General features: G+C 36.8%; 2 protein-coding genes across 8 annotated transcripts; one reads left to right on the top strand and one right to left on the bottom strand.

Annotated features, from left to right (window-relative positions):
- Window positions 1–11,481: 11,481 nt before the first annotated feature.
- On the bottom strand, window positions 11,482–38,473 carry MS3_00006977 (uncharacterized protein). 4 transcript variants are annotated; one of them, XM_035730401.2, is made up of 9 exons: window positions 38,159–38,473; window positions 35,449–35,691; window positions 29,408–29,495; window positions 29,038–29,127; window positions 26,900–27,039; window positions 24,628–24,768; window positions 18,760–18,892; window positions 14,649–14,890; window positions 11,482–12,515 (listed from the first exon to the last, which is right to left on the bottom strand). In XM_035730401.2, exons 1-9 carry the CDS (start codon window positions 38,369–38,371, stop codon window positions 12,243–12,245), a joined length of 1,563 nt encoding a protein of 520 aa, XP_035585454.2. In that variant the 5' UTR covers window positions 38,372–38,473; the 3' UTR covers window positions 11,482–12,242. The 4 variants fall into 4 exon arrangements, with proteins under 4 accessions (XP_035585454.2, XP_051068426.1, XP_051068425.1 ...); XM_051215231.1 differs by lacking the exons at window positions 11,482–12,515; window positions 14,649–14,890 and adding an exon at window positions 16,260–17,766 and having other exon boundaries at window positions 35,449–36,095; XM_051215230.1 differs by lacking the exons at window positions 11,482–12,515; window positions 14,649–14,890; window positions 29,038–29,127 and adding an exon at window positions 16,260–17,766 and having other exon boundaries at window positions 35,449–38,473.
- Window positions 38,474–54,330: 15,857 nt separating this feature from the next.
- Window positions 54,331–69,914, top strand: DDX19A_1 (ATP-dependent RNA helicase ddx19a). Of its 4 annotated transcripts, none has more exons than XM_051215229.1 (9): window positions 54,331–54,683; window positions 54,726–54,857; window positions 54,891–54,986; window positions 58,628–58,845; window positions 59,905–60,098; window positions 62,528–62,765; window positions 66,044–66,206; window positions 68,720–68,908; window positions 69,723–69,914. In XM_051215229.1, the coding sequence occupies exons 6-9, from the start codon at window positions 62,676–62,678 to the stop codon at window positions 69,767–69,769; spliced, it is 489 nt and encodes a 162-aa protein (XP_051068423.1). In that variant the 5' UTR covers window positions 54,331–54,683; window positions 54,726–54,857; window positions 54,891–54,986; window positions 58,628–58,845; window positions 59,905–60,098; window positions 62,528–62,675; the 3' UTR covers window positions 69,770–69,914. The 4 variants fall into 4 exon arrangements, with proteins under 4 accessions (XP_051068423.1, XP_051068421.1, XP_051068422.1 ...); XM_051215227.1 differs by having other exon boundaries at window positions 54,716–54,857; window positions 54,894–54,986; window positions 62,532–62,765; XM_051215228.1 differs by having other exon boundaries at window positions 58,628–60,098; window positions 62,532–68,908.
- Window positions 69,915–72,089: the final 2,175 nt, after the last annotated feature.

The raw sequence follows: 72,089 nt of genomic DNA, 5'->3' as shown, positions 1-72,089 counted from the left end.
ACGACCATTGAATTAACTACTTCTATGAATTTGGTGTTCATCTTGCTATGCTAATGAAGTGTGGCAACTTGGACCGACGTGAAAATGTGCCTGGTCCTACGTTAAAGTTGACTGACACTTCGTTGTTTAGTATATGTATATACATTATAGTAAATTACGTTCTTTAATCTATATATATATCAATAAATTACTTTTTATTTATCAATTATTATTGAGTAGTAATGTTTACGTTTACTAACTAACAAATAGACGAACAAACTAAAACTCTAAACATTCCAAAACAACAACCTAAGGGTGAATCAATAGACATAAGCATCAAATAGTTCGGTTTGTTTATTTATCATCCATCCAGTGAAAATCACATTGGTACATTTACTTTTATTGATTAACAATGGAATGTTTGAAAAGTTCAAGGATATATTTATCTGTACATGTACACGTTTAGTTACGAACAAGAAAACAAATAGCAAACTAAAGTTTCAAGTTAAAATTTTTATAACATAGCTGAAGTATCATTATTGATTGCGATCATGAACTGATTGGTGTTAAACCACCACTGAAAACCTGGAAGCACTGGACGACCCTTTCGTCCTCAGCAATGTGTATCCACGATCTCGCTCGCGGGATTCGAATCCAGGTTAGATATTAACACCGTTGGATGCCGGCTCAGTAGCCTAGTAGGTTCTCGCGCGAGACTGATAGGACCTATATTCGAATCTCGCGTGGCAGGATCATGGTTGCGTACTGCTGAGGAGTCCTACAATAGAACGAAACGACGGTCTAGTGCTTTCAGGTTTTCAATGATGGTCTAACATCAATCGGTACATGATCTTAATCAATAAGGTCATTAATTCGCATTATTTGACCTTTCATTGTGTACATTTCAAAAACAAGTTAGATTAACTTAAATAGTATCTATTTCACAGAAAAAATGACGCATTTTCCAGTTCTATGGATTCTTACTAAACTTAAAAGTTATGGGATTATGAATATAGAATCATTTTATATTTGACTGAAGTAATACATTTGATAAGATGGTGTATAATGTGAAGATGACGTTCATTCTAACCATATGATATTATCGGCAAAATATATTTCAAGAAGTAATTCGATCAAATGCTAAGTTTCCACATTATTTATGTGAGAAATAAGAGTCAAACCATAAGAATAAGAATACCATGTCAAAGACTGCTCCATTTTCGATTGTATGTATTATCTACTTGCTTACTTACGCCTGTTACCCCTCATGGAGAAGCATAGACCGCTCATCAGCACTCTCTATTCAACCCTGTTCTAAACAATCGTTTCCAGTTGCTATTTATCCTTTTCATGTATACCTCCGATTCTCGACGCAGTGTGTTCTTTCGCCTTCCTCTTCTTCAGGATTCCAGCTTGCCCCGTAATGCAGTTTGGTGATTTCCTCAATGTATGTCCTATCTACTTCCAACTGCTTTTCCTGATTTCCTCTTCAGCTGGAAGCTGATTTGTCCTCTCCCACAGTAGTCTGTTGCTGATTGTACCCAGTCAATGGACATTGAGTATCTTGCGTAGACAACCGTTTATAAATACTTGTACATTTTGGAGAAGTGTTTGGCAGCTCTCCAAGTTTCAGTTCCCTACAATATAACTAACTGTTTTGACGTTCGTATTAAAGATTGTAACCTCGATATTGCTTGATCCTCCACGTTCATCGATGATGCTACCCAGATACGTGAAACCTTCCACAGCTTCTCCAACAACTGTGATTGGGTTGGTATTCTTCGTGTTGTATTTGAGGATGTCGCGATTTCCTTTGTGTATGTTGAGGCCTATTGATGCAGAGGCTGCTGCTACAGTCTGTCTTGACCTGCATTTTTTGATGTATATGGGATAGAAAGACCGGTTCATCTACAAGTCCAAATCTTCTAATTGATTCCGATCTGTCCATTGTATTCCATGCTTTCCCTCAGATGTCGAGGTCTTCATATTCCAGTTCGGTTGCTGTATCAAGCCCACACAGCTTATTCTAACTTCCGAACAGGCAAATTGAGTCACATTTTGACCTTGTTAATTATTCGCGTATCAACCTTACTTTTATATGAACGTATGTGTGCGCATTTCTAATCTTACTCAGTATGTCTTTAGCTTATTTTTATTTTGATTATAAATATCGATTCACAATTGGTTAGATCGAACTGACTCACACACCTCTCCTTTTCCTTCTCTGCGTTTCTCTGACTGTCTGTACCGATCAACGATTGTGCGAAATGTACGTATTCAAATATATATCTGTTCTGCACTGGAGTCATTACTACTTAAATACATATAATAATTTATATCGGCAGTAAGTGGTTTTAAGGAACTTGAGAGTATCACGTTTCTCTTCTGTTGTGAATTACCAATCTACATTTTGTACTTCTACTTCAATCAATACTGTACAGGTAGGAACATGCATAGTAGCATTTTAGCCAATGAGTATGTATTGAAATGACCTACGATCCCTGGAGCCATAGATAACTGATACATTTTGTTAGTAATAAGAATTGCAGCTGTTTTATATTGAAATAGAATGTAAACCTAATGAAGGCTATCTACTAAGACACTAGTCAAGCTTAAGATTACGGCGACCTGTCACCAGAACTGTCTACCTCAAATAATAATCGATAGGATTGTCCGCTTATCTCACCACATATAAACTTTCCACAAACACTCGGTAGGATACTACGTGACTGAAATCATAGAGAACCGAGATATCTAAATTGATAACTACTGAGTAGTAACCAATGTTGTGCTCGTCCAGTTTTTAATGCCGATCGACTTCTACGGATTACGTTGCAAGCGATTCCAAGTCACTTAAACTTGTAGACATACACTTAGTTGACGAGAATTAAGACACACGGAGTCTGGGTCGTGGGTGCATCGACCACATATTCACCATTCGTCAGGTTCTAGAACACAGGCATACTTATCGGTATCCGACAATGGTGGTTTTTCTTGACTTAAAGGCAGCATTTGACTCCACAGACCGCGAGATTCTGTGACACTGTCTGTCATTGAAAGGCGTACCTCAGAAGTACATAAACCTTGTGAAGGCTCTTTACTCGAACACTACTAGTCGAGTCAGAGCTTATGGCGAACCTCAAGTGGTGTCCAGCAAGGCTGTCCACTTTCTCCATTTTTGTTGAACTTCATCATAGAACTACTGCTGGAAATAACGCTCGTCGACAGAATTTTAAGACATTGATCTCCTACCAGGAGGTCTACTTACCGACTTAGAATACGCAGATAAAGTCGCTGATTAAATACTGAGTATTTTATTAGCACTGAGCAACAATGCCAAAATGTTTGGAATGCACTTCTCTCCCTCTAAATGCAAGCTGCTGCTTCACAACTGGTCTGCGTCAACACATGAACTAAGGATAGGGAGTGAAGTAGTCGAACGTATTAACAACTTCACTTATCTTGTAAGTTTGATCAACCCTAATGAGTTGGTGTCTGACGAAATCTCAGCACGGATTCGAAAAGCCCATTTGGCTTTTGCCAACTTACGTCACCTATGGCGAAGGCGAGATATCCGTCTATCAATAAAAGGACGAGTATACTGCGCGGAAGTTCGCTCTGTTTTAATTTACGGCAGCGAAACATGTCCATTAAGAGTAGAAGATACTCGTAAGCTACTAGTATTTGACCACAGATGTCCTTGAAATATTGCTCGCATCTCCTGGGATCACCAGGTAAGTTATAGTGAGGTTAGACGCAGGGTATTAGGGAATGGTGGCAAATCAGTTGATTAGGTTGCGAATCTTCATCGTCTGAGATGGTTGGGCCACGTGTTGCGTATGGCTGAACACTGATTACCATGACGCGCAATGCTGACTAGTGTTGGGGATGGATGGAAGAAAGTTAGAGGGGCTAAATCAAAACGTGGGATCAGTGCTTGAAGTCATTAACTTCTAGTCTGGGCCATGTCGGGAGATGCAGACTACATGGTTGGGGTCCGCGTGACTATCATAATCAATGATTGGAGACTGTGTGATATGGCTCAGAATCTATCACAATGGCGTCGGTGTATACACTCTCTGTCTTCCCTTAAACTGAGAGATTAAAATCGCTTCATATCTTTCTTCCCGTACTATATCCTTATTGCAATCTTTCTTTTATATATTACCACCTCTGAATTAAATACTTCTATGAATCCGGTGTCCATCTTGTTGTGTTAATGAGGTATGGCAACTTGGACCAATGCATATATGTGCCTAGTCCTACGTTGTAGCTGACTGACTCCTTCGAATATCCGACATCAAATATAAATTTATTTGATCAGTTGATCTAGCAACAAACTGGTGCTTTTAAACATTCATGTTTGTCTATTCTTAAACTTTCTTATAACATAGAAGGTGCAATCAGCTTTGTTTATTGTATGATATGGTTCATGTTTGTATACGATGGACCTAAATTACATCCAAGAATATCTATGAAAGAAAAGACTTATATTTAGAATTAACCTGTCCAGGTAGAAGGAACACAAGCTATGCTAAAAGCGCATTCCCAAATCATCAGATGATTTTAAAAAAGAACACTTGTAAACAAATTAGTGATAGCATTACACTCAATAGAATAGGGTCATACAGTTGATTTCAATGACACAATCCTTCGAAAAGGTTTTAATTCTTACAAAGAAAGACTAATAGTCGAAGCCCTACATATATGGGCAAATCCAAATAGTACTAATAGGAGAGATGGAATACAATTGGCTATTCCATGGAAAATAATAACTGATAAGTAAACCTGAACGCCCTATTTCATTTAATACACCATTCATTTTCTGAATAACAACAAATACAAACTGTTCTAGTCAGTTGTCTTATATTAAACAATTAACTAGAAAAATAAAAATGACACAAACATTTATTCCTTCAAATTCACTTGATGTTGTTTGCTTGTATCTTCCCATTGTTGTTTAGGACAGCAATTCATCAGTCTCTTACTGGCACATGTGCGGATTGTCTTAACTCTAAGCAAAGATGGATAGTGGAATCTAGGACGCATCTTCCATCTTATTTGGGACTTGTCAGCTAGAGTTGATGTTCACTATAGAACTCGAACCCAGTACCGTTCGCTTCAAAAGCCATCACGTTATCCACTTAGTTATTGAGTCCTGATGGTCATCTGTTTGTCCTTCATTTTTTATTTTGTTTATTTATTTTCATTTTATGCATGTTGTGACATATTTTTGATTTATATCATATTTATGTGTTTCTTAAAAACTCACCGATCACAGGCAATAATATATAGTGAATGAGATCTCTTCTCATACCACATACGAATACACACAATCTGTTAGGTTAACACACTTTTCATTTCACACCACATGTCTCTTGCACATTAAAATAAACATTGTTAAGGTTGATTGGATGACTTATTTAGCATACAGTTAACCAGAGAACTATGTACTTATTTCTATTTCTATTTGATAGATTTGATGCTTGATTATAATTCCTTGAAAGGATTGGACCAGATTGCCAGGAGAAACGTTTGATCTATTACTTTAAATTCATTCGCTGACATTTTACAAATACATGTTTTTCGTTTTTAATGTCAAATAATTACTGTTTGGATCCCACCAGTGGAACTTGGTGATATTTGCATTCAAGCATATTTCTAAAGATAAAAGGCTATCTGTTGTTGGTACTCCACATCACTATCTAAAGCAACAAACAATAACTCATTCATTCGATATGTCATATTTTACAAATTACACACCACACTACACTACACTACAACACATGGAATAAACGATACACAAAAAAACAACAACAAACAAACACCAATCATACAATTGTGCAGTCAATATATATCACATCAAGACCACAGGATATGTGTATAAACATTTGCGTGTATACAATGAAGTCAGAAAAGCATACGCTCCACAATACTTGCCATATATATGTAGATCAACTTCAACTTGATCTGTAAAGTCTTTAGCTGAGAGCATCGATGCTACAATAAAAAATGAGGTTCGATGTCTTTCAAATATAAAACCATAAATCAGTAAGTTAGTGGTACAAAGGAAAGAAGAAAAACATGAACGAAATAATCTTCCTATTTAGAAAAATACAATTATTTATAATCAATAATAAATTCAGACCGATTTCCATGTGCACCGATCATAGGAGCAGTTATTAATCTTGGAGAGAATTTAAATGCTGGTGCCATTACTTTACGATTAGTATTCAATTTTTCAACCTTTGCGTAACCATTCCAATGATTACCATGGAAGTGGACTAAATCACCAGGAGACAAACCATGTTCTTTGCTTGATATTAATACTTCATATGGTGAGGCTTGTTGTCCACCGAAGTAATATATATCATCCAATGAACGAAATTGTTGACTTGCATCACCTAATTCTAAATGATTAGACTGCATCAATTCGTAAGCTAATCGACAAACCTGTTACAAGAGAGAATAGGGTAAAATCGAAAGGAGATTAAAGCCAAACTATTAAAATAAATGAACGAAATGAGGATAGGTGCCAATACCATGGTTTGACTTGATCATGTGAAATGAATTGAGGATTGAGTAGATCGCTATTAATAAAAATAATATATTTGTAATACCCTTATGAGTAAGAAAAAAATAGGGTTCTTAAATTTCTGAAGTTTCGTGACTCAGTGTAAGACAATTCTTTAGAGAATAAATAACCAAATTAAATAAACCCAAGTTTAAATAGTACAAACGAACAAAGCAAGAATATTAATGGAAGGATAGCTACAAAAATGACTGTTGATAATATACAGATAAATGCCTATTAATGAAATTCAGTACTTTGCATTTATCGTGTTTGGGGCTAATCGACTATTTATAATACGAGGTAAACAAGCTTTGGAATTTACCTTTGGTACTTTTTGTCAGTATGAAACCACTACATGTTGATCCTCTAGCTTATAAACTTCCATAGAAAATGTGAAGATATTTATAAAAACAACTTATAAATCAACAATGAATAATTAGTTCAGTGGGAGTAATCAACAGATCGTGAGTTACAATGAAACTGCTATATCGGGATAAATATAAAACGAAAGAGAACTTTCAGAACGATCCTACATGAAGTTATTGTTGACATTTTTTGTTGTTCAATTCTTAAATAGTTTAACCGTCACATTTTTGTATTCCCCACTTGTAAGATCTTGTTTCGTCTTTCCTATATCAAAATTAATTTATGAAGGACCTACCACTCAGTTCTCTTCCATTTATGGCACAGTTGTGCCCATATTGTAATTCATTAACTCTATTAACGTGTGGTCACGATTTCGCTCCTATATTATTATAAGAGGTATTCATAGATTCGAAACGTATAATCAGATACTATCTGGTTGTTGGGTTGTTCTCTATTTTGTTTATCAGGCAAGCAAGCATGGGAAACTGAGTTCTGGGCCAATAATTATGATGATGATGATGATGATGATGATGATGATGATGATGATGATGATGATGATGATGATGATGATGATGATGATGATGATGATGATGATGATGATGATGATGATGATGATGATGATGATGATGATGATGATGATGATGATGATGATGATGATGATGATGATGATGATGATGATGATGATGATGATGATGATGATGATGATGATGATGATGATGATGATGATGATGATGATGATGATGATGATGATGATGATGATGATGATGATGATGATGATGATGATGATGATGATGATGATGATGATGATGATGATGATGATGATGATGATGATGATGATGATGATGATGATGATGATGATGATGATGATGATGATGATGATGATGATGATGATGATGATGATGATGATGATGATGATGATGATGATGATGATGATGATGATGATGATGATGATGATGATGATGATGATGATGATGATGATGATGATGATGATGATGATGATGATGATGATGATGATGATGATGATGATGATGATGATGATGATGATGATGATGATGATGATGATGATGATGATGATGATGATGATGATGATGATGATGATGATGATGATGATGATGATGATGATGATGATGATGATGATGATGATGATGATGATGATGATGATGATGATGATGATGATGATGATGATGATGATGATGATGATGATGATGATGATGATGATGATGATGATGATGATGATGATGATGATGATGATGATGATGATGATGATGATGATGATGATGATGATGATGATGATGATGATGATGATGATGATGATGATGATGATGATGATGATGATGATGATGATGATGATGATGATGATGATGATGATGATGATGATGATGATGATGATGATGATGATGATGATGATGATGATGATGATGATGATGATGATGATGATGATGATGATGATGATGATGATGATGATGATGATGATGATGATGATGATGATGATGATGATGATGATGATGATGATGATGATGATGATGATGATGATGATGATGATGATGATGATGATGATGATGATGATGATGATGATGATGATGATGATGATGATGATGATGATGATGATGATGATGATGATGATGATGATGATGATGATGATGATGATGATGATGATGATGATGATGATGATGATGATGATGATGATGATGATGATGATGATGATGATGATGATGATGATGATGATGATGATGATGATGATGATGATGATGATGATGATGATGATGATGATGATGATGATGATGATGATGATGATGATGATGATGATGATGATGATGATGATGATGATGATGATGATGATGATGATGATGATGATGATGATGATGATGATGATGATGATGATGATGATGATGATGATGATGATGATGATGATGATGATGATGATGATGATGATGATGATGATGATGATGATGATGATGATGATGATGATGATGATGATGATGATGATGATGATGATGATATTGGTGATTTCAAAGATTACTCTGTCAGTTTTATGAACTGATCACTGTTTTTGTTTGCAGTTGAATATATTTCACCGTGTATGGTTACATTTTCCACGAATTTACTTATCATTTATGTTATATCTGGAAGCTTATGTTCTTAATATATCGCGTATAACTTGAGCACTCTAGCTCTAGAGCATTGCGAAGTCGTTAATGAAGTGATAGTAGAAAAGTTAAAGGAATGGTATTCCAGTGTCATCTATGGTACGAATCTGTCAGGTATTTATAATTTTTAGTAAAGACGAAATCGTAATTAAAGTTCTCAAATCCAAAAACTGGGGGTTATTAGCATTTTTCCAAGCTACATGTGTGGATCCTTGAATATTCTTCAAAAAGATGATTGGATGGTATATCTTGTGCTCATTTTGAGCTTCTTAGGGCTTCCTTCAATTCTTCCGTGGACTGTCCTCACATTCTAATAATATCCCATTGAAAATTAGAAACTAGATTGTATCTTAATAACTTCAACTGACAACTGTCATCATTTGTTTGATATTTCTCACTGTTAGATATACGGTATTTACCATCTACATTTGTTACGTAGTTATATTGATTAATGCGTTTCTAGAACTCCGCCTGGAGCCTCTCTGGGGCTACTGCCAGTCCCAGAACGACCAGTGAAAAGCAAGGAGGGTAAAGTAATCGCCAACATCGAAGAACAGCGAAAGAGGTGGGTGAAACATTTCAAAGAACTCTTGAATCGACCAGCTTCATTAAACCCACCCAGAATCAAAGTAGCACCCACGGACCTCTTAATCGATATTGGCCTTCAGACAAATCAAGAGCGGCAAAGCAGCAGGACCAGAAAACATTCCAGCAGAGGCACTGAAAGTAGATGTAGCAGTAACTGCAAATATACTCCACATTCTCTTCAGCAAGATTTGGGATAAAGAACAAGTACCAACAGACTGGAAAGAAGGACTTCTGATCAAAATACCAAAGAAAGGGGGTCACGGTAAGTGTGATAATTACAGGGGAATCACTCTTGTCTCAATACCAAGAAAACTCTTCAACAGGGTATTGTTAAACAGGATGAAAGACTCCATGGACGCCCAACTTCGAGACCAACAGGCTGGATTCCAAAGGATCGATCGAGTACAGACCAAATCGCAACACTATGGATCGTTGTGGAACAATCAGTTGAATGGAATTCATCACTCTACATCAACTTCATTGATTACGAGGAAGCACTTGATAGTGTGGACAGAACAACACTATGGAAGCTTCTTCGACACTATGGCGTGCCTGAGATGATAGTCAATATCATACGGAATTTCTATTATTGGTTAAACTGCAAAATTGTAAATGAAGGGCAAGTGACAAACTCGTTTGAGGTACAGACCTGTCTTGGACAAAGATGCTTACTCTCACCCTTTCTCTTTTCCTGGTTGTAAGCAGTTGAATTTTTATCGAAATTATGACCAGTATCAAGTAAATGAGTCAACATACAACTTCTTAATTTCTTTTGTCTTGTGGTCAACCATGAGTGGTGATGTTCACAAATACGAGAATGTATTTGGCTAGTTGTTCACCCAATATAACTAGCTCCATTAGAGTAGTTGAAGAGGTAAATACACACAGACAGAGGAACTGGGCAATTTTTCCTTATTTTATGAATTCGCTATTGGCTGGCTGAAAAAAGCAGGAGGTAATCTTGCTGGATTGAATACACATTTTAAAGTTATTCATAAACATCGAATAACTATGTCACTTTTTAACTGTTATTTCAGGGATATAGACATTTTTGGTACCTTCGATGATTTCAATTTCGGTTTAGTTGCAGACGTATATTACGCTAGGAACGTAGTAAATCATGAACACTTCTTAGTTCCTATTCAAGTCTGTAATCAGAGCAAAACGTTCTAGCTTTATGGGCCTATCATTTGACTAAGCTTCTCTTATATTGTAATGGGACAAGACTCCAAATATCTGTATATTGGCTTTGAGAAGTCGGTTTACGTGAAACATTTCATTTTTACGACCCGTCAGTTCTTTCGGTCACTAGAACGTCTAGAAAGAAAACACTGCAGTTTTCTTCCCTTGTGGAAGTGACTGCCTGGTGGATTCTGTTAAATGTTTCTAGTAAATTCTGAGCTTCGTTATTGTTTTTCGTAACTATAAACGTATCATCCATATAACTGCAACAAAATTTTAGTTGGCTTATCACATTTTTCTCAAAAGCGTTTCCCAATTCGTCAAAAAGAAATCAGCTAGGATTAGGCTCAATGGTGATGCCATAACGACACTGTTGAAATATGAAATTTCACCTTAGTTTTAATTTACCAAACTTCATTACTAATTTATTACTGTATTGTCAAATTGACTCACCACCCATCTATTTCGTATCGATTTTGTACTTAATTGTAAAGCAGAATTTAGTTAACTTTACACTTGACTCATATTCAGTCTATTTTCAGGTCCACTGGTTACATCTGAAAATCATGATATAGGCCAACAACTAAAGTTATGTTACCCAACTAGTGCGCTTGAGTATATACAGATCTAAATAGTAACTAAAATAGATCGAATTTCATATGCATAAACCTTGTCATACAGTTAGTTGTTTCTTATCTCCAACTGAATTGTCTACATTTATCTTAATCTACAACAATCCACTGTGATTATATCTTAACAAGGTTTTTCGTTCAACTTCACTAAAATCGCAATATAAATAGAATATTAAGATAAGCCTTTGGAAGTTCATCAGTGTGTAGTGAGAATGATGCAACTAGGTGAAATTGAGTTGTCAATTCCTCACTGTGGGTTCCCTTTGAAACTAGAATTTTCAGTAGGAATCCATAATTTCAATGTAAAAGTTGTGTTTCATAAGCTATTCAGTAACATGCTTAGCTGAAAGTCACCCATTAATCAATAGCCAAATTAAAGTGATTCAAGTATAATCATATTCACTTATTTTGTTCACGATTGAGAACACATCAAAGGGACAACCGGATAGTTAGTTCAGATAAGAAGCGAAATCCTATTCTAACCACTTGAAATTCTATGTGTACAATATTACAGTAATTGATTGTTCACGAGTTATATTGTAATCCATTATGTGAAATATAAAAGGAAAAACAACTAACTATACCATAAAGTAAAGACATTTAGTTAAGGTACATAGGTATATATTCATTGAATTGTTACTGCCAAATACAACGATTTCATCTTCAAATTGTATCAAATAACTAGTTTTATAAAAAGCAAAAATTACAACCAGTAGTAATACAAATAATAGTGAGAAGAAAAAAAAAACAAACAATTAAGCAGCAAATTTCATATCAAGTTATTGATACCACATTAAAATGGATTTGGTCAAATTCTTTATGTTCATTTTCTATATTCTCTTTGTTAATTTGACAAATTGTAGGAGAGAAACTTTTATCGGTAAGTGAATGATGATTATCAGCAACATCATCATCATCATCATAATCGATAACTTCTATAGCCCATGATTGTATATTAGATGATGAAAATATGAGAAAGATGAATCCAGCAATAAGAAATATTACAGAACCTAAATAAAACACATAACGCCATTGCTCATAAGTTTTCTTGTAAAAGAAAAAAAAAGACAATAACACAAATATTTTAAACTTGTATGGACATTAATCAAATAGAAAGAAATTGTTAGTAATTATTTGTTCTGAAAACAAAATCTTTGTTTTTTCGCTAACATGAAGCACTGTGATCATAGGTATTATCTAAGCACAAAACGTTCACCTACAGAGATTTGTAGTCTATTGCATTCAACTACCAGAACACTTGTAACAGTGTAACATAATTATGCCCGTAATGCCCCGGTATTGCGGAGAGTGGGGAGAGACCACTCTATCTCTCTCGAAATGCTCTCACATGCCCACGAGTATAAAGCCTTTACCTGGGAAGTCCTACTCATTGCCTTCTCGTGGCCGGGGTGTTGTTTACGAAATTGAGAGGACGAAAAGCGAATGTCCGGCGCTTTAACCGGGTCGGTAGACATGGAGAGTCCACCTAGGGGAGTTAGAAAACCCTCATTCTAAACCCATGATGCACATGGGCTCCAGTATGCTGAGGAAACAAATGGCGTATGAACCAATCGTTGGTCACCGGTTACCATGGGACTGCATCTCCTTACAATGCTCCACTGCCTTGTGGATCAGACCTTCAGGTCGAAGGCTTCGGGTGTGGTCCGCTAAGAAAACCACCAGCTTCGGTTTGGGAACCCGGGCAGTATCACAGCATTCACACATATCAAATGAGATCTGTGTGGCGCATATGTATTTGGTGCTGTGGCGTCTCACAATAGGACGAAGCGGCCGTCCAGTGCTTCCAGGATTTCCATGGTGGTCTAGCTTCAATTGACTCATGATCTCAACTGTTGAAAGTACTACAATCTCCACAAAATCCCTTTTGATACCAATATCTGTGTTAAAATAAAATAAAATGAAGATAATTTTGAGTTATTCTATTGCAAATTAGATTAATTTGAGGGATTCAGTACGAAGAAAAGGAAATTTCATGTTCAATAGTCAGTCAGTCAATAACGTAGAACCTCGTACATACGTACATCAGTTCGAGTTGCCATACCACATTAGCACAGAGATACAATTGTCGATTCAAATCCCTTAGTGACAGAGGTAGTAAAAGTATAAGCAACAATCGGAAACATTAGGGTTTGAAGATGCTATTCAAGGAGTATAACCCAGTGAAATAAATTTGGAAAGCGAAAAAAAGGGACACGAAGAATTCAGAAGATTAGAATTTGGGAGAACACAAAGAGTGGATGCACCTACGCCATTGCTAACGATCTCGAGCCATGTGCCACTCAAGGTCTCTAACCATCGGTTGCTATCATCTCGCGGATCCCAACCAGGTAGTCTACACCTACCCACATGACTCAGTCCACTTGTCAGTGACTTCATGGATTTGTGCCGTGTTTTGATCTCGCCGTTCATAGCTTTCTTCTAACCCCCTCCTACTGCGTTGGGGCAGTCGGTGGTTGGGCATACGTAACACATGTTCCAGCCATCTCAACTGACGAAGTTTCAGTACTTCATCAATTGATTTGCCATGCTTACCTAGTACCCGTTTCCTAACAACTGCATTACTTACTCGATGGTCCCAGGATATACGAGCAATGCTTCAAAGACACCTATGATCAAATACTAGTAACCTACGGATATCCTCTACTCTTACTGGCCATGTTTTACTGCCATAAAGTAGGACGGAACGAACTGCTGCGCAGTAAACACGTCCTTTGATTGGTAAATGGATATCTCGCCTACGCTATAAATGACGCAAGTTGGCAAAAGCTAGTCGGGCCTTCTGTATCCGTGGTGAGATTTCGTCACACACCAGGCCAAAAAGACTTATGAGACTCCCAAGATAAGTGTTCAAGAACGCAGATTGAGTACTACAATCTAATTTGAATATTCCCGTTACACAAAATTTAACTATTTCTCACGTTCAGAAGAGTAGTCCCATTCGAAAGAAATCTGTGTAGATTTCTTGATAACTATTATCAATCATTAAATTTGAAACTTTATAGGTTCTGTTTTTTTAACTTTTGTTGTTGTTGTCAAATTCAATAGCGATCATACAAATTAATTGATTTGCGGAATTCGGCAGGATACTTTCAAATACCAAAGAATAACCATTGTTCAGCCTGAATTAAAAGTAACCAAAAGAAATTATGTCTAACTTACATCTGGTGTCAAAGCATTTGCTACGACTGGACTCAAAAATCCTGTCAATGCGCCAAGTGAATTAGAAGCAGAAAACAGTAAACCAGAATATTTTGGTGTGATTTCGATTGGACTAAGCATTCCACCAGAGAAAACACCAGAACTAAGGAACAGTCCAAATGTTAGTAGAATAACAACTGCATATTTATTATGATAGTCAAACAATGTGATCAGTATCATAAGGAGAGCCGGTCCAAACATACCTATGGAAGAAAGATTTAAAAAAGAAACATACACATTTTGTACTTTCCTTATATATGTGTTGAGGAGGGGGATCTGTAGAAACTATGATAAAATGATCTTTATATTAGAGATAAGTGTTAAGGCTAGTAATCTAAGCGTTTAAGAAGGAATTGTAACAATTTTGTATTGGCAAAGATTATTTGATAATGAATGGATGCAATATGTCAATATGAGCAGAATAAAAATTTAAGTTACTCAAAAATTCAGGTTATGAGTTTTCCTTACCTACAGAAACAATGTGAGCCATGAGGCCTGATCCGTAACTAGATTTCTTCTTTAAATTATATTTAGAGTAAAAATTTGAAATGTGGAGTGTAAGAGAAGAGCAACTGTTCACACTAAATTGTACTCCTTCTATGTAGGAGAAGTGGGACAGTAAAGTGGTTAGGAGAGTTACTTTCACGGACGCAGAAGGTAAATGACTTATCGTAAAGATACAAATTACTAATAAACCTTTCTATATTTTGAACTAAGAAACTGATATAAGGGGATAATCAAAATTAGAATGATTTACTCATTTCATACACATAGTTCCCTTTATTATTTTAAAGAGAGCAAGAACAAAGATTGGTGCAGAATAATATGAATTCATTTTATTTCGTTAGGTTCTCATCAGCTGCTTACAACCTAAATTATTTAAAACTCAACATTAATACAGATATTGACATATTTATATATAAGAGTGTGATTAAGGATCAATACATGTGTATGATGATGTAGCGAATATTCAGATAGAGTTAATGAGCTCATAAAATGTTTGATTCGAATAAATAAATAGTTAGAGAGGGAAAGTTCCAGAACATTGTAATTTTTGTTCAATATTAATTCCATTTTAATACAACGTAATCATTACTTAGTATAGTATTTGTTTCTGTTTTCTCCTATGACATTTTATTCTATGTAACACCATATTCTTATATTAAGTTAACATGAACTATACTGGGCATGTAATTTGTTATAACTTTAAGTGTTTTTCATATATGTGATTTCATCCTATTTATTAATCAAAAAATGGGTGCACAGTCAATACATAAATGAGTGTATTTCCGACTAAACTTGTTGTGGTTGTTCGTGCTTATGGCTGCTTGTGGAATATATTCCCCTCTTTCGAACTTGAACTTCTCTTTCTAGTTAGCTGGGCTGGGATGCGTTGAAACAACTAGTTTATCTGTCATTGTGTCACAGAGTCTTCATTCCGCTCTCAGATTAGGTGAACTCATAATCTCTTCAAACAAATCTGAATATTGAGATCATGAACCGATTGATGTTAGACCATCACAATTGAAAACCTGGAAGCACTGGACGGCCGTTTCGTCCTATTGTGGGACGGCCGTCCAGTGCTTCCAGGTTTTCAATTGTGATGGTCTAACATCGATCGGTTCATGATCTCAATCAGAAACTTAATAATCTCCACAACCCCTATACTAGTAAATCTGAATATCTTTTTCTTTAATAGACTGTTTCTTGATGTTTGGTCATTTGTAGCAGAAGTTGTTAACAACGGTTGGTAAACACAATTCTACTAACAGATGTTCATAGACTCAATAGGGAGTACTATGTATTATCAAAATGTTTGAAGACTAGATTAGTTCGTAAAATTCACCATGATTCTGTTTTGTTCGTAGTAACTGGTGAATTTCAGAAGCAGTGTCATCGTTATGGGAGCTGTGACATCTTTTATTTGCAAAACATCTTCCGAAACAGAGGTTTAGTGACTAGTGGAGAGGTATTAGTGCGCCGTAGTTATAGCAAATAATTATCGATTTCAAAGGCGATATTTGTTACAGATATCTTGAAGAGGAGAATTTCAACTCTCTCAATAAGACGTTTTTTGGAGCAACTTTGAGAATAGTATTTTCCAACCAATCAATGTTCAACAATAAATCTAAGGATTAATTATTTCATTAGATTGATTCTATGTGCGTTTATCAATTTACATGTTCATGTAGAGTCATGTATGTAGGTCATTCGATGCGTATTTTATCTAAAATAATTCAAGAACATTACCCGGTTTGGCTGAAAAGAGGTGGAAATGGGTCAATAAGAAGTTCAATAATCGAAAACCTTATTAACACAGATCATTCAATCAAAGGAGATTCTGTATTCAAAATCATCTATAACATAAGTAGAGAGCTGCCAAAAGCAGTTATATTCCATCTTCTTAGCATTGCCGAAGCACTGCTTTACATCTGGAATTATGCATCCAAAAGAAACTGTTAGAACTTCTACTTCTACCATGGCCTTAATCTCGTAGTTTCTTCTTCATTCTTTTCTTTCTTCACGGCCATCTGCTTCCCTTCTGTCTTCTTTATAGACCTTCTATCCCCCTCCCAAGTGATTTGTTTCTGTTTCCATGATCCTTCTGATTACGGTCCATCTGAATTTCAGCATTTTATCCTAACGTACTGAGCCTTTCTTTCCAAATTGTAATTTCCTAATCTATCTTCATAATGATTATTCAGTTTCTCAACAACACAATTATTATTATTAGTTTTAATAAAAATAATGATTTTATGCCATTGTTTATTCTATCTCACTGTTGTCATATTTAGCGGAATCTTATTGTCACTATTATCGTTTTGAAAAATATGTATAGACTTTGCAGCATTGATAATGAATTCGTCGAAAAGAGAACTCTTTGCTGGGCCAAACATTTTTATTTTTACATCTCAATACGTATATTCCGTTAAGTATAGAAAAGACTTTAGTACTTGAATAAGTATGAAGTAACATTGTTAATCTTAAACTCTGTGGTTAATTGTGCATACGCGTCAATGTATTGATCGGTTTACATTGCCTTGGAATTATTGCTGTTCCAGATAAAAGCATCAGCATCCTATCGAAAAGAAAGAATGACACTAAGATTGATCACGAAGACAGTACTTCATAGGATTGAGGCATTGTATCCTGTGTCATTTCTACTAAGGGAGGGATTTTCTAGAATCCCCTCTAATCAAAAGGTCAAACCCAGATGTTACTTTTATGTAATCATGTACAAAAAAGATGATAGGAAGTTAGATTTCATAAATTTCCCTCCGTGTATCTATTTAATTTGATGTTATATTTTATTTACTTTACTTAAATATATTTGTTCATTTTGATCCGAGTTTAACCAGTGAAACAGTCGCTACCTAGTTACCTAGGTACTAGATCTTATTGTTGACAATTCTATTTAGTCAGATTATTACTGTAGTACGGACCAAATAAATCTAGCTTCTAGTGGTTAACTTAAAATCAGCACATCGTTAAATTTGATGAGATTATTGTCACAAATGTAGTACTTTAAGATTAAGTTGTTAAATATTACCGTTTAGTTTAATGGAGGACAGTTAACTAATTCAATACGGTAAATCCTCTCAGTTCCGTAAACAACACCCTCATCACGAGAAGGCAGTGAGTAGAACATCCCTATCAGTAGCTGTATACGCGTGGTCGTTTGAGAGCGGACTCTCTCCACCCTTGGTCGTACCAGGCATTTTGGAGCATTTCCTTATCAACTTATCTCAAGCTATAAATAAAAGTCTAAAAGAATTGATGAAACCAGTGAAATGTCTGCTTGTCAGTCATTTCAATCAAAATGAAATAATTTAGGAACAAAATGTTTAGTCCTAAAAAACATAGTAGTTAACAACAGCTTATAGTCAAACTACATATACATATGATGAAAATATTTATTTAGAACTTTTCTGATCTTAATGACTCGCTCATTATATATCATTGTTTACAAAGAAGTTATTATGTCATTGTTGTTGTTTTACAAAGCGTAAACACTATGTATTTATTTTCTCCAAGTGAATGGCTTTTAAGCACAAAAATCAGACCTACTCACCTATGCTGTTCATCAGTTTACGAACAACACTCAAAGTTAGAATTCGCCGAGTCAAAAGGATGTCGGATATCCAACCAAATATTAGTTGTCCTATCCACATGCCGATGTATGGTAGGGAAGACAGCAGAGCATTCTACAAGACAATTAGATCATTAATCATTATGACGGTTAACGATGGCTCCAAGAACGAAAATGTATTATGACAGTATAGTTGGTTAATAAAATGCATGAGTTGAACGATCAAACTAATTAATTTTCATGGAATTTCTAACCAAATCTCAACTGAATAGATATAGGATGACAGGACCGCTGACCAACGAAATGGAAATATTAGGGGATTGAAAATGTTACCTGGTCTACAAAATACTGAATATTGATGGTACAATTTAAATAATCACGAAAAGAAAGAAGGAATATCGCAAAGTAACAAATGATTTCCTTCTATCGACCCTTGAGAATAATATTGTCCGACCGGCCATTTTTTAAAAGAAAACCCCACCCCATAGAAAAAATTTTCCACCCCCAAATTACAATATTGAATTGAGATGAAAGGATAATAAGTGTCACGAATAGTTGTTACAGTCTAACAAGATTAGTCTTGGATAGTCATGTTCAGCAAATCAAAACCTTGCAGTTAGAACATGGACACTGTAGTATCAGTCATTATTTTAAGCCCATAATATATCTTATTCTAGTTTTTGGACAAATCAATCTATTCATTCTACTTGAGTCATATGTTGACCTTGTCAATTATTCGCTTGTCAGTCTTGATTGTTGTTATGTGAGCGTATATGTGTGTACACTTCATATCCCTGTCTCATCACATGTCTGTAATTTATTTTGTCTGCCTATAAGTATTGAGTAACGCCTGGCTAGAAATGGAGTTGGCATCCCAGCCATTTCCCCTGCGCGTCATTTCGCTTTGTTCTATCTCATTCACTTTACATACAAAATATATGTATTCAAAGGCCATTCTTGTTAATTGACTTATCTAAATTCCGTTATCGACTAACGTGATTAAAGTCGATAATTGTATACGAGGAGAGGTGATAATGAACATTCGTACGATCTAAATGGAGTCAGATCCACGGGTCACTAAAGTGGAAAGCCCTTTCGACAAAATTACGGGCCCCACTAAAACACTATTGTGTGCTAGTTTACTATTTAATGGTTAGATTTATAAAGTGAGGAGAAAGTAGCTTGATGAATATCGAGTGAAGATCGAAGCAAATAACAAGTGCTTTTTCATAACTAAGATGGATCCAAACCGGTTAAAAAACTGAATCGGAACAGCTGTGAAAACTGTTTGACGAATACGTTTCTTTGGTAATTTCTCAAAATGCCTTACAAGTAGGTATGCAAATATTAATTCGGAACATTTAAATTGTGGTTAATAAAAATATAATTGGTGAGCATAACTGCAATGTCATGCAGGTATATTCGTAATCTGTTAAAGACATATGTGTTGTGTCCCGACAAGAATAATGAATGGTAACTTTTGGGATCCATTTATGGACCAACACTAAACGTATATTTCTATTGTATTATTATTAAGTAACTAGACTATGCATATTCATATACCTCTTATTATAAGCCTTATTTCGACCCATAAACTATTATTATGCGTTTTACCATTCTTGAGTTATACCCAGTATATTAATCACTACCTCCCTCATTCACAGCCACATCTGGCTAATTCTTGTACAAATGTTTCATATTTTATTGGCACGTTATGGTCTGTTTGATTGGTATATGAGCTCAGTATGTTTGAAATATAATGATTCATATTGCAGAGGGTGAGATTGGTGTTCTGGACTTAACTGGCTGGGCTAGGCGGAAAGTAGGGCTAATCAGGACCCTAGGCTGCTCATACGGGTTTACGCGTCCTTGGTTCGGTCGATAAGTCACTGCTCCTTAATTGGCGGTCACAAGTTATAAAAATATGGCGATGTGGATACAAAAAGAAAGAAGTAAATAAAGTGTCACTAAATTATGTGAATAATGTATGAGAATATTCGTCTAAATTTGATCGAATAGTTCCAAAGTATTTGGGCGCTGAGTTGATGTGAGACATTAGAAACGAAAGAAACTACTTGTAAAATCTCAGGGAATGGATTTGAAGTAATAGATCCAACGTTTCGCCTGGCAATCTGGTCCAGGTTTTTTCAAGGAAATATAATCAAACATCAAATTTATCAAATATAAATATGTATTAGAAGGGGTTTTGTGGAGATTGTAGAAATTTCAATAGTTTAGATCATGAGTCAATTGAAGCTAGGACCACCATGGAAAACCTAGAAGCACTGGACGACCGTTTCGCCCTGTTGTGGGATTCCTCAACAGTGCGCACCCACGACCCCGCCTCGCGGGATTCCAACCCAGTACCGACCAGTCTCGCGCGCGAGCGCTTAGCCACTAGACCACTGAGCCGGCATTAGTACTATTTGGATTTGCCCATGTATGTAGGCCTTCGGCTATTAGTCCTTCTTTGTAAGAATTAAAACCTTTTTGAAGGATTCTTGTACCACTGAAACAAATTGTATGACCCGATTCTATTGAGTGTAATGCTATTGCTGATTTGTTTACAAGTGGTTTTTTACATCATCTGAGGATTTAGGAATATGCTTTTGGCATAGTTTGTGTTCCTTCACTCTCATATTTAGTTGTCTTGATGTTCCACCCACATATGTAGCATTTTAGTGACCACATTTGATTTCATAAACAGTTGTTGTTCCTCTTTGTGTATTGAGTCTTTGACTTTTACTAGTTTGATCTTAGAGTATTGCTTGTTCGAAAGAATACCCTTATATTTTGTAGGGTTAGGATTCTTCTGTGTTAGCCCATCCTTTTTGTTTATCTCTTTTTTTATTATCTTTTTGTTCTTTGTTCTTAATTATCCTTGTTATAAAATCCCTCAAGTAATTATTCATCATCTCACTTCTACCTAAAGTTTTTGCTGATAATGTCGTTCATAACAACGCTCAAAACTCCACGACTAAACCATTCAGTTCAAATGACAGAACTCCATTAAAATTACTTTAAATCCATTCGCTGAGACTTTACAAATACATTCTACCTGCTTATTTGTCTATATGAGTAATATGTAGAATGAGATTGACAATGAATATAATCAGAATAAACTTAAATAATAAAAGTGCATAAACGTTGTGACCAAATAGTGGGTGAAGGCCACGGGAAACAGGATGAAACAGAAGATTTTAGTATGCATGAAATTGGTAGGAAAAGTCCGATTTCTATGGCCTCACCTATGGTTAGCTAACGGAGACGCACTAAGTTTTAAACTTTCAATGTAACTTCGTACGTGATACTGATTGCTAAGTTCTTGTCTAGCCAAATCAGCATAAAACATCAAATGGGTGAATACACATTGACTAATTAACTGTAGATATCTTAGTAGAATAGAACGTGAGTCACAGCTCAGGTAGGTTAATGTTAACGTGATGCTGGAAGACGGAAATTTCTATCCTGCAAGGAACATCTGTTCCTCTAAGATTACAAGTATGTCTTGGTCAGTCAGTGTGGTCTTCAGTGCTGTTAGAGGTATGAGGGCGGTTATCACTTCCCGGTTGCCAACACCGTGGAGGGGTTCTTCTGGAGGTACCCGAAAACGAAATTGGATTAGAAGTGGTCTTAATGACCTGGGAGCGTGACCGCAGTGCCCAAGGGACAACTGTGTGAGGTCGGTCACACACGACCTTTATGTGGGCAATTTTTGTGTTAGCTCCGTACTTGTTGAGACCTTACCGCCGGAGACGGATATCCGTGGGATAAGGCGAGGTGTGCATTTTTAGGGTCGACCTTTTCTAACTCCACCCCTCCTTGTGGGAAGGCAGCATCGCTGTCATGCTGGTTGTCTGAAGGAAACACCTTACTGCTGCCACACCTCTGTATAGTCAGCAGTACGACTTCGCCTTCGGACCTTGGGTTTGTTGCATTTAGTCATACCGCTCTTCAACCGACCTTTCTGACGTGGTAGGACCTTGAGGAACAGTTGTTTCAGTCAGTATAGCTCGGTTGCTTCATCACGATAGGCAAGCCCGACCACCACGTCAAGGTAGCAACAACGGTCGGGGTATGCCTTGGTGGGGAGTGACAACACTAAACCTGGGTCCAGGGTATCTTGTCTACTACTTCCAACTACCTAGTATATTAGGCATTACACATTGAAAAGTTGCGTCAAAAATTAGAGAGGCGTTAAAGTATCAGTGATTTATTGTTTGGGAATTTCATCAACTTAAATTGTCTTGGATACTCACAAACTGTAGAGCTTCGCCGAAAACGTTGAAATCGGTCTACATTTGGTTATTTCAAGCACATTCCGATTCTTTACTGACATATTATTCGTTCCCAGTTCAGAAGTCAAACTCTTATATTCCTCACAAATGTGAATTAGTCTTGGACAACTGGTAGTTGTGGATTCAAAGTATTCATAAATACACTAGATTGTCGAAAGTGGTTGAAAAATATCTGTATCGGGAATAGGTAGCTGATAAGTCTAAGAAGTGATGATCTGTTCCCTCAAGCGTCACAAAGTCAGATTAACACGGTGGGGATAAATAGTTTCAGTGACACCATTCACTGCGTTGATCTTAAATGATAACTCCAAGTTATCTCTTATATGTCTCTGTTTGTTTAGTATAGAAATAACATTAATAAGAATAACCTAATAAGCACTTCTCAGTGCTATTTGTCTTCATATAGGAAGTGTAGTGTGGAGTATTTGTGAAATTACAGTAGATAAAAATATGGTGGCATAAGACTTAGCATATAATCTTATATCGGTTAAACAAGTAGCATATCAAAATTTCTTTCAAACTACAAAAACAGAATTATAGGATTAGCACATTAGTCACAGAAGCTTTAGTTACCAATGGATAACGTTTTGAAGAATTCCCAGACAATTTTCTGCATTATTTATCAGCTTTTATTTTCATTATAAGATGCAAATATTCAAAGTCTAACAACATAATATTTACATATGTAATGCTTATCAGTCAATCAATAAATAATCTTTAAGTAGTTTTCAACGTAAGTCGGTAAAATGAGTTATTTGTAGTGTTAGAATCTTACTGTTATTATTAGAGTTGTCTGAATTTCGGTTTATTTTCATGCTGAACCACTAATTCGTACGTTTTTAAGTAAAGTTGGATAGTAGTTTGAAGTGGAATCAAGAACATGCGTTCCACCCGATTTAGGACTCGTTAGCTGGATGTAGCCTCATCCCAGGACTACAACTCAGTACCTTTTCACTTCAAACGCCGACGTGTTACCCGCTCAGCTACTGGTTTGTGCAAAGCCAGGTAAGTTTTATTATTCATTTGTATATATTAAAGACTGGGAACTGATCAGTACTGAACTGATATTTCATTTTAATGTTCATCCCTCCAGTTGTCCAATGGTTAAACGCTCGCAGGGAGACCAGGAGTTCCGGAGTTCAATCTCTCGATAGGGTTTTGCATGAGCAGTACTGAGTTCCATAACAGTAAGAAACAATTGTCTGTTGCACCACAGTTCTCATCTGTACTCCAACTGAGGTCCGCTCGTGTAGTACACCGTCAATAAATTAAGTTACTGCAGAAACTCTTGTCATCACAACCACAACACTGTAGCAGTTTGGTCGTGTTTAACTGAAATTTGTAAACTCATATTTAAGTCATGCAACAAGTTGGAGTCAAACATCTGATGTATTCAATATTGGCTGCAATGATCGTTGTCAACGTCTCTGTTGTTAAGAAAGTTGTGTTAATTTTTTTAAACAATCCAAAGGAATGAAATAATGAGAAATATTTTACAAATCTACTAAATTTTAAACCAAACGCTTTTCACTGACTAAAGGGTAAAACATACTTGTTGAAAATCAAAGTGCAACACTTCACGCATATACGTTGGTACGCTAGTTAGAAATGTATATAAATTCCAATCTATGCCAATATTTACAACAATGAATGCCCAAACAGGGAGTGATGTCAAAATGGATTTTATTGGGATCTACATTTAAAATAATGTATAAAATTAATTTTGCATGACCTAATAAATTTTTTTTAATAGTTACCTAAAATGACATCAAAATGATAATATTGTTTACTTTATCATTCATTGTATCTTTCGAATATCGAATAACATATTATCAATTTTATAATTAGGTTACTCAATGTTTATACTGATTATGCATTATTGTATTGAAATACATAAAAACTGTTGATTCTATTGATTTCCTTAATAATTACTATACAACCCGATAGAGGAAGTTCTGCATGATCCAGCTGAGAAAAACAGAAGTTTATCCAACAATCTAATAGGTTACTCATAATTCTAATTTCTTGAAGCAAATATTATACCTGTATAGTATCATGTAAACCGATTGTAAAATATTATTAGACAAATTTCACAAGTTCTCGTCGTCTTTGAATAGTATAGACACCCTATACAGTTTTATGTACAACGAGCCAATAAATAAATGTATCAGTTTAGTGAAGTAGTTTATAGAGTAAACTGTTTTTGTTGATTAGTTTTTGGGCTTCTTATGAACTTTAAGTGAAATAATCAACAATCTAATTAATGCTAATCAATCAACCAAATCCAGTGCGTATGGGTGATGATATTGTAACCTTTTGGTGTTCGAGCAATAGCTTCACGGTTTTATGATGGTCATCTCCAATATATAGTGACTATCATGCAACTGAAACTTCAGTGAATAAACAACAAGGTGAAACATTTTTAAATACAAATTTATACACCTACTAGTGTCACTCTGACATCTCGAGATCAACCACTGTAAAAACTGTTAAACTAATACTACAATATACATCATTATTTTGTGTGTGCTCAAATCAGAAAAGTGGATATGGAAAATATTTGTGAACTTCGAACAAAATTATCTAGGTTCGACCTGCTATGAGATCCCTGTGATGTTCAGCCTTCACAGTAAGACAAAGATGTGGTGTGCTTATATAATCAGATTAAGATTATGTCAACTAGGGTTTCTTCCAACTACCAACATTCAACAAATTCTTGAGCACAGCAAGATTTCAACAACTTATTCAAACAGTAAGCGATTCCATAAGCATGTATCTGGTCATCTAAACTTACCTGAAGATATAATTATTTTTCAGAAATTGGTGTTTGCAATACAAAAAATTTAGACAACTTTGACAAGTCATGAAGTAAATCTCAAAACATAGAATTAAGAGCTTTTATTCAATGCCTGATTAAACTATCTTCCTCCTAGCTACTATCCACTGAATTGTTTAGTACTGGGTTTTTCCATTTAAAAGGATTACATATTGAAAGTATGATATGCAGTTCAAGATAATAATTTGTAGCATTGAATGGAACTATCTGTAATTCAAGTACATGATACAAGAACGTCAATCTGAGTTGTGAACTGTTAAACCACCAAATACTGAGTATTAATTTTACTTTAAGTGAGTAGATTGTTTACTTCTTTTTACCTTATGCTATTAATGTTAATAAACAATTTAATTGGTCTGTAGCATATAGTACCATTACACATTTACATAATTCATCCTAGCTTTTCAACAGACTTAGTAACTCAGGCAACATGTGACTAATGCGTTACGTTTACTATCACAATAACTCAAGTCTTTCCATGCGAAATTGTGACCAGTGAATATGCCTCTTATATTTATGTCATGTAATTCTACTGTTGTGCATCTTATTGTATTTGTGTGTTTGCGCATTTATTATTTTATCCAATAGCCGTCTCGATGCACTACGCATTATGTATTTTGAAGTATACTGACACCTGCAACTGATGATATTTGGAGTTGGCACGTTCAGACTCACCGCTTCTCACCTTACTGTCCATCTGAGTAAACGAGTGCCTGAAGTAAATTCGTCTTATTTAATTGGTATTTGGCTTTTATTACAGCCGTCTCCCAAGCTTAAGTAAAATATACAAAACCAAACGTAGGATCTATATTCATGGTAAATTCATCGTTTGTTCTTCCATCATTCCTAATGAAATCAATGTCTCAGCAAGTTAAACTAAGTGGGTTCCATTACATTATTGACCGTAAGTGGTTTTTAATTTAAGCATGACAATATTATGTAAATTAACTGATTTTTAATTCGATTCAATTTACAATACGCTACTTACCTTTCCTTGGCTGTTTTTCATTATAACTGGGCAGGTTGATTCTAAATAAGTCTTTTCTTTCATAGATATTCTCGGATTTAATTTAGGTTCATCATATACAAACATGAACCATATCATACAATAAACAAAGCTGACTGCACCTTTTATGTTATAAGAAAGTTTAAAAATAGGCAAACATATGAATGTTTAAAAGCACCAGTTTGTTGCTAGATCAACTGATCAAATAAATTTATATTTGATGTTGGATATTAGAAGCAGATTGGGAAGTAGTCTGTCGACCAAGACTCCGTGTGTCTTAATTCTCGTCAACTAAGTGTATGTCTACGACTTTCAGTGTGGCTACATGTCTAGGTGACTTGGAATCGCTTGCAACGTAATCCATAGAACTTGATCAGTATTAAGAACTGGACAAACACAACATCGGTTACTATTCAGTAGTTATCAATATAGATATCTCAGTTTTGTACGAAGTTGCTCACGCCTTGAGTGGCTCAGTAGCAAAGTCTTTGGTTGCAAACGTGGGTGACGAGGATTCATATCCGAAGAATGACATAAATCTCATGATTACGGATACATATCGCTGAACAATTTCAGCTAGTACAAAACGTATGTTCAGGGCTTTCTGTCAAATGCCTTCAACCACCTACCAAGTGTATTTTGCGCCCCTCATCACTTAAGAAACCGATGTTCCCACAGCGAATTAAGTGCGTTTGATTGTCCATCTTAGTCAGATAAGCATAACTCATTTATTCGGAAAACAGATAAACCTTTATGCTTGAGCATAATAATTATCACACGAACAATAACCTTTAGTATGTTGTTTGCCCTACTGCAGTATCCAACTTCTATTGTTCCTGTATAATGATTCATCGTTATGGTATGGAATTAGCCGTAGTAAGATGAAGGAGAGCTATGTGTTCACAAGTGGCTTGGGATACTCTAGTAACAACAAGCATTAAAGGCAGATATGAACAGAATTACTTAGGATATGACCACAAAAAGAACATCAACAGTGAGAGAGTGCACAAAGGTAGAATTATAGAGATATTTAAATTAGTAAGTAAAACTTAATTTTAGCAATTATGTACGAGTTCATCCGACGAAAAGCGAATGTCCGGCGCTTTAACCGGATCCAAACCAATGGTACACATGGGCTCCAGTATCCTGAAGGAACAAACGGCGTATGAACCAATCGTTGGTCACCGGCTACCATGGGACTGCATCTCCTCACGATGCTCCACTGCCTTGTGGATCAGACCTTTAGGTCAAAGGCTCGGGGTGTGGCCCCTAAGAAAACCACCTGCTTCGGTTTGGGCACCCGGGCAATATCACAGCCCACACACACAAATATGGTGTGGCGCATATATATTTGGTGCCCTCTTGTACCAATATTTATGTGTTCAAACAAATAAATAATCAAAATTTCATTCGTTAAGTGTTGAAGCACAATTATCATTTCAAAACTAATAATACTAAGAGGTAGTTTAAATTTCTGAAGAGATAAAGACATCAAGGAAATAGAATCATAAAACTTAAATCATCGAATCACATTTCGATATTGAGATGTAAATAAGTGCTTGTTTTCAATTAAGGGTATAGTCAAATTCATATTTAGGAATTTTTTTGCACTATTAAAAATTTCTACGTATTTACTAAATTAAGTGTTGTCAGTTTAAAAGCTTTCTCCCAATATTTCACAAGTTTAAGATTGAAATTATCCTGATTTCAAATTTGAAAAAATGATATTTATTAAATCGTCAAGCTGCAGTTTTAAGTAGAATGGAAACGTATATTAATATGCAAATAAATAATCTCTTTGCATCGAATTACTGGACAAATAACATAATACCCTCAATATTCAAAATGTTTAACTGGGATCCATAGCTAACAGAGTCATTCCTAAGTAAGCTCTTAATTTCCTATTGATGATAGTGTAAATGTGGTTCTTTAGTTTTATAATTGTGTTTTTAACTATTCGATCATATGTTAAAAGACAAGTTTACGTAATTTGACTTCACCATTCAATTAGTACTATGATCCATCAAGTGATAAGTGTGGCGTGATATTTAAAATGTAAATGCGTATTTTGTTAATTAGTAGCATCTCAAATTTAATTTGTACAAAAATGATTGACTCACCATAGAAGTAGAAAACTAGTGACCATCCCAATGATGTCTGACACAAAGCACCAGTAATAGGCATTGTAATAGCACTACCTACATGAAGTCCTATCATAATATTCAATGTAAAACAATATAGTCAGACTGATTCCAATAATGAAATTATAAATCTGTAGTACGGGACAAGACTAAAATCTCTTTGGTACATTACTAAGAGATATAATGTAAAAAAACCTTTATGATAAACGTTTTAACTGAAGTGAATACATGGTTATACAAAGCTTATACATATATACAGTTACTGATAAAATTCCAAATCTATATGTTTGGAACCATAGACTAAAGACAATAAAACAAAATCAAACAGGAAGTTTATTACGGATGCTACCTGCATAAGCAAATCCAATTAAGAGTCCACGCTCATTTGGAGGTGCCCAAGCAGCCCAAAGTTGATAGAATCCAGGAAACCAACTTGCCTAAAACACCAATAAATAACTTATGTTTAAAAATATAACTAGTGAATAACAAGTTCCAAACACTGGTCATTAAAAAACTAACGAAATGATATCGTCACTTGAACAGAACAGGGATGAAGCATGGATAATTTTTCCATACTTATTTTAAACTAGCAAAAGATAGTTTAGCTAGATATCAACAATTAAAACTGGTAGTCGATGAAATAAAAGTTTCGCTAGTTCATATTTCAATCTATTCCACACGCTGGACCAGTCAGAATAAATTTTAATTGCCTTTCTCGTCCAATTCTGGGTTTCTTAAACACAAAAACATGTAAAGTCAGTTTGGGCACCCGGGCAGTATCACAGCCCACACACAAATTGATGAACTCTTTATGCCTATGGAAATTACCTTTCTCGCTTTGAAAAACAAACAATTGATTCAGATTATTATCATTACAATTATTGTCATTATTAATACTATTATTATTATTACTACTATTATTGTAATTATTGTTATTATTATTATTATTATTTCCCACATTATTCACCCTCTTTCATACTTATACAGCGGCTCGGCTTTGGTGGAAATCCGACTGTATCTAAACGTTCTCGAGTCACTGTCCGGTTGAAAGTTGTATGTTACCATCGAATATGAGTACTGAAGCAGTTTTTCTGAAACCACGTGGGCCATTCAAACTGGCTGCCTTCAACGTTCGCACACTTATGCAGGTTGGTCAACAGATAGGGCTGGCTATGTCTTTGAAAGTCTTAATATTGATGTTTGTTGTCTATCCGAGACCCGTATTCAAGACTCTAGCGAAGTACTACAAATTCGCTCTACATCTGTCACTTCAAAAAGCTTGTTTTATGTGCGCTTATCCGGGGACCCTGTGGCATCTTCGTCTGGTCTTGCAGGCGTTGGTGTCGCACTAAGCGCTAGAGCTGAGGCAGAACTAGTCGATTGGATCCCCATTAACAGTCGGTTATGTGCTGTTAGATTACAAAGTTACATCAAAGTGAGAAGAAATCGGCGTGAGAAACGATGTCTTTTCGTCATCTCCGCCTATGCCCCGACAGATTGCAGCCCGGATGCAATCAAGGATGAGTTTTACCACCAATTATCTGTTCTTCTCCAGAAAGTGCGTTCGACAGATATTGTAGTACTGGCTGGAGACTTGAATGCTCAGGTCGGGCGTCTAGGCACAGAAGAGAGTCGTTTAGGTGGCCGATGGGGACTTGTTGGTCGCAGGTCAGATAACGGGGACCGTCTACTGCAACTTTGCACAGACCACAACCTGTTTCTGGCTAGCACTAACTTTTGGCACAGTCATCGCCGATGTGCCACCTGGCGTCCTCCTTCTGCATCTCAAGCCTGGACTCAGATTGATCACATCGCGATCAACTACCGCTGGCGTGGTTGTGTACAAGACTGCCGCTCCTTTTGGAGTACCTATCTGGACTCTGACCATGCCTTGGTCTGCGCCAATCTTGCCTTACTTTTCAGTGGCCAACGAAGTGATCACCACCAAAGGATTGATGTTAGCAAGCTGGTTGCAACTTCTGTTGCAAATAAGTATCGAACCGAGCTAGCCTCTAGGCTAGCTACCACTCCACCGAAAAGTATAGATGAGCATTGGTTGCAATTGCATGACGCCATGAAAATGGCGGGAACAGTCAGTTGTGGGTTCGCGAAACGTCCCGCTCATAAGCACTGGGTTTCTGCAGGTTCCTTACAACTCACTGAAGCCCGTCGGTCTACTCCGGGTGACCGTGAGTTTGACCATAAACGAAGGATGTTATGTAAGGAAATCGGGCAAAGCTTGCGTAAGGACCGAGAAGCCTGGTGGTCGAAGCGTGCTAATGAGCTGGAAGCAGCAGCTGCATCTGGTAACTACCGGAAGCTCTTCCAGCTCATCCGAGCCACTGGCAGCAAGAAGTCTGGTGTGAGTGAAACAATCTGCGAGAATGATGGGATGCCAATCACTAACATCCATCGACGTCTTGGACGGTGGGCAGAATTTTCGAAGGGCAGTTCAACTGGCCTGCTGCTCCGGCAACATCAGTCAGACTGTCCTGCCCTCCATGGCCGGTGACGACTGATCCACCAAACGAGGAGGAAGTCCGCAAGGAACTCCAACTCTTGAAGCGTTACAAATCACTGGGCCCAGATGACTTACCTCCTGCCCTTTCTAAAGATTGTGGTGACTTTTTGACTAAGGAATTGACGACGTTGTTTACAAAGGTTTGGGAACTAGAGAGTGTGCCAACGTCATGGAATGAGTCGATAGTTGTCCCTATCTTTAAAAAGGGTTCACGTCGTTCCTGTAACAACTATCGGGGGATGTCTACTTCCGATTGCGTCCAAGCTATTGGCTTCCGTCATACTTCGTAGGTTGTTCAAAACCCGAGAATGATTGACTCGCGAGGAGCAGGCTGGGTTTCGTTCTGGTCGAGGATGCATTGATCATATCTTCACCCTCCGCCAAATGTTAGAACACCGCCATACTTATCAAAGGCCAACAATCGTAGTGTTTCTTGACATCAGGGCTGCCTTCGATTCGTTGGACAGAACTGTTCTCTGGGATTGTCTATTGAAGAAGGGTGTGCCTGAGAAGTTTATTAACATCCTAAAAGCCCTATATAAAAACATCTCAGGCAGAGTGAGGGCATACAACCACCTCTCTCCATTGTTCCATTCGAGCAGTGGGGTTAGGCAGGGTTGCCCAATCTCACCATTCCTCTTCAACTTTGCCATCGATGACATTCTGGAAACAGCTCTGATGAATGTAAGTAATGGTGGTGTGGATCTGTCGCCTGGAGAAAGACTTCTCGACCTTGAGTATGCAGACGATATTGTCTTACTGTGCGATAATGCCCAAGGCATGCAATCCGCACTTAATCAGTTGGCAATCAGTGTCCGTAGGTATGGTATGTGCTTTGCACCTTCGAAGTGCAAAGTACTCCTACAAGACTGGCAGGATTCCAATCCTGTACTCACCCTGGATGGTGAGCAGATAGACGTAGTCGAGAAGTTCGTGTATCTGGGTAGCTGTATAAGTGCTGGTGGAGATGTGAGTGATGAGACCAATGCACGAATAGTGAAAGCCAGAGCGGCTTATGCCAATCTGGGCCATCTATGGCGCCTTCGTGATGTTAGTCTGGCCGTAAAAGGTCGGATCTACAACGCGTCGGTGAGAGCAGTTTTGCTCTATGCTTGTGAAACCTGGCCTCTCCGAGTTGAGGACGTTAGACGACTCTCTGTGTTCGATCATCGTTGTCTCCGAAGGATTGCTGACATTCAGTGGCAACACCATGTCAGTAATGCAGAGGTTCGGCATCGTGTGTTCGGGCACAGAGATGATAATTCAATTGGTGTCACCATCTTGAAACACCGACTTCGGTGGCTTGGACATGTTCTCCGAATGTCGTCCCAGAGAATTCCACGTCGTGCATTATTTGCCGACTCTGGGACTGGTTGGAAGAAGCGGAGAGGTGGTCAGTGCATGACATGGTGTCGTGGCATGAAAGAAAGCTGCAAAGGACTGGCTTGTGTTGGTCCCTCACGACTCCCTGGTTGGGGTCTGAGAGATGGTGCTACACAGTGGCTAGAGACGTTATCAGATATGGCTCAGAATAGAAGCCAGTGGCGATCCTGCTGTAACCTTCTTTACTTTCTTCATAAAAAGTGGTTCTGTCTCCTTACCTGAAAGATTTCTTCCGATTGTACCTTTGCGTTCCCTGATTACTAGCACATTACCTTACACCAATCTCTTCGTTATTGTTCTCTTTTTTTTGTTGCGCTCCTTAGCTTTTTTTTTTCTTTCTTTGTATTCCTCTCGAATTTTCATTGTTTTGTGTGGCGCATATATATTGGCGCTCTCCTGTACCAATATTCATGTGTCCAAATAAATAATAAAGTCATATCCTTAAAACAACAGTTCTTCACAGTTACAGGTTATATCATCTATTATTCCTATGGCTGATTAAGAACTGAGAGATTTTGATGTCAGTAGGTGTCAATACTAAGATTTGACTTGACAATTTCGAATAAATTGAGCATTGGGAAGATTATAAATAAAATAATATATTTGAATATCCCAATGAGTAGGAAAGTTAGGTGAGTCACGAAGCGTCAGAAAATCCAATTTTCCTATTCATTAGGATATTACAAATATATTATTTTATTTGTGATGTTAGTAGTTACTTAATGACCATTCGTGTTGATCGGTGTAGTATGTCTGGTATCATTATATCAGTCCATTATATTTTGTGGTTAAATATTTTATTGCCCCATAAACATTGTAAAAGATGACGAAACCAATAAATTAGAACATCTTTATTGTTTTATCCAGTGTAATATCCTCACTGGGGATTCATTTATCCGACCTCGGGTCAGACGATATGCCATATCTTGTGCTACTACTCAACTGCTAAAAGCGAAGTAGGTGGAGGGGAAGGTACAAATTCACGACACAACACATGAAAGCTGGACGGTTTAAACATCGAATCATCGCCTAGTGAGCTTTTATTAAAACCAAAGCTGTTGTTTTTGGAAACGCGTTAGCTTAAATCGTGATTGTTCTCGTTTTTATAAATTCGTACTTTTCATGGAGGTAATTTTTGTAACTGGTTTAAAAATGACTGTAAATCACATAACCATGGAATTTTGATCTGATTCAGCCCAATGATAATGCAGTGTAACCCAGTAATGTGGCACAAGTAGGGATACTTGATATGGAGAGCCAATCAGAAGTAGCAAAATGTCAATCAATGGCAAACGGATGTGACCTAAAGGTCAAGTGCATTTCATTACCGTCAAATTCCTAAGGATAGACTGGTATATATATGGCTGGGTTTTGTGCATTTTATTCGGTAGTCCAATACACTTTCTCATTCAAGTAGTCAATTGGGAGTTGGCGCGTAGCATACCATGTATCAAGTGAGATTTCGGAACACTGCACATCACAACAATACTAGGGGTTCTAAGCAAAGATGGATAATGGCTATCAGTGGAATCCAGGAAGCGCATTTCGTCCTATAAGAGACTGATCAAGCAACCTGTACCAAGTGACTTTAAACTTCACCCCATTGCACAAACAAGTGGCTATCAGGACTTAGTAGCTAAGTGGATAATGTGATGGCGTTTGAGGCAAACGGTACTGGGTTCGAATTCCAGAATGAACATCAAGTCTGAGATGCAGGTACATCCGGCTGACGACTCCCGAATAGGACGATACGCGCGTCCTGGACTCTACTACCAGCCACTATCCATAATTGTTTAGAATGCTTGTGAGTTAAGGCAATATCGAGCTAATACTCGCAATACGCACATACGCCAATAAGATACTGATGAATTGTAGTCCTAAACAACAATGGGAAGATTCAAGCAACCAATACCAAGTGAATTTAATACTAGAGGTTGCATCACACTTCTTATATGAGAGCTAATTATATTACTAAACAGCAGAAACCTGAGTATTCGGAGAACACTTCAAACCCACAATCTATCAGTTGAAGTGAAAGCCTTTTAAACGAAATAACGACCATTCCATATTATATTAATTTAAGACTAATCAGTAGAGCCCATCAACTGCACTACGGTGGAACAGCCACAGGGCCTTCATATCTCATGATTAGCATCGTAACACTCAGTCGACTCATGATGTAATGCAACTACGACATTATCTCACTAGTGAGGGTCTTTTTAAATTTCAGCTTGGCCGTTTACCTCCTATTACAAAGTAATAGAATTTCATCAGCTTCATGTGAGCGAATAATCATTGTTTATTTATTTTTGGATCACATCTACTGTGAGATTACAGATACTACTTGGATTCTCACATTGGAGTAGATGAAACTGGTTAAAACCCAATAATAAAATTTCAACCTAGAATCTTAATACAAATCTTATAGCTGATGTTTCCAATCAAAAGTATCAGAGATTTAAAGAAATAGGCATAGTAAGACCTACGGATGTTAATCCTGTAAGTACTCGTACGGCACAAAATAAATACAGAGACCTTATCGCTACCACTGGAACAAGTATTGTTGATGTGCTCATAAGAATTAGGGATGTAAGCAGGACTGAGCGAACGCTGAACTTTTGAATAAGGATGCCTGCAGGTATCTGCCCAAGAAAATAACCCCAGAAAATAACTCCCAGAAGAACTCCCCAATTTGAGCGATCCCAGTCAAACAGGCCATCTATCACAGTCTAAAATTTTAGAATAGTGAGAAAAATAATCAATCACCTCAAATTTTGCGTTGATCATTGTAAATCAAGGATAAAACAAGAAGAAATACAGGATAGCAACTTGATGGTGGAAAAATTCCACAAAACTTACTAAATTGATATGGCATTAGTTTCTAAATATTAAATACAAAACGGCATAACATTAGCACAGAAACGTTTACTGCCTGAAATGAAAAATGTTTGGATGAAAGGGCTTCCAAGTTTGTAGAAGAACCAATAGAAAACTGTAGCAGTACTGACAATAACTTTGCATTTTGAGTTTTACGTGATGCATTGAATTATTTGGTAGTGTAATCTCTAAAAAAAACTGTCAACGATATGCAGGCGCGCATTGAGGGTGTACATTTAACCCAATAATCCACCTCCTGTGAAAAACAAACCAATTTTTGTAATTTCACTTTAAATTTAGTAGAACTGTTAAGATAGCTTGAGCAAACTTTTTTCTTAATTATTTTATATACTATTTCCAGAGCATTTCAGCGATCAACTGTGCACGTAATCTGAAACTGGACTTGTAGCTATTGTAAGACAGAAGCAAATTTGCTAGTAACAGCACATTTATTGCCATTTTCAGTAGATCTTCTAAAGCCCCCAAATTCCCTGGTACGGCCGAGAGTGGGGAGAGTCCAGTCTCTCTCCCTCTCGAAATGCTCTCACATGCCCACGAGTATAAAGTCTCTACCTGGAAAGTCCTACTCATTGCCTTCTCGTGGCCGGGGTGTTGTTTACGAAATTGAGAGGACGAAAAGCGAATGTCCGGCGCTTTAACCGGGTCGGTAGACATGGAGAGTCCACCTAGGGGAGTTAGAAAACCCTCATTCCAAACCCATGATGCACATGGGCTCCAGTATGCTGAGGAAACAAATGGCGTATGAACCAATCGTTGGTCACCGGTTACCATGGGACTGCATCTCCTTACAATGCTCCACTGCCTTGTGGATCAGACCTTCAGGTCGAAGGCTTCGGGTGTGGTCCGCTAAGAAAACCACCAGCTTCGGTTTGGGAACCCGGGCAGTATCACAGCATTCACATATATCAAATGAGACCTGTGTGGCGCATATGTACTTGGTGCCTCCTTGTACCAATATCTATCTGTTAAAATAAATAAATAAGATCTAAAACTACGATGTATTTGGCAAAGTATATTTTCGAGATCAGAACCACTACGCTGCAAAGTGAGTAAAATTTAAAGGCTTAAAGCACGTCCATACATTTTATTGAAGATACTTAAAATACTAACATGTGTATCTTTGTGAATATTATTGCCAAAAAAATTTACATGGAACAGTGGTTGTTCAAAACCAGTTATACTATAATAACTACGTAGACTCTTAGTAAAAGTTAGGATAATCACGACTATCTTCGATTATTCTTCTTCCACTAATGTCTTATCTCATGGCTCTCCTCACAACATTTTTATGTATGGTAACTTAAAAGGATGCAATTTGGAGTGATGGTATTTTTTCCATGCATTCCACTAGAACCTTAACAATATTAGGCATCAAACTCAACTATCCATTTCGACTGTTGGCATTCGCAGACAATGTTGTATAAACTACTTCGTCCTTTACTTACATGTCAATTCTCACTTACTCAGTGTCACAAAACAGTGTGGACGTTGGAGTAATTTGCCGATTTTAGTTAAATAAAGTATAGTAGTACGAAGGTTTGTGAAAAACCTCGACGGTTTAGGAACGTAATTCTTTACAAGACATTCCCAACCACCGTTATGATATAGTATCGCACATGATACTGATACACAAAGCTTTTCTAAAAGCAAACGTAGCCACGTAGAATTTTGTATAAAGGGCACTCATTCAGAGTTTCAACTTTAAATAGGATGGAAAGAGAAGGGTGGGGGATTCAAGTGATGTAATATCAAGTTGTAAGACTAATAAACAAATTAAGGATGACAGAATGTCTGAATTCTGAGTTAAACACTGAATAATCCACTGACTCCGAATAACAGTATATACTACTAACTGTTAATATCATAGGGCTCCTGACTAAAACGCTTATTGTTCATAAGATGACCAGAGCTCCCACGTTTGGGGAAATTTCGGGGAAATCCCTAAAAGCCAAATGACCCTGACCAGGGCTAAAGGGGAATTTTGGGGTTTTAGTGCCATTTCCTCAAAGTTTACCATAGCGGCTTCCTCAAAATGGGTCAAATTTCCCCAAAGTTGGGAGCTCGGGGATTTAAGTCAGAAGTAATTGATCTCTTGGGTTATTGTAGGTTTCCTAGCTACTGTTTGTAAAGTGATTAGACCAGCGTCGTTGGATCTACAATAATTCCTTTTTATCAGTAAACGATCGTTCTTACACTCGAGTGTAAGAAAAACATGCTGAATCCTACTCCATCATAAAATATAGGATCTGTGAAGGCTTTCTGTTTAAACTAATGTAAACTGAATAAATATTCTAATACCTTTGTTTCATTGAATGACTCTATACTACAACCAGATGAATTCTGAACAACTCGAATAGGATATTTATTACTTGTACTGTTGTTATCACGTATAGTGCAGCGACTTGTCATGCATAAGATTGCTATGCTTAAATTTACTCTTTGAGCCAGCATGTTGATTGTTCCAAGACACAAAACCAGAGACAAAATAACTCTTTCAGGTAAGTATTTCATTTCTCTAAGAACGGAATCGCATGATAACTTTAGTTAAGCGCTAAACCTAATTCCAACATTCAATATCTTCCTCAAGAGCTTGTATGAACTAATTGAATTTTGAGCTCTTTTCTTGCTGTTTCGGTTTGCATTCGAGTATTCCATGGTGTCGAATAGACGGTAGTCTATCCTTTCGACTGGACAAACTTTAGTCAGTTTGGTTGTTATTTGTGGATTTGTAGTTTGGTTGAATTTGGCTTAGGGCACAAGGATTTCGGGAATCCAGCAGATAGTAGGTCGATCGGTTTAATGACTATAGTTAAGTGATAATTTGGGTGCTGACATAGAACGGTTATTTCAAGCATAACAAATGAAATAATTTATTGGTAATGTGTACGAAGATGGAATGGAAAGTATAATAGTTGAAATGAAGTTGATAATAAGCGAGATAGGAAGTAGTTACTGGAGTGTGATGATAGTTATAATGATAAGTTACGAGACGTTGATCAGAAACACCCGGTCGAAGAAGAAGAAGATGGTAAATGATGGTTGAGTATGTGCTTCTCAAGTCTCCCATCAAAGCTGTCCACTAAGGAGGCTGTGGTCACTTCGGCCAGGAGAGCATTCCGAATGGGGGATTTCTTAGTGTGAGTAACCTTAGTGTAGTAAAGACAGAGAGCTTGAGCACTATCTCAGATGCATGAGGGATTCAGCCAAAGTAAACGAAACTCCTCAACTTATGCATGGACAACTTGACGCATTCACTACATAGATGTTCCTGACTCTGTAAAAGTACCCACGACACCAGATCAAAGTCCACATTGTTGTTGTGTCTCTCCTTATTATAAGTTATAACTCTATCAGGCCGAGTACATAGATGAAAAAACAAGTTGATGATAGGTGAGAAACACAAATCCTACGAAAAAACTCCAACATTCGATACAGTTTTCAGTGAGTACGGTGATGACATACAACATATTAGACATGAGAGCAAAGTTTAGAGCAAGTGTTAGCTACTATATGCAGAAATCATCGGATTGTTGAAGTAAACAGTGCAGTTAGACAGGTGATAAGTGAATGCATGAAGTGTATACTTATGAAAGTCACATTGGGTCAGGAGGTGATGTGGTCATTTTATGAGTGTCGGGCACAGGAAGGTTTGTTCTGTTTCTCCTCTGTGAGAATCACCGCTAACATTTCGTCGAGGAAGAACTGATGGAAAAGTGTAAGTGAACACTTACGTATCTTTACGTATCTCGCACACCTGAAAGTAGTTTTCAGGTGAGTGGCGACGCTTTAATAATTGTTTTAATACGTTTTATAGTAACGAGAGGGACTTTAAAAGAAGTCTTTAATGACAGTAGAACAAACTTTGTTGAAACAACTTTGGAATTATGAAACGCTATGAGTTTATGGGACAAATATAGGATGAATGACATGATGGCATTTCAACCTCCCACTAGCTAGTCAAAGAGACAGGATTTATGGAAGATTGATACTTTTTGTTTGTAGTATCCTACTAGTCGTTTCTAACGAAAAAGCATTGCATAGTGATAGCTTGATAACCTACTTTTGGGTGGGAGAGATGACTAAGCTTTCACATCTAACAACCTGCTCTGATAAGAGGTTGAGATGGTATATGGATGGAGTGAATTACTGCGGATAGGTATTCAAAACGGCGAAGATAGGTGGACTGCCTAGCCAATACGCCATGGTGTTTGTGAATGAGAAATTATGTTCCGTTACTGTAAATGGAACGTACATTACTTCTTAAACATAATAAGTCAAGGAAAAGTGAGGCAGTGCTTGTGGCTAAGGACTTAACTACTGGCTAAACATGGCCAGCAGGACCCGTTTGTTACATATGAGAAAAATAATGATGGTCTAATAAGAACAGCCATGGTACGTATGAAAGAGTTTTCTGTAAGAAGAGATTTGAGAAGGCTTTGTCATCTGGAGGGAGCAGGAAAGCCATAGATTGTAGGTTAGGTTTATCGGTGTTCAGAAGTCTTGTTGTAAGTCTTGCACATCCCAATCTCATGTGCAAGTTACCTAGAAGAGCTGTGGTTGAATGTGCATTTTGGTGTTCGGTGTGGCATGAACAGCACGCTGAAAATCCCTGTAGAGTGATTTGTTGGACTTTTACTGAAGTCTCTTTTAACTAGGTTTTATGTTCTTCAGTCTTTATGGTCTGGACTTTAATTACTTGACTTTGGTTCTGACACACCTTTATTACTTAGTTTTACTGTTACATCTTGCCGAACCATTGACACTGCGGTCATGTTTGTTTTAAGTTAGGGTTACGGCCTGGCCTAGCTGATGATTGCTGATCTCTGATAGCCCGATGTTAACGATTACTCCATCCTGATAAGCAGTTGACCCCATTTTGCTGGAAAAATCCAGATTTGCCCTCAGTTCCTGAACACTAATTTAACAACCTTTTGTAGATAGTCACGACGAACTTATCTTATAATTAATTTTTAATACTATTTGCATTTCTTTTGTTAATTCTCAGAATTAATACATTTACTACAAAAGTTGCTTAACATTGCATGATCTTGAACACTTCCTCTTCCAATGTGTATTCCTCATAGCACGACGCACCAATAACCGCTCATGAATACACTACTACGCACACATGTCTCTCGTTCTCAATTGCATGTTGTTAAGATTACTGAACTCTGAAATATTTATTATTTGCATTCACAGACCACAGCTATATTTCTAATACATTGTAGGGTCAATGAAATGTCACTGAGCCCTAGCCAAATCATCCGGCAGTTGGATAACTGAATGTCGAACAGATCATCGCTCCCTGCCAAGGTCATATACAACCAACGCGCATTAGTTAGTCGTATGCCATGGACTGGCCCATGCGGCAGTGGTCTTACCTTCGCTTGTATCTACTTTAACTAATATATTTCCGTAATGACGTCCTTTGTGTTGTACAGTCTTCAAAGCATCTATAGTACCTTGATACGTCAATGGGGGTAGTCCACGTAAGGTGCTGACCACGAGGTGTGACTTCGACGTTAGTTGGTTCATCACACCATTCACGTCTAACTCGAGTAGGCCTCCAATCATCTCGACATAGATCATCTACGTTGGTGATCTACAACATACTTAATCTGGATATACTCCTAGAATTAAGACAATTTATATTGGAATTATTAATTGACTATAATTGTGGCTCATTATACCAAATGCAACTCGAACATGCCAAATCCTGGTAATCTAGGCAACGTCCAGTAATTTTTTCTTGTGTCTATATATGTTAGTTAATATATTAATACATTAACTTTTGGACGCAATGACTTAACTATTATTTTTGAGGTAATATAATTTTGAACCACCACAGACATTCTTTTATTGTTTGGCACATTATTAATGCGTGCTAAAGAAACGTTAGACTGCTTAACACGGGCTGCATCGTTTGAGGCATTTTGAACTGTCGGTACAATTCGTTTGATTTTTTAAATTAAAAATGCCTAGGTTGCTCACAGAGTTTGTGCTCTTACATAATCCATTACGAGTCACTTAAAAACTCTTTGTACGCTATTATAAAGAACGTAGAGCGGTTTAATAAAAAGCTTTGGCTTTTGGCTCTGAATTCAGGGCAAATACTTGAACTTCGGTGGTTACACATACTTTCGGATGGTGTCATGACAATACCGTTGAAGAAAGGGAATGGGAAATTGACAAAAAGCTGTTGTGTCGTTAGTGATACAAAAATTGTAGTATGATATTTAGACATATTTTCCTCCACCAGACCAATTGCTATGGAATTGTGTTTCAATATGTTGTAGAAAGCAAGTCAATTAAAAGGTAACAAATGATTAAAGAACCGTGAAATCCATTGTACAGGTCTTTTGTACTTAAAGGTACTCTTTGTTCTATTGATAGACGGAACCAGGCTAGTAGTGGGTAGGTTTTTATTTTGATCGTGGGACAGTCACAGTGGAGCGGGAGGTTACCCATTCAAACGCACAAAGCTTTTCAATATTCAATAAGGATAGTAGGAAATATAACGCTTATACGAAATAAGGATGTAAATTATTACTTAATCTCTATTGTTTTGACATTAACTATGTTGTTTGACTTCAACTCTTAATTAATCAGCCTAAGCTGGTACATTAGCTTCCTCCTAGAATCGACTTCCGTAGGAACGTCGGTTCCATCAACCTATTTACCAAGAACAACTACGTTCTGCTTCCTCAGTCCAAACGAAAATTATCGTCTCTTTCAGTGTTTGACTGGAAGTCAAACTAAGGTATGTGAAATCAACATACCTAATATAGTAACCTTACAGGTAATGTGCTGTGCGATATCTTCAGTTAAGTAAGTGTTCGTACATTGATAAAGTGTGTGCAAACTATGAGAGCATAGGTTATAACCAAGAGGAGTTCAACTCCCAACCCATCTCTATAATAATGGTATGAAATTTTAGTCAGTGTTTGTATAAAGGTAACTGTGTTTATGGATAAATAGCTTATGCATTGGTATAGCCCAAAGCCGCCAATTAGAAGCAGCGAGGACGTGTAAAACATGTGCGAGAAGCCTAAAGTCCTGACTGGTCCTTTCTGTCTAGCTTTCCGTCTAGCCCAGCCAGGTAAGTCCAAAACACCAGTCTCAGCCCCTGCAATATGAATCATTATATTTCAAACAAACTCGGTTTATATGCCAATCGAACAGACCACAAAGTAGCATAAAATAGAAAATAACATTTGTACAAAATTTGGCCAAATGTGGCCGTGAATGTGGGAGGCAGTGACTAATAGACAGGACATAATTCAAGAATGGTAAAACGCATAATAATAGTTCATAGGTCAAAATAGAGCTTATAATAAGGGGAATATGAATATGCATCGTTTAGTTACTTAATAATAATACAATAGAAATATACGTTAAGTATTGGTCCATAAATGGATCCAAAAGTTACTAAGCATTATGTTTATCGGGACCTAACAGTATTCAGCATCTTTTTTAAAATAAATATAACGCTCATACATCAAAAGCATAAGATATGAGGTGTGGATCGCATAACATTTCAGACTACTACTTTTCCTTGGTAACGTTCTTGCTGGTTAAATAAAATTGGTGAATCTAAACACAAGATCTTAGTAATAACAAGGTCACATTTTGGACTCCAGCCAAAACTGTGGATATTCTTGACTGACCAATCGGCTGTGTCCATCTAACCTTTTTAGTCACTTGTGCAGATTTCTCATTCTTATAGATTCCGTGATCGTTTTGTCGGATAAATGGTCTAACAACACACATGGTGGTTTAAGATCTAGATAACCGGTTTCAGCCTATCAGTAATTACGGCGTCAATGTTTCCTTATTTTTCTATTACGAAATCTTTGGATTTCCTTCGGATAACTTTGAAAGGACCTTCGAACGGAGTGCTAAGTGGTGCTTTTATTTTGTCACATCTTATCCAGACGTGCGTGCAATTGCTTAGATACTTAGTTACATATGTTTCTCGCGATTGTTCACAAGTATTAATCGGTTTGAGTTTGGACATATGGTCCCGCAGTCACTCTACGTAATTTTCTAAATCAAACTTTTTACTGTTAGTATAAGAGCTAATAAAGTCACCCGGTATTCTCAGATTCGTCCCGAAAACTAGTTCTACTACTGAACACTGTGCGTCATTTTTGACAGCTGTTCGTATTCCCAACATAACTAATTTCCACTGATCGGGGTTTGAGCGCGATATGAGGACAGCCTTTAATTGACGGAGGAAACGGTCTACCATTCCATTAGCCTGTGGTTAATATTGAGTGCAACGTATCCTATTAGAGTCCAGACGTTTGGTTAAATTGTCATATAGTTCGGATCCAGATTGTGCTCTTCTATCCATCGTTATTGTTATAAGTGTACCAAAAATGGTCACCCGGTTTTGCATGAAAATCTTAACCACTGTTTCAGCCGTGATGTCCGTTATCGGTATGGCTATAGTGTATCTCGTGAACCGATCTCTACATGTAAACAGATAATTGAAACCATTCTAATGAGGCAAAGAGCCTACTAAATCGATGTTCACATGAGCGAAACATGCGTCTGGTTTTGGGAAAACACCGATGGCCGAATTCGTGTGACAGTTAACTTTGTAATGTTGTCACGCCGAACACTCTCTAACCCATTTGTGTACATCCTTTTGTAAATTTCGCCATGTACATCTTGTATTGGTTAGCTTAGTCGAGGCTTTTACACCAAGATGAGACAAAAAATGAAGGTCATTAAATGCTAATCTTCGCATACTTTTGGGGACGAAAGTTCGTGGCGTTAACTTGGTCGTGTCACTGTAAAACAGAATACCGTCAATAGGCGATGGTGCCTGCCTTAGTTTTAGGCCACAGCTGTTTGTTGTAAGTAGGTTTCGTACTTCTTGATCCTCTTCTTTTTTCTCTCAAGATCTCGAAATTTACTGTAGACTGTTGTATCATGTTCATTTCTAGTCGAGATAATGCATCTGTCCCCTGGTTTTCCTGACCTTTGACATGTCGGATGTCACTTGTGAACTGTGATTTATAGTCAGGTGTCGAACTTCTTGAGATAAGTATTTGTCGGATATCGCTTTTAGTACATTGGACAGTGGTTTGTGATCCATGAAAACTGTGAATTTCCTGTCTTCCGTCATGTTTCGGAAATGCTTAACAGTTAGGTAGACTGCAAGAATTTCTTGTTCGAAGGTAGAATACCTTGTCTCTGCTGGGGAAAGTCTTTTTGACGAGGAAGTAATCGATCTTCAGGCATTATTAACCAGTTGGTTAAGGTTACCGACTGCTGCTTTGTCTGAAGCACCCACCATCAAAACAAGTGGGGAAAGGGACTTCGGATACATCAACGTAGATGCTTAAGCCACTTTATCCTTTAACTGTTTAATTGTCTCAACAACCCTGGAAATCATCTTAAATTCTCCTGGCTTTCCTTTAGGGGAACCTGTCAAAAGCTGCGTTATTTGTGCACAACCGTCTATGAATCTGTAATAGAAGTTAGGTATACATGGAAAGCTTCTAAGTTGTGTTAGAGAACTAGGTATTTGGCATTGTCTGATGGTGTCCATCTCTTCTTTGATCGGTACAATCCCCTCTGGGCTTATTGTGTCCAGGAAATTATAAAGTTCAGACACTGAAAACGCACCTTGACGTATGTTCATTCAATTTTCGTATGACGGTAACTCGGAACTGGCAATTAACAAATCTTTTGGATACCCTTGTGCAAACTGCATATCCCGAAGCGGATTATCCATGAATCATTGAAACGTTTGTGCCGCGTTCCTCAGGCTGAATGGCATGTGTAGAAACTCGAATAATCCAAAGGATGTAGTAATAGCTTTCTTGGGGATATCTTCATCAGCCACCGGGGTATTGTGGTATGCCTTGTATAAGTCCATTTTAGTAAATATGTTCATACCCTGTAAACCGTTTGTGAAATCCTGGATATAAGGTATTGGATACCTATCTGGTACGGTTTGACGGTTGAAGGATCTGTAACCTACACACGGTCGTCAATCACCCTCATTCTCCTTTGAGATCATGTATATAGGGGATTTTCACTGGCTATTAGACGGGCGGATAATACACTGCTGTAGCATGTAATCGAATAGCCTTCTAAACCCCCAATCTAGTGTCAACGTTTTCTGCCCAAATGTCGCGATCTTAGTTTTGTTAGCTGCTTAGAGTGTAACTGGGGTAGTTTCCCAACCCAGATCAGTTTCGTTTTGAGCAGTGTTACTAGGAGCAGCTTCAGTATCTACCAAGAAACTGAAGCCTGAGTTTCTGTCTCTATTATAAAACAAGCGTTTGTGTAAGCGCCCCCCTCAGTCGGCGCGATCTGGGTAAACGTTATCCGATTCCCATATTCTTGAGATTCTGTTAAGGGCAGGCGCATGGTTGCCTGCACTTGATTGAGTTGACACCAAACTTCCAGTGGTACCAACGGAACTGTCCAGATTGTCTGAAAATTTGTGACGTGTTTTGTGTCTTGGAACTTGTTCGTTGTTCCTGTGTTATATGACCCATTTGCATTCTGGTGACTCTCAACACTCGCACCGAGTTCTTATAGGACTGGTTCTTTTGATGATTCTTTTTTTGTGTGATTTATTGTGCCTGATCCAGTTGGAGGACCTCTTTCCATTATTCTATCGGCTATACGCGCCAAACGAGATAAGGAAGTCTCAGGATCTTGTGCATCGAAACAGTGTTGGACGTAGCATGGGAGAGCTTGTATCCAACCTCGTTTTAGGACTGCTTCACCTACTGTGTTATCACCCGCTAAAACTTGTAGATGACGTAAAAACTGTGATGGCGACCTATCACCTAATTTTTCTCCTTTGACTGTTTGAAATGATGAACGGTTCATTATCTCTCGTCTTAAGATGGTGTATGGTTGTGGTGATGGTGGACTTAAAATCAAGTCACGAACTTCGTTGGCGACTGAAGGCGAGAGGAGAGTAGATAAGTCCCTATAGCGAATTCCTTCAGATTTGATAGTCTCATGAAATAATGCTCTAGTTGAGGAAACCACAACTCAGGATCATTACAACCAAATTCTAGGAGTCGGACTTTCGTAGTCATAACAATATATATCTCCACTGATGACAAATGTTCCAGGTTTTGGGTTTGTATTGAGTCTGACGTGAGGTATATGACCAATACAGTGGTGGACGAAACCAGACTAGTTGTGAATGTCTTTATTTAGATCATAAGGCAGTCACAATGGAGCGGGGGATTACTTGTTTAAACTAACAAAGCATTTCAACATTCAATATAAGATAATAGGAAATACAGTGCCTACACAAAATAAGGAAGCGAGTGAATACTTATCTTTGATGTCCTGACATTTACATAGATTTTAAGGTCAACTCCTAACCAACCTCTGTTGTAACACTAGCTTCCCCTTGGAGTCAACTTCCATAGGAAGTTTCGTTCAATCAACGTACCCAACAAGTACATATCAGTTCCATCTCCTCAGTTTGAAGGAGAATTACTGATTGGCTCAATGTAAAGTCTTCGATCGATGACGAACAACTTCCTGTCAGTATTTGGAGATACCTCATGGACGTCATATTCTTTGCTAGCTTGTTATCTTATCTCGTAGCATTTGCTTTGCCCGCAAATTATCGCTCATGGCTTGTTGGACTTGTCCTCCGTGAGGGGGTGTTGGGTGATAGAGGTTAAGAAAAAAAGAAACAAGGATAAGCGCCGTTGGCAGGCCAGCTAACACCATGTTAGTGAAATACAAATTTCTTAAGCTCTGTCGGGCTATCAGGTGTTTACACACTTGCATCTTGAGTTGCACTTAAGTCAAAAAAATAGCAAAGAATCCCCTAAGAAAAAAAATAACTGAAGTTAGTCAAACCTAAAAAATTGCTCCACTGTTTGTATAAAGTAATTAGGTGCGAAGATGAAATGTACAATTATAAGTGACAAGTTTCTGGCTTCCATAAGGTTTTGGTTTGCAGATTAAATTGGCAATCTGAAAGAAAATAGATACGGTATAGATGTCTTGTGAGCGAGAGTTTGTCAGAACGAAAATTTGATTTTTTGAGAAAAATGAATTTGTGAACCTGCCAGAAGTTGGAGTCGTCCCCAAATCCAAATATATGACCTAGCATCTATGACGATCTCCTTGTAAAACCGGATTCGTAACCGTGAGCACAGATCTTCGCTGACCAGGAAAAGTTAGAACACACAAAGAAAAAAAATGACGAGAGTTCTGGGATTGAATAAGCTTCTTAGGGTCAGCGACACAATCCTAGTCTTACATATTAACCATTTGATTGGCTTCATGTAATATGTATGTTATAGTACAGATATATTTCATGGATCCATCCAGGGACCGATTTGGTTTGCATCTTACAGGTTTGCATGCTTTATAAGTCATGAGCAACTCTATTAATTGACCAGTGTAATAAAATTTTTCAGCCAAGCTCACTATGGGCCGATGTGGTCGATTGCTCAAGTGCGTGACCTAACTAAAGAGGTGTTTGGGTCCTGTTATATCAGGTAACTCTAGGCATGACATTGAAATGTGTCGATGGTTTATTTCTCAACATTTTCAACCATTGTGTTGTTCCTAACTAAAACTTGAAGATGCCAAAATGGCTGGCATGAAAGCCGGTTATCTAATGCCTCGTCTCATGAAATTATCTGGATTCTTTAGCCGCCTGATAAAAGTTGATGGCTTATTATCTCTACTCTTGAAGTTGCGTGTGATAGTTAAGTGGATTCTTTCTAAATTAAACCATGTGCTTCCTTAGCGTCTGATGGAGGTGTCACAGAGCGCTAACCTCGTCATCGAATTCACTCTGATCTAATACAGCGTCTGACGAATCATTGTTGCAGTTGGGCAAATCACCGTCACTCAAATCGAATTTTAGAAGATTGAATTTTGTATTCAAAACCATTTTTGCTCTTATTGGTGAAAAGTTGAGTTTAATTTCCTGATCTTTACTCTTCATAAAATGACATTTTATGAAATATAACTAATCTCCTAACGCAAAATCTAGTGGTAAAATTAACATTTCAGCACTGAAAATACAAAATTAAAATGTCTCGCTCTTCAGTCGGCTGGATTTACAGAACCCCACTGCAATAGATCAGGTGTTTTCTCACGGACAAATGGCAAATAACCAAAATTAACTCTACGACATATACACCTCAACCAATATCCAGTGGTGTTGTGCAGGGTAGTGTCTTTGTTCCATTGCTTTTCCTAATGTACATCAACAATATATTCAGGTGCTTTAACAAAAGTAAGATCTACCGTTACACTGGTGACATAAGAGCCATCTATAAAACTAGCGTGTACTATGTGCGTAGTACTATGCAAAAATTCCAATATGAACTCAACAAGGTGGACAACTGGTACAAGCTCTGGAGGTTGGAGCTCAGCGCAGAGAAATGAGGCTACCTGAGTGTTAGTGACATGTCTCTTAGAATTAAACTAACACATAACAAAAACACACTGTTCAAACTCACATCAGTAACTGACCCGAGGATACATTACTCACAGTCTTAACTTCTCTGAACATATCTCAACCAAAGCATCTAAAATGAAGAAATTGCTTGGCTTCATTATTCACAACTTCTTTCAAAACGAATCTAAAATCATTCTTTACAAGGTATGTGTAAGGTCTATGGTTGACTACTGTTCGTTCTTGCCATATCATAGAACTAGATCACGTATAGAAAAGAAGGCTTAGGTTCAATTTGATTCTTTACTTCAGACTCCTTATAACCCTCCACATATAATATGGTTCTCACTCAATAATCACATGAATACGACCTTCGAGACAAAGCATCTACGGTCAAAGTTGAGAAATACGAATTACAGACTCGGGAAAACTTCTTCCTTATCAAGTATGCATTAATATGGAACAGCCTTCCCCCTGAAATACGCATGGCAGATGGATTACATACGTTTGGTAAACAATTATCCTACATTATACCCTTCTTAATGCCCATACTCTGATTGGCAGCATATACTTTCTACCATATTCACTTAAACATTGCATCGATGCCTTACTCACACTCCATCTTTTGTAACTGCCTGATTAACGTGTAGAATGGTAGTGTTTTCCAACAGGATGCGAAAAACATAGCGTCGTGTGAGATATGATATATATCCAGAAATAAGCTTAAATGCGCGAAAAATCACAAAAAGAGGGAGGGTGGAGTTACTGACCAGTAAGCATTGATGTTGTGGGCAATGACTTTAATCCACCCATGTTTGTGATGCAGTATAATTTGTTTGTGTCAGACTTTATGAATGAGAACAAGTCAATCAGTCTGCGATATTGAAGTCGTTCTTCTAAGCTCACCATTTAGACTCATGTTTACAATTTTATGCTGGATTAGCTACTCTACAAAAATAACCTATGACATACTCACTCGGACTTTTACACTAGGACTGTGTGGCCGACATCGGAGCTAAAAAATCAGACAATAAAAGATATGATTATTAATTTACTTAACACCTTATTATCTTTATGCACATTCTTTTCGAACAAACAGCCATCTATATTCCAACCTTGACTTCCCTTCCACCATTCAAACCTGCTCCGCCTTGGTAAGTATCGCAACTAATTGTTCTTTATTATTGCGTTCTCTCATCTGGAGCCTCTAATCACATTTAACTCTAGCAACGAGGGCTAGTATGAATTAAATCTAATGAATTTTCATACCTCTGTCTGTTGCACTACAAAAATCTTAAGCATTGTTTAGTGCCCATATCCAAGTGCCTTGCTGCTCCTCTGTTACGATTTCTTTCAGAATCTTGCTCTGAGTGCACAACCATGGAACTTCAGATGTCTGGAACGATCTTGATGTACTCGTTTTCTTAAGGTCATAGTTCAAATCAAGCGCTCTACAAGTCCACTTTACAAGAACCATAAACTTATAAAGTTGTATTGCATAAACACTTGGCAAGACCAAAATTCTAAAACGATTATGCTGTGATTGGATCTGGTACGTACCGTGGACCCCATGCCACTTTGGAAAATATTAAAGCATAAACCTGATCATTAACGCTTCAATATATCTGTATGAATGTTCTGTTATTCACTTTTATTGAACATATCTATTTAACTACCCCATTTGAGGAGCATACTGTGAGCCAACAAATGTTGTCATTTGTAGATCATGCTTGTAAAAATGACTTGTACCTTCAGTTGCAGAAATATATTATTATTATATCAAATAAAGGCAAATCACGCTAAGTAGTCAGAGGATTAATCCATCATTGAGGACAACAAAAACTCACATGAAAGAGAATCCACCAAGTTTCAGATCTTTAATTCTATAACCCCGTGGTATCGTGAAGTCACCGAAACGCCTTAACAGTCTGATCGTAAGGTTTGTTAATTAAAGTAGAGATGCAAATGATGCACAGGTTGAACTCAAACACAAACATTTTGCCAATAAAATACCTACGTAAAATAAATAAATTACTAAAGCGCTTTCATTCTAGTGGCTGGTTATCGATAGGATGTCAAACTACTACCTTTCACAGGTACATTTGCATATTGCAGGACGAGGAGGCGGTATGTGGGCTTTACAAATCGAAGTGGTCAGCTTAACAACTGACTAGTTTTTTTCTAGACTCGTTTAATTGCACATTTTACAATTGTCATCTTTAATCTAGTTATTAATCATTATTGTCAGTTGGTTTTCCTGTTGAAATACCGTTCGTTATTAATCTATTGGGCTGTATTGTGATGTTTTGAAGAGCTACACATAACCAGCTTATTACACGTAATATGTAGTCGTCCTACTTGTAAAGCCAGCGGTTACAGGCAGTTACTTGTTTCGCAGGTAACTTAAGATTTCTGTCTCATTAGCAGACTAAAACAAATTCAGGGTCTTTTTGCACGATCTGGTAACTATACATTTAAATAATCGCGTCATAACACAACTACATAATCTGTATGATCTTATGTCGAAGTTGCATCATCGCTATTCTGTCTCACATTAAATGGTATAGTAGGGACATTCCTTTGCAAGAAATTTTGAGGGACATCGAATCAACTAATAAATTTTTCTTTCCCATCTGAGGTCTAGTTCAATTAAACCATCCAGTTCAATGGTCTCTGTACACCCCAACGACGTCCACCCAAGCTATAGATCTTCACTATTGAAAGCACAAACTCTTCAGTAATGAAGTCACTAATCTATAAAAAATTGGGTAGGAGTACAAACTCAAGTGATCTATGGAATTTTGTGTTGAGTTCTCTGTCGGCCTTCATCATATCTGAAGAAGGCAATTCTGTTTCCACTCTTTTCATTTAGTCAAAAAACACAGGATACCTGAAAAGCCACGTAATTCAGGCTTCATTCATGACACACCAGTAAACTAAATAAAGATTTTCTAAGGTTCATCGCGATAGTGATAATTCTCGACAACTATAGGAAAAGGACAGTTTGTTCAATGGTAGAGGGACAGCTTAGGTATTGAGTTAACGACAATTAAATCACTAGCACTCCAAGTAATAGTGAAGGGTCGACACAGCGTTCAAATTAGTAAGTTGACTCTTTTTGACTGTCAGAACTTGAAAGTCCACATTACGAAGAACTCAAAGCCATTCTGCCCCGATACAGTATAAAGAACTTTATGTGACCCATACAAAACAATACTTATAGCATAAAGTTTGTTTGAATAAGCATATTTTTTCAATTAAAACACTTATAACTAAGAAAAAACCGTAAAGCAAACGAATAAAACGAAGAAAAGGATAGCATTTAATATTGTTCACCGGGTCGGTGGGAATGAAAGACTGTTGGCAATTAGTCCGTGACCTTAATCGGTGAATCGTATATCTCCAGCCTCGAAGTTTTTATAAATATCAATACCATTCCGCTGATAAAGAAACGTTTTAGCTGAGCTGGAGTATGATATCATGAATGAGGTAAGATTTCTTTGTAGCTATTAAGGTTAGAGTCAAATGTTGAATTCTTACTGAAATATCTGTTATATGGATTCGTTTACATACACTACAGTAACTAGAAATAAAGGTAAACACTACCTTTTCAGAAGTTAGCTTGTAGTGTGACGTCGAGTCGCGGTAGACTATGATCACCACCACAGGTAGACTACGTGCCAGTTAACTGATAAGATCCCCCGTAGGGCAAATATCAGAAGGCAGCTGGTGGCTGTAGTAGAGATGTATTTGTTGGCGATCCCGTGGTATCGAAATAATACCGAGATCGTGCCAAAAGTGTACAAGCGGAACTACTGAGCAAACGTAAGGTCACAATCAACGGAAGGAAGAATGTTATTATTCTGGTACAGTTAAACAAACAAGTACGATAAAACAATCCCTGGTACGATTGGTTATAATAATAGTTGTTTCCATTACATCAATCGCGTTTCCTTGATAAAAAAGGTCACTACAAGCCCACCACTGCTCCAGCAAGGACAATGCTACTAGTCAGTCAGTCACTTTGATTATGGCAGAATCAGATGTTGATGATTTCCGGAAACCTTATGAATGATACGCTAATGATGGCTTAAGTGATTGGAGGGACAGAATAACTAGAGATGGACAGGGAGATAGAAAAATGTCACGCTTAAGTGGACATGTGTAGGGTTTCAGATAACTGCAGTATGTAAGTGTTTTGGATGTTAATTAAAGTTGTAGTTGAAGCCTTCCCAAAACGTCCGAGTATAAATTGTCATTTTATCTGAGTATAGACAGCGCATGAAATACAGACATGAAAGTAGAGATAATTGGTGCGATAAGTGAGTGTACAGACAAACATGGACCAAACACACGAAAATGATCAAAGAAGTGGATAACTAACTAGGGTACGCATATGAAAATGGATCAACAGTAACATAGATCAGAAAATATAATCTGCAACGTTACAAATGAACATAAAAAGGTCAGAAAATGTTATATAATAGCCTGTCGTAAATTTGGTTAAGTGTTTGTGATTCGAGTGTATATGGATCTGAATGCATATGTGTCTGTAACTTAGTTTTATTTGACCTGTCCAGAAACTAGAATGGTCTGTAGCGTGGCGTCGAGTCGAGACTGACTATGAACACCGCTACCAAGAAACACGTGCCAAATAAATCAGAAGGCGAAGGTTGAACGTAACCAAATAAATCCATAAAATCCCCGAGAAGCCAAATATCAGAAGGCAGTTAGTGGACCAAGTCGAGTTATATTTGCTGGCGATCTCGTGGCATCGAGAGGATACCGAGATCGTGCCAGGATAGAAGTTTGGTTACAGAACGTAACCGAATTCGCGCGAAGTTACAATCAAAGTGTAAGTATATGAATGGAAGCACAAGATAGCTGTAATTAGCATAGTCAAACAAAAGCACATTAAAACAAACACTAGTACAGTTGGTTATAATAATAATTGTTTTTATTAAACCAGTCGTGTTCTCGTGATAAATGTGAGTCACTACAGGTCTATGTTAGCAGTAGTGTAATTTCGAGAGATAATCAATGGATTATGTTACTCGTGAAACCAATATATGAGTATTACTGCTCAACGTGGTTTGAAGTTATGATACAGCCGTAATATGGACGTCTCCCATGAAGGTGTAAAAGATCCAATGTTTTATGCTAGCCATGTTGAGAGTTATTGTACACTGAATGACAATTGCACCTCAAGGTCCTGGTCTCGTTTTCGTCGGATTTACGTTTCGCTCGTTTATTTACTTTTTCGACACTTTCGTCAAACAAGTTATTTTACACTTCACACCATTATGTCATTTACGGAGAGCGAAAACTGGTTAGCGCTCTTCGAAAGTGTATCGCGAATTAGCAAAAGCAAGGGTGCTGAACTCGATCAAGAATCTGATGAAAAACGTAAGCAGTTTAGTGGTTCTTTTATTTTTAAGCTTTCACCAGGGCGGAGATATCATACCTCAACAAGTTGCTGAATTCTAAGCTTTTTGAGACGCACGACTTGGACTTTGAAATCCTGCGGTCTGACCCCAACCATCCTCTTCATTCCGTTCGCACGTTTCAAGAATTAAACTTGTAAGCTTTTATGTTGTACCTTAACTATAACAGCAGAAAGGAACCTCTTCTGAAAGGTATCGCAGCTATGGGGTTTTACAAACCATCCACTATACAAGAGCGAGCTTTGAGCAGCCTAATATCTGACAAGTAAGTACTGATATTTTGTTTGGATGTGATTGATTCAACGTGCCTTGCAAGCTTTATATGGGGGGGGGAGGACACACGTTTTAACCAAAACTTGTACAGCTTTGCCTTGATTAATATTGTGTTGGGGTTATTCGACACTACTTTTACTTTCTAGCCTCACTTAATCTTACAGTTGACACCTATGTTCATAAGTAGTGTACACTTGTCATGAAAAATGCCCGATTATTTTATAAGACGAGTTGTAAGTATGGAAGCGGATCTTATTATTCACAATCATTTATATTTTTTTAAATGACATCTGTTACATGCAAGTTTGTACTCACGCTGAACGAATGCAGCTATTCCAGCTCTTTTAGTCTAGATATAATTTGCTCACTATCTTGAATAGCTTTGTTAAACTAATAGGCTTCATGCCTGTCTGTTTTTATGTTTTTAGGTGTTGGTTCTGCAGAAGATTGTCCAGACACTAGTGATACTTAGTATACCTCGTAAAAATTCGAAAGCTCTTGTCATCTATAAAATAGCTTTTGACTTATTTACCATGTTGATCGCTCATTTTAAACATGTTGAAAGCTAATAGTAAAGGACGTCAACTATGTTAGTGTTTTTTCGTACTTTACCCATGTTTATTATTATTATTATTATTTTATTTGGACACATAGATATTGGTACAAGGAGGCACCAGATACATATGCGCTATACAAATCTCATTTGATTTGCATGAGGGCTGTGATATTGCCCGGGTGCCCAAACCGAAGCTGGTGGTTTTCTCAGGGGCAACACGTGGAGCCTTCCCAGGTAAATGCTTTATACTTATGGGCGTGTGAGGGCATTTCGAGAGAGAGAAACTGGACTCTCGGCCGTACCAGGGCATTCGGGTGCGTTGTCTAATGAAACAATTTTTCCACTGTGTATGGTCTATATACTGAAAGGGACAAAAGTACAAAATAGATAAATTCAACGCCTTTCATGTATATTACTAGTGTTGTTTCTCAGACCTAAATTGTACGAGTTTCAGTACTGGATATTAAGAATCAACCGTATTACCCTGTGGATGTAAAACGTAGTTTATAAAGTCATGAACATACATTAATCGATAATCCTCTACTGTAGATAAGTTAGTAACGCTATCATTATTTGCGATAAATCAGTCATAAGCCATCTTTTATGTAGTGATTTTAGCACATTTTGTGTAAACATTATTCATAACCTTGTGTATCACGTTGCATGGTGTATAATATATTAGTGGTCAGATTGATACATGTTACTTGTCCACAGGGCCATCAGGCATTTGTTTGGATCATGTCTAGTGGTGCAGACTTGGTGGATGAAACATTCAAGGAGAACGTAGTCGGCTTCTGTTAACCTTGTGATGCAACCGGTATTTAGTTGTATTTGGCCACTTACATTCAGTCTAAATCGTGGTGTTAGTCTGGCTGTTAAAGATCGGATCTACAACGCGCCGGTGAGAGCCGTTTCTCTCTATTCTTGTGAAACCTGGTCTCCGAGTTGAGGGTGTTATATGACTTTCTGTTTGATCACCATTGTTCGAAGGATTGCTAACATCCAGTGGTAACACCATGTTAGTAATGCAGAGGTTCGGCATCGTGTGTTCGGGCTCAGAGACGATAATTCTTTTGGTGTCACTGTCTTGGAACATCGACTTCTGTGGCCTGGACATGTCCTACGAATGTCGCCCCAGAAAATTCCACGTCACGCATTATTTGCAGAAGCCAGAATCGATCGGAGAGATGGTCACTATGTGACTGTGGCGGTGTTAGCGGGACACAGACTGGATTAAAGCATGCTCAATGCACGATTGCTTCGGTTCACGCTGATTGGCTAATTCTTGTCCAATCAGCACTAGTCAATACTTGGAGAACACTCTGGAATCTTCTCGTGTAAAAACTATAAATATACTAACGTTTTACCTATTATGCTTCTTACTTCCATTTAACCTTGTTATTTGAAATATAATCTCTTTCCTGTTCAACCGTGTTCTGATTTTGGGGCTTGTCGAGTGAATCGGTGTCCGAAAATACTAAGCAATAAGAATAGCTGGGTCATAACCGTAAGAAAGAGATTATAACAGGCGGTATGAAAGAAAGCTGTACAGGACTCCCTGGTTGGGGTCCTGGAGATGGTGCAACTCAGTGGCTAGAAACATTATCAGATATGGTTCAGAAAAGAAGCCAGTGGCGATCCTGCTGTAACTTTTATTTTCTTCATAAGAAATGAACGTAATTTCTTTAACTGAAGGAATTCTTTCTGGTTGTATTCTGCTAACTGCCTCTTTGTTATTATTTCACTCTCATGCATTAATTTCTGTTCGTTGTTTCCCTTTTATTTATATGCATTTTACATTCCCTACTTCTTTACAGCCTCAATATTATTGTGTGGCACATATGCATTTGGTGCCCCTTTGTATCGATTTTTGTGTTCAAATAAAAAAATATTAGTACGGGTGTGTAGTATATAACTCCAAGTATTTTGTTTTCAATTGTAGTTTGTTTTTTGACTTCTCAACTTTCTATTGCAGTTTCGCTTTCCACCACATCTTTTCTTTTGTTGACTTACTGTTGTTATAACTAAGACGTATAGAACCCGAGCCTGTACACATTATTACTGTTTTGTCTGTTAAGCCACTTGTTATGGAAAATCTAAGCATATGTGAGTGGAGTTTAATTTACGAAGTTACTCCAGTTTTTAAAATAGACGATACAATTGCATTACGCAGTTCAACCGCCCACCTGATTCTTTGCAGATGCATTCCGTTTTTCGCAAAAATTACATCCAGTTATCCTAAAAATGTTGATAGCAATAATAACACGTAGTAGTTTGTTTTCTGCGAAGTTGAGGCTTGGTAGGATTTTTAACAATACTTAAAGAAAAATGCGAACATCACTGAGATTTCTATACTTGTGAAGTGAATGATAAATAACAAAATGCTCAAAAGTTAGAAACACAATAAGTGAAATAACCTGCAGCATTTTGATGGTTTCTGGGGTATGCAGTTTAGGTTTTACTATAAAGAACTTTATCCTATGGACCTCATTCTATCTACACCTCATCATACTATTCAGACCAACACCCATCGCTTTCATGTAATGGTGCTACATCTTGTTCTAGCCGTTATTGTTTCTTTTTTTCAAACCTAGTCTTATTCCAGCCATAGTGGATACTGATTTGGCATGACCCATCTACCTTTATTGGTCATGACTCACAGCCTTAACGGCTTTCTTGTCTAAAATTTCGTGTTTAACTTTACCGTTGCTGTTACATGTGAAAAATGTTTGGAATATACCTGTGGTCGAATATCTGTAATCTAAACACTATCCTCAACTATGTTTCATAACTGTTAAGTATCACGAAACGGGTTGGTTTTATTTATTTCACGTAACCTGTCTGATGCTACTAATGTAATAATATTCCGCTTATCGAGAACAGGTTTATACGCTGACTTTTCGGCCAGGCTTTTTGTACGAGGGGTGGTGATATTACCCGGTTGTCCAAACTGAAGTACATGTAATGAGGTTCGGACCAGGGACCTACTAGTTGAAAGTTAAATGCTTCAGCCATTAAGTCTCTGCCTCACTACTATGTAGTAACATAATTTATTTCCTTCTTATTTGCTTTCCCAGCCCACAAAATATGATTGCACAGTCTCAGTCTGGTACTGGAAAAACAGCAACATTTCTTCTTGCTATGTTGTCACGTATTAGCACAGATGTACATTACTGTCAATGCTTGTGTATGGCACCTACACGTGAGTTGGCATTGCAGATAGAATCAGTTGGTCGACAAATGGCACAGTTCATGACGGAGGTATCTTTTGCTACAGCAGTCCGTTCACCACGTGGTATAATGGATTTTATGAATTATTTTGTTTTTTGTCCATATTATCAAAACATAAACTTGTATTTGCTTCATGAAATCTTCAAAAACAGTTATTTACTTTCGGATGTCAATGGAGGGTTTGGGAAGGTTTTCGTAGTAATCTATTTTAAATTGGTACAGTATAGAAATTTTGTTTATTAGTTAGGCTTTCCAACACTAACTGCTTATTAATAATTATTGACTGGAGTAAAGCACCTTTCTAGCTTCTTATGACACGCATTAAGTCATAGACAACTCGTTTTTCGTTATTCATTTGTTTAGTTAAGTTCAGTCTGTATAGTTATATAATAATACTATTACTAATAATAATAGTAACAGTAATAATGGTTTCACTCAGTTGTATCTGCTTGATACAATATAGAAATTTCAGCCCGATATTTCAACAAGTTTCTCTTACACTTATCCGTCGTAAGAAATAAATATACATGCACATATACGTAATATAGGCAATTAAAAGTATATAAAATTAATTGAAATATTTTAGGAAAATATTCTGTACAGCATTAAATCAGTAATAGGTTTAGAAGTATAAGTTTTCGATTAGGTCATCTCGTACAATCTGTTCGTTGCAATGGTTCGTACTGCTTTGTAAATGTGCGTGAATAAGCCATAGGGCTTGTTGACAGTGAATTTAAAGGGAATAAAGGTAACCTGTTGAAATATTCGATTGCTGAGAAAAAGTAGGTATCCCAGATATACAAGCAAGCTTACTGGTGAAGTATTTAGCTTTCAATTAGTGGTACGTCGACCCTCCCATTATCTATCTGAGCAACATCGTCAGTCCTCACATTCGGAAAAATGTAGCTCAAAGCCAGGTACGCGATCTTGATCTTTATAATAAGCTTAAATCATATCAACCAGATAGTTAAGAAAATATCAATCTTCTAAAGAGAGTTCTAAGCAGAAGTATTCAAATATTTTTCAGATGTTTATTTAAAGTAGCGTATTTGATATGATAACTTTATTTCAGTGAGTTTGTTTATTACTGCATGGTTTTTAATTTTGAAAATCCATGTTTTAGTCAAAGTCGATTCGAATGGGTACGTAACTGATCAGATTGTTATTGGTACTCCGGGTACAATCGCGAATTGGTTTCGTGGTACAGGAGAGTATCGTATTGATCCATCCAAAGTTGTTATGTTTGTATTAGATGAAGCTGACATAATGATAGAAGAAGAAGGTTTTCTCAATATATGCATGCGGGTTAAAAAGCAAGTTAGAGGATTTTTTGTTTTTCCTTTCCTTTATAATTCTAATCGACCATTTTTTAAAGTAGAAGGTTTGGATGCCTGCTTTTTAAGATAAACTGATTATTATTTACTTTATGGTTGGTTGTTTCCGTTTTTTGATTATCACTTTTCAATATTAGTGAACTATTTGCTAACTGGAATGGCGTTTGAGAATTAAAATGTCGCTCTGACCCTGAAAGTATATTTCACTAAACATGGGTGTACCCGTTTTTAACCTTCAGCCGTCATTGTGAATGATTTTCTAAAATATCGGGGTAAATTTAATCGCTCATGGGTTTTTTATTAAACTTAAAGGATTCGTCTCCTTGTGCCGGGGATTTCAGGTATGCTTTCATGAAGAGGACTATGTATTGTTGTAATACATTTGGACTGGAAAATTGTCAATACTGTAGTTAGCAATTCAGATTGCTACTGATACCAGTTTCTTGCCACTATTCACTAACAATTTAAATTTCAGCGGAAAGAGAAATGCTTAGCTTATATTTTTATTGACCAGCAAATCCTTAACTTGACTGAAAACCGATTAAATATTTATAAATGTATTTATTCTGGGAAATACGTGGACTGAACTCTATCTCAGAATTCGTGCGGTACTAGGGAAATAGTTTTCGGAGCGTACTGACGAGTTGCAAACAGCAGCTTCATCTGGTGACTGCTGGAAGCTCTTTCGCCTCATCCAAGTCGCTGGCAGTAAGTAGTCTGTTGCGAGCGGAATAATCTATGAAGTTTATGAGATACCAATCAAGAACATCTACCAAGGTCTTGAACGACGGGTCGGGTTATTCGAGGAACATTTCGACTGGTCTGCTACTGATCTTATCCCACTCATCACATATATGTAGCTTATTTTTGTGTGACTATAAATATTGATTAACTCTCGGTTAAGTCGAATTGGCTCATCCTCCATTTCCACCGCGCGTCATTTCGCTTCGCTCTCTTCGCTTCGTTCATCTAATTGTCTGTCCAGATGAGTGTACAAAGTATACGTGTTCAAAACTCCGTTCTCTTATTTCACTTATTTAATTCCGTTATACCCTAAAGCGGATCAGGCCGATAATTTTATACGAGGATAGACGATATGTATATTTCAGTAACAATCAATCATAGAATCTAATTGGAGTCAGATCTCGGGCCACAAAAATCTAATCTTTCTTACATTTTTTTTGTAAGTAACTAGCTTCGTTCTTGTCTATTTGGAATACTCACTAAAGTTCATTTTTGTTTAAGTAATCATGTTTTAATACTTGTAGAAATCCCAATTCTTTCCAGTTTCCATCCTAGTCAGAACGACTCAAAAAGTAAATAGATAGTGTCAGACTTGTATTCAATTATTACTAAACTGAACTTAAGTTAATAAAATATTTAATATAAATATTTCGTTATTATTAGAGTATACGTTATTTAAAAGACTAGTATTTGAACGATGAATATTCTTTTCGATAAATTCTCTTCAGGTTCTACAATTATATATCCAAATTAATAATCCGAAAAATGGCCAGGTTAAGGGCAAAGTACATCGTTTAGAGCATGTGAATTTAGGATTGTGATAAACAAAATACAATAAAATTATTAATGTTAATATGACTCATATAGAATGTTAACTTGAATCAGCTTATATGTTAAGTAAAATTTTAAGACCCATGATCAGAATAAATATGGGTCAAGTAGGGTGAGAGAGAAATAATAGTGCAATTACAATTCGATCAAATAAGATCAAAGGATAGACAGACACCATCATCCATTGCAACACATTTGATTGAGACGGGTCATTTGTGTTGTGCAAATGCCTTCAAGGACGTATACTAAGGTTTATTAAAGCCTTGGCTATACGAAAATTGAAACCCCCTTTATGCGTTCAAAAACAATTTGTGCTTACACGTAACCTACCCTGGTAGTACCGATTTACTATCCGGAGTGGTAATCACGTTTGGTTTTGTGTACTTTAATATTTTTCCTTTGTTATGACTTACCCTTAACCTGTCTAGTTGACCTTTTAATTTTCATATATAAATGTTGTTAACAAGTATATGTGTGATCAGATTGTTCGAAATGTATTGCGCAAATATATCACATAATTCTGATAAACTACGTTTTCTCATTGCATTATCGAAATTTAACATGTAAGCTGATTCAAGTTAACATTCTATATGAGTCATATTAACATTAATAATTTTATTGTATTTTGTTTATCACAATCCTAAATTCACATGCTCTAAACGATGTACTTTGCCCTTAACCTGGCCATTTTTCGGATTATTAATTTGGATATATAATTGTAGAACCTGAAGAGAATTTATCGAAAAGAATATTCTTCGTTCAAATACTAGTCTTTTAATATGACGGGGATCTTTATACGTTATTTCATGTTATTTCATACCTGTACCAACTCCGTAGGAAGTTGTCTAGAAATTGCCAAATCCTATTGTTCTCAGCTACGTATGAGGATTCCATTATTGATTTTGCACATGAGTTTGTTCCCAATCCGATAGAGTTTCGCGTAAAGCGTACACAACTTCCTTTGAAGAATATTAAACAGTTTTACATGTGCTTTAATGATTGGATTGAAAAGTATCAGGCGCTAAAAGATATATATGGAGGTTTTGAAGTTGGCCAAGCAATTATATTTTGTGCAGTAAGTTTTATATTTTGTTGAATTTTTAGCTGATTAAACATAACTATCGTATCAACGTCGTTGTCCAACTGATGAATATAATTGAATTCATCGTGGTTCGTTCTTAGTTAGCAAATTAATCTATGAAGAAGATCCTCACCCGGATGTATACTGTAAATGATAAAAACCTGGTCCATCAAAGCTTTGGGATTGTTATGTGTTCTGCGCAGATTAATAATACTGTCACTTAGGAGGGTTAGGGAACGGTTAAATCAGCTGGAAAGAAAAGTCGAATCGTTCAGAAAATCAAGCAATAATGTCAATTTTTTCATATTTGGTCATATTTATATGATTTTTGGGTAAACATAACAACTGAACAGCTTAATTCAGAGAGCTGAAAGTTTTTTCAAGTCGTAAATTTATGATTGAGAGTATTCCACCGTCTTATTTTACTCATTACTCAATGTCATGTAGAGATAGTTTACCTGAGTGGCTTTTATATCATCTTCCCAACCTTACTTATTTCGTCTGTTGATTTTTGGCTACTAACTAATAGCAAGTAGTTCAACTACATTTCATTATTTCTACGTTGTGCGTTATTTAGTACTCACAACGAATCAAATCTCCGTTTGTATTTGTATTTCGACGTTTTATTTTGTTTGTTCAATACTTTAACTACCCATCAAAATCAATCTACTCCTACTGTAGTGCTTCAAAGAATAACATTGTTTCGGTCAATTCAAATTGATCTATACATGTCTAAAATACATTTGTGCATGATGCAGCAGATCAAGCAGCAACCTGTATTTATAATTTTCACTGTAAAAAAGTTCCATAGCATGACCTTTAGGCATCAGTTCCGTTATTAACAGACTGTAAACTATTGCTACCAGTGTTTGGATCAGCGAAGTTACTCCTTGTATTTACTGCATTCGGTTTACAGCGACAAGCAGCAATTACAATAATAGTAATCACCCGTTAGAAAAATGCATCATCACGACTGTTTGGTCAACACACTGAACCAATAGTGGACAGTTTAGCAGCGGTCAAAAAATCTGAATTAGGAGTCTATCGTGCGTTTAGTGAAAGTTTGTTGTCTATTAGTTGACTTCAAGGCGATGGGAGACAGGTATATTTTTTCCGTTCAAAAGGCCTAGTTCTTGTTTTTAGTGAAAAATTGTAGGATATTTTCCTCAGAATTGTGGATGAATGTCATGTGTGTGCCACGTGTCGTAATTGTCCAATTTTTCCAGCGATCTCACAGTGGTCATTCAAAACGTCAAGTTGAAAGTACCCCCACAGTTCCGAAGGTCTTATTCCTGAACATTGAATTTGAGGGCGATACGTCTGCGGAGATAATAAAAAATAGACAATCTAGGCCTCTGATGAAGACATTTCATCTAGCGAAGCTCTGAATTTGTTCTTAAGTAAAAGTGTCATTTGGGTAAGTATCAAGAAAGTTGATGTTTTGGAGCCTATTAATACCTACTTATCAGTTTACATGCCCTTGTAGAGCAGGCTGTATTGGTTTTACAATGCGTACACTTGGTAAAGGAATATCTGAAAATTACCCGGTATAGCTATTTTAAGGAGAATGTAAAGTGATCGATAGCTTAATCCTTGAATACATGGTCAACTCGGGTCTGTTGCCACTACAAGAGTTAACACACAAGATTATCTACTATGTTGAAAGAACTGACTCGAATAAGGTTTGGACTAGGAATTCGTGCACAGCTGGGGCTACAGCAATTCACCACTTCAGACTTGACCTCTGCGTATAAAAGAATCCTGTCCAATCCCTTGTTATTTTATGGCCTTAGTACCCCTTTGGATTTCACCAGTCGTAAGTGGTAATTAATTTCTTACTCATCTCTCTTTCTTTCTCCGTTTCAAGTTGATAATCGTACTTTGCATCCGTTGTAAACATTATCATTTCTTGTTACTTCTGAAACTTTCATTTCTTTGATAAAGTTTGATCGTTTTACAAGATGATGCGATACCTATCGTATTCAATATTAGATTTCTGATAGCTTTGATCACTTTGAAATAACACACTTCTATTTCTAGACTGTTATATTCAATGCTTGAAATCTTTTGATAATTTTTGATCACTTTATCAAATACGACATCACATCATGTTTATAGACATTTACATTCGATACTCGAATGCATTCGACCATCGTTGATAATGATGTAATACTCTCTTGTTTTCTTATAAACTATTAAATGTAGGCAATTGTCTATAAATGCGACTGTACAGCTCCATAAAATGATGTCGAAAAGAGAATTTTAATCGCTAATGCATCTTCCATCCAGTTATTTTATTTCTCAATCTGACTAGTTGAATCTCTAGTTTGTGATAAATATTAGTATCTTTCAGCAGCCTCTGAAGTTTCAACGCCGCTGTTGGCCATATAAAATGTTCCCTTAGTTTCTGTAACTGTACTAGACGTGGAAGTAAACATTTTAGAGGGTTCAAAATGCATATTTTTATGGAGACCAAGTCACTGTCCAGAATGTCGACGTTTCAGACGTTCAATGTAACAGAATCAAAAGTAATAATTTCCCTCTTTGTCCTCGTTGAATTTTCTTTATACACTCAACTCTTTAGGACTTTTTTCATCTTGGATGGTTTTTTAACTCTTGATTTGAGATGTTTAGTTTATTTTTGCTGTTTGGACACTAACACTTGACTTAGCAATTTTGTTTCCTTTATTCATAGTAAATCCTGTAGTTTTATCTTTATTCTCTTATTTCAAGTATATACTTTATCTTTGATTGTGCTTTTGATAGAGTAAATGACTTCCAGTTACCTGACGATTGAGTATTTGGCTCGGTGTGAAATATAAGCGTAACTCAATTAATTTGTGTGGAAAATATCGTACCATGAATAGCCTTTTTGAAAAATGCCTACCAAACGTTCGTTACTTGATTTCAAAAAGTTGTTTTAGTAAGCTTGTGTACAACTTCTAGTGATCGAAAGTACCAGCGTTAAAAAAAGTCAAGGAGCTGTTTACTGGTTCTTAACACCTTTGTTCTTTAAGTACTCAACTAGTTGTGTTCATGGATGCGTATTTATTACAGATCACTCAGCTCTACTTTCCTACGAACATATTTAAAATATGCACTCTTAGTTGTTAAATTAATCAGTCTTCCAAATTGCCCATATTGTGCTTATTTTTCAGAATGTACATAAATATCTGTACACATTGTTCGAGGACAAAACTACAAACACACAGTTTTCACAAATTGATCTTTTTGTCTTGAACCTCTCCCGATTTTTTTAATCCATTGTTTAGACACGACAGGAAGCTAGTTGGCTGGACGGGAAAATGAATTTGGATGGTCATAAAGTCTACATACTTTCCGGTGATTTAGATGTTTCTCAACGCGAAAAAGTCATTGAAGATTTTCGTTCATCAAATTTCCGAGTTTTAATTACAACTAATGTGTGTTCTCGAGGTTTGTTTCTTATCTTAGTGTTAATTTCTGTTATGCTCTTACGGTTGCTATGTTTGAAGCGATTACAAGATCACCTGAAATCGGCGAAGGGATCGAAGGAACAGCGACATAACGACAAGATAAGCTAAACTGCTCCGATGCGTCCCAACCCTGCTAACTAGAGGAATGAGATCCAGTTTAGATGGAAGAAAGGTATATTCCACAGCACATAGAAGCACGAACAACCACAAGCACACAACTCAAGCGTATACATACAGCATAAAAGTTTCCTTGGGAAACGTCAGAAAATAGCATGTTAAAAGAGGCAACCAACCAATGACGTTTAGGGTCCTTTCTAATGGGAAATACTATCTGAAAGTAAAAGTGGATGCTTTTGGCGCGAAAACGAGGAGTTCAAACTTCCAAAGTAAACTTACAAAAATAAGACGTTTGTCAAGTGATTTCTGGGGATCTGGCATCCTCAACAACGGCCTGTCGATATAACGTGATAAGATCGACAATCAGGGTACCGGCTTATACGACCTTAGCCTTGTGCTAAATCAATGCCACGTTAGTCAGCATGAGCAGTCTAGATTCAACTCTAAGTTCTTATTGGTTCTTCTCGCCTAGTACTGCCCATTGAGTCCAGAACACAATCTTAGCTTCCACTGTTCGAATAATATATTACAGACGTACACAGTTTATATACAAAGGAATGAGACTGCATCACACCATAAAATAGAAAATAACAATCATGCAAGATCATGTCAAAAGTGGCTGTGAGTGTGAGAGACTGTATACATTGAGAATAACTTGAGAATAGGAAATTATATAATAGTAGTAGTCAATAGGTCAAATGAAATTTTATAATAAAAGAAATATAAATACATATAATCTAGTCACTTAATAGTTATACAAGAGTATATATACATATATATTCCAATCAACATATGCTCACTAGTGACTGGCTTCAAGACGTATATCCTGGAGTTCTAGTGAGAAGCAGTGACCAATAGAGTTCAACCGGGTCAGTTGTGAGATCACAATAGTGGATGTGTCGCTCAATTTCGTGAATTAGTTGAAGTTAGACATTAACACTGTTGGATACCGGCTCAGTGGTCTAGCGGCCAGGCGCTCTCGCGCGAGACTGATAGGCCCTGGTTTGAAATCCCGCGAGAAGGGGCCGTGGGTGCGCACTGCTGGGGAGTCTCACAATAGGACTAGCCGACCGTCCAGTGCTTCCAGGTTTTCCATGGTGGTCCAGTCTCAATTGACTCATCTATTCTTCGTTAGGATATAACAGCGTCTATTATGCTATGACAATTTATACATAATAATAGTTCCTATAAAGTGTTTATCATCTATAACACATACTATTAATATTCGACTTCTTTTTATAATAGATGTTTTTCAATTCTGAGGATACATATGATGCCGAAATTATTGGGAGATACTAGAACTAATTAGTTTATTTCATGCTTTTAAAAAAAAATCTAGTCAATTGTCTTATAACAACATTCTGCTTACAAACTAACTGTTGATGTGTTTTAATGTTATCTTCTGGATGAACTTGTCGTACGTTTCTTTTAGATTAGTAGGTAGGACGTTATTAGTTTATTTGGTTGTATATCATTTCATTGAGAAATGGATTCTTCAATCATTTGAACTTCTTTATAAAATACTAATTGGTTTGTCTTTACTTTGTTTACATTAACTAATATAATATAAGATTTATATCAGAAGGGATTTTTTGAATATTGTAGTAATTTTAATGGTGGAGATCATGAGTCAATTAAAACTAGACTATGTTAGGTCCCGATAAGCATAATGAATGGTAACCTTTGGATCCATTTATGGACCAATACTTAACGTATATTTTTATAGTATAATTGTTAAATAACTAAACTATTCATATTCCTCTTATTATAAGCTTTGTTTTGACCGATGAACTATTATTATACAATTTACCATACTTGAATTATGCCCTGTCTATTAATCACTACCTCCCAAATTCACAGCCACATTTGGCCAAATTTTGTACAAATGTTATTTTCTATTTTATGCTACTTTGTGGTCTATTTGACTGGCATATAAACCGAGTTTGTTTGAAATATAATGATTTATATTGCAGAGGCTGGGACTGGTGTTCTGGACTTAAGTGGCTGGGCTAGGTGGAAAGCAGTACCAATCAGGACTCTAGGCTGCTCGCACGTGTTTTACACGTCATTGGTCCGATCGATAATTCACTGCTCTCTGATTGGGGGCATTATTACGTTACACATTAACAAGGCACTCATACCACAAGATATAACAGACTATCATAGAAAACGGCCATCCAGTACTTCCAGGTTTTCTATGATGGTCTAGCTTCAATTGACTCATGATTTCAACCATTGAAATATAAGATTTACCAAATTTAAAAGATGTGATTATTTTGTTAGCAATTTGTTATTTACATTCTATACTTTTCCACACTTGATTCGTTTGTTTTTTTTTATAGATTTTTTTAATGTGAATAATTTTTTATCTTGAAGGCTTAGATATTCCACAAGTGAATTTAATAATAAATTGGAATATGCCAACAACAAGAACTGGTAGTGCTGATTGGGAAACTTATTTACATCGTATCGGTAGATCCGGTCGTTTTGGAAAAGAAGGAATAGCAGTCAATTTTATAGTGAATGAAGAAATGTACTTGTTAAAAGAATTAGAATCACATTTTGGTTAGTTGTTAAACTTCATGTTTTTTGTTCTTTTGCAATTGACGAGAAAGTTTATTATCATAACTTGTAGATAATTGATTATCTTCACCTATTGTCCTCTCATTTTTATACCTCAGGTTTTGTGTGATCGTTGCTCTTATTACATCAAAATATCGTAATATACATTGGATCTTTAAAGATAGAAATTTATTTAGGCTTTCTCTTCAGCTATAACTTATTCTGTTAATGTGAGTTTCAAGAGCAGATGATATAGCGAATTCATCAGAAACCAACTGTAAAAGTGTTTTGTTAAATGGTCATGTTGGGTGTACAGTTTATTTATGGATCTTTTCTTACGTTATTCTTTTATTGACAGACATAATGGAAATTATGACATTCAATCGTTTTATAACTGTTTATGGTGAGGCGATAAGCACATATGCATATAAATATTGGTAAAAATATTTCTATTGGCTTCTAGGTACACAATCGGTTAACCTCTTTCATATAGGATGGTAAATAAAGTCCAGTTAGATGCAATCGTTGATCACAAATTGACTTGAATACTGTGCCTTCAATTTTATACGAACCGAAAGATATAACGAAGAAGTACTAGAAAATTGAATTACATTAATTGGGACAAGCATTACATTAGATAGTGTTTGTCTTGGATTACGTCTAGTTATTGTTATTATTTATTTATGTATAGTTTATCTCTATTGTTTATTTGATGGAATATTAAAATTTGATGCAATAAACAACATATACTGTAAGCGTTTTAATCATTTACATTATGATTTATTTAACATTTATTCTAATTCTGTTTTAATATTAGAAATAGAAATTCCTGAATTAACTGCTGATGATTTGAACAGATTTTAATTGAAGATCCATTGGTTTGTCATATATATTTTTTTGTATTTCTTCTCAGTTCTGATGTCACCATCAGATATTGTATCATCATTTTTCTGTCGGTCAGTGTTGATTTTATTATCAGAGTTTAAAATATATTACTTCTGATATCTAATTTCTTTTATTATTGCCGAAAATCATTGCCTATTCTAACGAGTTATTTTGTCTATCATTGAAGTAGAGCCTGAAAATCTGTGAAGGAATATCAATACACATCATGTATATATGTATATATATATATATGCTTGGATCTTCAGGTTAATGATGATATGACCTGAAATTATTCTGTATATTTTGACATGGCTACTGTGCCGTTTGCGTCACATTTCACTTTTGGTCATTAGTAATAAATTATGGTTGATTAACGGTAAAATGTGGTAGATGGATGAACTAAAAATATTTAGAAGTATCTAATATCTAAGACATATAAACCAAAAAGAAAACAGTTGCACAGAAGGAAAGAAGAATAAACAATATAGTACATTAAAAAAGAAAAAAGAAAAGATAAAAAAAACACGAAGACGGAGACGTAGGAAAAATGAGTGTATACATGCTATGCGAAACAGTCGGTTATGCGTTGTGCAGGAATTTGTAAACGTGTTTATATTCCGATTTTGTGCGGTGTTCACACATGGGATGACCACTTACCTACTAGTGATTGTCGACCACACGGAACATTATTTAATGTAGATTGACTACTATTATCATTATTATTACTATAATTGAATAGATGTTGTAATGGTAGGGTGGTTGCACATGGAATGCGAGTGAGTTGGTGATGTGTTGTGCGGAAATTCGTAAACATGTATGTATTCCGAGTTTGTGAGGTGTTTGGTAAGCCTTGTTAATTTGAACGCTTTATTCAGTTACTAAGCTATTCTGCTAACAAGCTAGCTAGAAATTCGCAGCGACCTGAACTCCAAAAGGTAGTCGGTTATGCCGGAACATACGTTTGTGTGTGTTGATCGTCAGAAGATCTTTGCTTTCACCGATACTGATAAGTCCAATTTCACAAAAAACCTGCCACAGTTCGGCTTAGCGAAAAGATCTTCTGGTAAGGGTAACGGATACTGGTGAGACTCTAGAGCTTCATTTAATCCGGTAGAGTAGTCTGCATACAGAGGGACGCTTCCTTTCGAGTAGTCAATGATTAGAACGCCTTACCCGAACAAGTGTTATCAGCCCCATCAGTTAATATTTACAAGGAGAAACTGGATTTTCACTGGAAGGCAGTCTGTCAGGATTAACACAGGTTCACCAACCTACTATCCTTATTACTGAAGACTGAAGACTTCCTACAACAATTTTCTCTATAGGGGCAGAACCTCTTATGGTGTCAACCTCCACAAGACCAGCATGGAGATGATGGTTGTCGCTGTCATTACGATAATTCTGCGTGCTGGAACTTTTTGAGACTTTTCTCTCGACTGCATTGAAGTTAGGGAATCGGGTACCTTTCTCTACCATCGAGGTATCGTACTTCAAATTCACTAACATTTGGCACTTGGTAGTTACTTCCAGCAGGGTCATGTTGGGGCAGTGTTCGAGCTTGCTGAGGATTCGTGTTCGGATGTCAGCATCTTATGGTGAACGCAAGCTACAGACAAATACTAGGCATTTAAACTGGTCTTCAGGTATGGAAGACAACTTGAACCTCTCACACTCTCGGTCCACAATCCCTGCATGCTTCACCCAATCATCTGGTTCTTACGTTATTTGCAAGCATTGATAACGGATATTAAATAGGGATGACTGTTCTCCAAAGATCTGAGACAGGGTTTTAACTGTTTCATCAAAACTAAAGTCTCGTGGGTTCTTCGAGATAATGAAGTTACTATAACGTTCATGTACCATAGTCCCAAGTTTTCTTAGAAGTATTCTGACTTTTGAGGGGTTATCAACTCTGCAGAGATCAAAATAGAACAGATCTTCATATTTCTTAAACCAAAAATCAAAAGTTACACCTGCTGCACCGTCAAAATGAAATCCAGGAATGGCATTAAAAATTGAATCAGTATGAGATATTTATGATTCAAAAAAGCAGTGTCTTTCTGAGACAGGCTAAATTACTGCATCAAGGCTTGCATGATTCTGATTTAGGACTTTAAATCTATACGGTTGACGCTCCGTATAAGATTCTAGGTGCTTCGAAGAAATATTTATTGTAGTTTTTCCATCGCCACTGATAAGTATTGTTAATTTGAACGCCTTATTCAGTTACTAAGCTATTCTGGTAACAAGCTAGCTAGAAATTCGCAGCGACCTGAACTCGAGAGAAAAGTCGGAAAAT

The sequence above is a fragment of the Schistosoma haematobium genome, chromosome 2 (genome assembly GCF_000699445.3).
Source record: "Schistosoma haematobium chromosome 2, whole genome shotgun sequence".
Classification (NCBI taxonomy): Eukaryota; Metazoa; Platyhelminthes; class Trematoda; order Strigeidida; family Schistosomatidae; genus Schistosoma; species Schistosoma haematobium.
The sequence above is the reverse complement of the archived record's forward strand: the minus strand, read 5'-3'. Positions and strand labels throughout refer to the sequence as shown.

Bases quoted from the DNA above. Each gene is read 5' to 3' on its own strand.
- MS3_00006977 (XM_035730401.2), bottom strand. From the start codon at position 38,371: ATGAAATACTTACCTGAAAGAGTTATTTTGTCTCTGGTTTTGTGTCTT. The intron at 14,891-18,759 runs GTGAGTAGGTCT...TTTCTTCCATAG, and splicing joins TAAACTGATGAACAGCATAG to GTATGTTTGGACCGGCTCTC. The intron at 12,516-14,648 runs GTAAGTTAGACA...TTCTTTTACAAG, and splicing joins CAAATGCTTTGACACCAGAT to AAAACTTATGAGCAATGGCG.
- DDX19A_1 (XM_051215227.1), top strand. From the start codon at position 54,395: ATGGACGTCTCCCATGAAGGTGTAAAAGATCCAATGTTTTATGCTAGC. The intron at 54,684-54,715 runs GTAAGCAGTTTA...TTTATTTTTAAG, and splicing joins TCAAGAATCTGATGAAAAAC to CTTTCACCAGGGCGGAGATA. The intron at 62,766-66,043 runs GTAAGTTTTATA...TCCATTGTTTAG, and splicing joins AAGCAATTATATTTTGTGCA to ACACGACAGGAAGCTAGTTG.